This window comes from Phocoena sinus, chromosome 18 (genome assembly GCF_008692025.1).
Source record: "Phocoena sinus isolate mPhoSin1 chromosome 18, mPhoSin1.pri, whole genome shotgun sequence".
Taxonomy (NCBI): domain Eukaryota; kingdom Metazoa; phylum Chordata; class Mammalia; order Artiodactyla; family Phocoenidae; genus Phocoena; species Phocoena sinus.
The window spans coordinates 4459307-4530715 of record NC_045780.1 but is presented as its reverse complement, the minus strand read 5'-3'; the positions used below and the strand labels follow the sequence as shown (position 1 = coordinate 4530715).

At 48.3% G+C, this 71409-nt stretch overlaps 1 protein-coding gene across 2 annotated transcripts; it reads left to right on the top strand.

Annotated features, from left to right (window-relative positions):
- The first annotated feature begins 41626 nt into the window (after positions 1 to 41626).
- On the top strand, positions 41627 to 53840 carry GPR12 (G protein-coupled receptor 12). Of its 2 annotated transcripts, none has more exons than XM_032611492.1 (2): positions 41627 to 41674; positions 51451 to 52593. In XM_032611492.1, exon 2 carries the CDS (start codon positions 51466 to 51468, stop codon positions 52468 to 52470), a length of 1005 nt encoding a protein of 334 aa, XP_032467383.1. In that variant the 5' UTR covers positions 41627 to 41674; positions 51451 to 51465; the 3' UTR covers positions 52471 to 52593. The 2 variants fall into 2 exon arrangements, with proteins under 2 accessions (XP_032467383.1, XP_032467384.1); XM_032611493.1 differs by lacking the exon at positions 41627 to 41674 and adding an exon at positions 50525 to 50740 and having other exon boundaries at positions 51451 to 53840.
- Positions 53841 to 71409: the final 17569 nt, after the last annotated feature.

The following is a 71409-nucleotide window of genomic DNA, read 5'->3' as shown; positions in this document are numbered from 1 at the left end:
CCGTACCTCCAGCAAGTGTCTATACCTCCATCCTGGGCTGGCCGAGCGCCCTCCTCGTCGCGCCCCCCTCCATGGCTCCACTGCTGTGTTTTAGTGAAACCCTCTGCTTGTGCATCTTTCTCTCCCCCTAACCTGGAAGCCCCTGAGGGTTTTGGATCCCTAGTATTCAGTAAAGTGTTGACGTACGTAAGGCATCTGATCGCTTTTTGCAGACCTGCTCATTGAAGTGATGACGATACAGTAATAGTAGAATAATAGTATTAAGTATTCTATGAAGATATCATGATTTCATTTTATATACTATAATCCGCATATTATTTAATTCATATGTTAATAATATAGTAGTGTAATATATTAGTATGCTGCTATATTGTTTTATTATTATTAAGAGACCCAACTCCTGAGGACCCTTGCAAACCTTCAGGCACCCATCATATTTCTTGGCTCCCTGAGTGAAGTTAAGTCCTTTTCATCTCTTCTGTTTTTTGATGGAACAGAGGAAAGTGTATTCACCTTGGCCAGAGGAAGGTAAGAAATGCCACCAGCTTTCTTGGGCAACTGTAGGCAACAAGGGCGCTGCAGGGGGAGAGCGGATGGTGCCATCCTGCCAGCAAAACCCGCTCCCTCTGCCTGGGAGGGCCTGGGGGTGCCTTTCTGCCTTCAGGAGCCCCACACCCCATCCCCAACAGGGTCCCCGGGTCTCAGGAGGAGCGTGTTTCCTGAGGATGGTCGTTCTCAAGACAGGGCAGCCAGTGGCCCCCCTTGACCCCATGGGGGTGTCACAGCTGCTCCCTTTCCCCTCCGCCAGTGCGGGAACAGACGACATCTGCTGTTTGCCTAACGTGTGTGCTTTTGGCATTCTCTATTTCTACAAATAAATGCTTTTACAATAAAACTGAAATGCCAGAAAAGGAGACAACCTACTTTAAGGTCACTGCTGCCTCCCAGCAAGGGTGTTTAAAAATAACCCCCAATCTGTCATGTGCTCACAACTCTCACTGCACCCGCTCAATGGCAGGCCCGGTGCTAGCCAGGATGGCGGGGTGGAAGGTTCCAGGATGCGCGCGTGAGTGTGTGTGTGTGCATGTATGGGTGTGAGCGTGTGTGTCCCTGAGAAGTGAGGCGCGCTGTCCTCAAGCAGTGGGGCTGGCACCTGGCTGCGGGACCACCCCGTTGGTCTCTGCCTAAGGGCAAGTCGTTGCCCCCATTCTGGACCGGTTCTGGTGTCTCACTCCAGCTATGGTGAAATGGCTTTGGAAGTGCTTTGTAAGAAGGAAAACTCTAAGGGGCTGAGTCCCCATGGACGAGATGGGTATGAATGCCAGGATGTGGCCCTGGGGAGACTCTGGGTGGATCACTCAGTGAGCACCAGGGCATTACTTCCGGGGTCTGCCCGGGGTCTGCTCCAGCAATGCTGCCAGAGAGGATGTTAGATTTTTGCAGCTGAATCTGAGAGATGGACTTTTCCAGTGATTTTCAAGCCATGCACCATAGATCCCTAGCAGCTCTGGGGCAGATCTTGAGTCGTTCATTTCTGCTGATGGATGGTGTCTTTTACTCCAAATATGGCCTTTCTCAAGGACTGTTGCATTTAACTAGGGATCACATTCTTAAATAGAGAGGTAGAGTTTGGCTGGGAGCACCTGTAAGCCAAACAGGCGAGGGCGGATCTGAGGGCCATTTGGCCCAGCACCCATGGAGCATCACCTTGGACAGATGCCCCTATACGCCCATGTCCAGAACTCACACTGGACAGCTCTTCTAGGTGTAGCTGGTGGCCAGCAGTAGGGATAAATCGAATCTCTATTTCCTGAGAGTTTCCTCAAAGACACGGGAATTAGGGCTGGAATCTCATCGAGCAGGGACAGCCGATGCCTCCATTCCATCTTTCTGAGGAGCCAGTCTCAGGGCTGAGTGGGACCGGTATCTTTCCAACAAAGCCCTTTAACAAGGACCACTCCCCCGGCCTGCCTTTTGCTGATGATAATATAAAGAGAATATGGGTCCCATTTTACCTAGGATCACACCAAGGTACCCATATCTACGTGCAAAAGAAGAGGAAGATTCTAGGGAGGTCTAGAGTCATGGAAGCAATTAAATCCCTAAAAGCGTACGAATCTAATGTTTTCTTCCAGTTATTGGGCATCTACCACGTGCCAGGGACCATCATCTCACTTAATCTTACTCCCGAGAGGCAGGTATCACTCTCCCTATTTTAGAGATGAGAAAACTAAGGTTCAGAAAGTTTAGGGTCTTGCCGCAAATCCTTTAACCCAAGTCCTTCTGACTTCAGAGTCTGTCCTCTTAACCTCTGAGGTTCCAGGGCTTTGGGTAAAGATGCAAAGCAGGTCATATAAGTCCTGAGAATCCTCCCCATTGTCCAGTTACATGTGACATCCTCTTTCCCCTGGTGGTGATCCCTGTTCCTCACCTCCTCTCACACATGCGTGTACATGTGTGCACACCCTCAGTTATCTCAGTGCCCCAGCCAACAGCCCACCAACCTCTAGTCATGTGAATGAAGTCATTCTAGACCAACCCACCTGCCCCATCCAACCCACAGCAAACCCAAGAAGCGTGAAGGACCCAGCCAAGGTCGGCAAAGCTGAGCCCAGATCAGCAGAACCGCCTGGCTGACGTGCAGACTCATGAACAATAATCAAAAATCAATAATTTTTAAAAATAAATTTATTTATTTATTTTTGGCTGTGTTGGGTTTTCGTTGCTGTGCACGGGCTTTCTCCAGTTGTGGAGAGCAGGGGCTACTCTTCGTTGCCGTGCACGGGCTTCTCACTGCGGTGGCTTCTCTTGTTGCAGAGCACGGGCTCTAGGTGCATGGGCTGTAGGTGTGCGGGCTTCAGTAGTTGCAGCATGTGGGCTAGGGTTTGCAGGCTTCAGGAGTTGTGGCACACAGGCTCAGTAGTTGTGGCTCACGGGCTCTAGAGCGCAGGCTCAGTAGTTGTGGCACACGGGCTTAGTTGTTCCGTGGCATGTGGGTTCTTCCCGGACCAGGGATCGAACCCATGTCCCCTGCATTGGTAGGTAGATTCTTAACCACCGTGCCACAAGGGAAGTCCCAGTGTTTCTATTTTTTAAGCCACTGAGTTTTGGGGTGGTTTGTTATGCTGCAGTAGCTAACTGGTACAGCTGTGTACACAGCGAGTGTCCCCTATCTTACAGACATCGTACAAAGCTGATTTCCTCTACTATCAGCCCTACTGGGAAAAAAAAAAAAAGTATTATTTTAGCCAATTCAAATCAGACCCGGCATAAACTGGATTTGTAACTTAACTTTTCACTGCATAGTAAAATATTACTTAGATTTTGTAAGAGCCATGGTTGTATTTCATATAATTTAGATCGACTTAACCTGCATTTTACTTATTAAAGAGAAGAAACTAAAATCAAGACTCAATCCGATGTGGTTGGCAACAGAAGTACTCACTAAATTTACTTTCACCATAATTGCTTTAACATGTCAGGGTCAAATTTTTAAAAGTGGCTCCTGGAAAGTCTTGGTTGCATTCTAGGAAAGACTCTGCCCGCAGTTATTTGGGGGAAGGCCGTGTTCTGCATCTCAGCTGGCTTTCGCAAGTCAGGGCTCAGGCCTCTCCTTTCAGTGTCTTGGTGTGAATCTAGAAATGGCATTCTCCTGTGAGGAACCGTACGGGATCTGCTGTAATGTTTTGTTGTTTTTAGCTTCCGATCCCAGACCTACTGCTGGCTCTGTGATGTTATGTGCTGAAGCACATTCATTATCGATTTTAAAACATTGTTTAAAATGTAGTGATCTGTCACAGAAGATCCGACGTAGTTCGGGTAGCAATTTCAACCAAGGGCAGTGCAGTGCTATGGTCTGAACGTCTGCGTCCTCAACAAGTTCATATAGTGAAATCCTAATGCCCAGTATAATGGTATTGGAGGTGGGACCTTTGGGAGGTGATTGGGTTGTGAAGATGGGATCCCCTGAGTGGGATTAGTGCCCTGACAAAAGAGGGTCCAGAGAAACCCCTAGCCCCTTCCACCATGTGAGGACACAGCGAGAAGGCGCTGTGAACCAGGAAAGGGGCTCTCACTAGAATGCACCTTGAACTTGGACTTCCAGCCTCCAGAGTCGTGAGCAGTAAGTTTCTGTAGCTTATAGCACCTCCCTTCCCCGCCCAGCCCACCGCCCCACCGTGGTACTCTGTTATAGAAGCCGGAACGGACTATAAGATAAGCGGTTTAGTCAGGTTGTGGGCTGCTGAAGAGTCTCCAAGGGAAAAGTCATTGCTGGAAGAAAAACAAGCTATGGGTCAGAAGAGAGTTTTCTCAACCCAAACATTTTGTTGCGTTTCCTTAGAATTATTTGATTAAGAAAACGTAGCAGATGTAGAGAATGTCTCCTGTGTCCTTGCCCCCCGATCTGTTCGACTCCCTGCCTCCATAGGGGTAAATCACTGTCCAAATTCCCATCACAAGCACAAGGAAGTTCCGAGGGATCTTTGTCAAAATCTCTGCCCAGATTCCGATCTACCATGGTTATAGCTACGACACCAAAATAAAAATTAAATTAGTCTAACATTCTAAGTGAACCCAAATTCTTTCCTAATTATTCACCATACTGTATTATAAATGATATAAACTGTACATAATATATACTGTGGTACAAACTATATAATAGCACATTATATGGAATATTCACTCTGTGCTGGACACTGGGCAAAGTGCTTTTCACATTTTCGGTTAATTCTCATAATGACTACTTGAGATAAACATTTTAATCCCCCGTCTACAGACAATAAAACTTAGGTTCAAAAAGTCGTTCATGGACACAGAACCGGAAAGATTTTATACCCACCCGGGTCCATCTGACTTGAAAGCCTCTGCATTCCATCCCAGTCAGCATTTTAAAATTTTCTAGATTTTTAAATAAAGCTAGGTATTAGACTAATTGGCATATAGTTTTAAAACATGGTCTTTGAAAACTGGAATAATTTAAATTCCTGATGGCTACCCTCCTCCCCTTCCTGGTCATTTCAGAGGGAATGGCTCTGAGATCTGATCTAGAAGCTGTAACCAAAACAGACAGAAAACCTGCTCACGATTTAAGATGCAGCTCACACATCGCCATCCACGGCAATCCCCCGAGAGCTGTCCTTGCTCTTTCCGGCCGCCATCGTGTCCTGAGCTGACATCGCACACAAGAGTTCATGTTTTTAAGCCTGACGGATGAATAAATAAATGAGTGGACACCTACTTACCAGACAGATGGGTTGAGGAGGACTCATTGGGTGGAAAAGCATTTTAAAAATAGCGTCAAAGGATAAAGATCTGCCCCGAGGTTCTGGAAATAGGGTCTAACCTTGACTCTGCCACTAGGGAGCTGTGGGCAAGTTCAGCCTCAGTTTCTCATCTGTAAAACGGCACTATTAGAAATTTTTAAAGATTCCTTCCAGCTCCAGTGTATGGTTCATAGGAATAGCACACTATTTTGTCTGAGAGCCCAGTGTAGTTCTGGAGCAATTCTGAGACCATAGGGCAGCCATTCAAATTCTGTTTGCTGGAGTGCATGGGGGCAGCCGAGGCTGGAGGTGTGACACAAGCAAGGTGTGATGCCCCCGAGCCTCGGGGAAAACCGTCCTATGTCTGCTGTCCTGACCAGCTCTGAGCAGTGCCCCATCTCACCCTCAGCGTGCCCTGCCTGGGCAATAAGCTACGTGGTCACCCCAGTCACGAAGCTCTAAAGACCGGGGAGGCATGTCGGCCTCCACGCTCGCTTATGTTCAGAGAGGCACGGGCAACCCTAGGTGACAGCACGTCCTCAGGCTCTGGGCACCGAGGCTTCTAAAACCCTTGTCAGAAGCCGTTTGGGAGGGGAGTTCTGTACATCTGCAGAAGTCTGAAGGGGGTCCTGAGAGACGCGCACATCTAGGCCGGGGAGGGAAGTCCCTGTCCTCGGGAGCTCAAACCACATACAGTGCGATAGTAAACATTTCAAAAGCAGAAAAATAAGCAAAAAGGAAACTTTAAAAAGTGCCACCCACGAGGTGCAGTAGATAAGCTAGGGCCCCTCATGGAGGAATGATGGGGTCAGAGAGTACGTACAGGTGCCTGGGTGCTCTGGGCAGCCTGCATACTAGCATCCCAGCCGAGGGTAGTGCTGACGTGTGCTGCGTCCCCCTTACAGGGGCTCAGACTGGGGTCCCTAATTGGGTCTGGGGGCTACCTGCGTTCCTGCTTACTAGACACTGTGGCCTCCTCCTTGCAGCAGGCTGAGGGGACACCAGGAGGCCACACAGAGAACACAGGGAAGGAGGCGTGTCCTCCCTGGCCATGCAGCGGCCAAGGGGCGGCATCCAGCCAGCTGGGAGCCGGAACCCCGGCAGCGCCCGGCAGGGAAATGGGATGAAGAGACTCCGTCTTTCTTATGGTGCAAATGCCCATGGGCACCATTTACGGAACACTGACTCTGTGCTGGGTTCTGTGTGTGTAACTAGTCAGTAGCTGCCCCCATATACACGAAATGTGGTCTTTGGCTCCGTGCCAGCCTCAGCAGACCTCGGCAATTCTTGGAGCGCCCTGATCAAATCCCATCCACCCGTAGCAGAGTGGTAGGGTAAGTTTGCTGAAGATTTCTTAGGGAAGACAGAGGAGGAAGTTACCTCAGATGTCCTAAAACAAACCATGTGAGTATTCCCCTAACGGCGTGTCCAACCCCCAGAGGCCCTTCTGGGCTGCAACCGACCAGGGCGAGTCCTGGGAGCGGGGCTGGGGAGGGGGCCTTGGACCCTCCCGGCCAGATTTTTCCTCCATCCGAAAATACAATATGTCTCGAGTATTGACACATCCACCACTCGCCTGCTTCCCAAAACAGCTGGGCTTCCCGGTGACAAGACTCTCTCCCTTTAGAGGTCCATTTCCTTGGGCAGGTTTTTTGAGCTTTCGCGCCTGACCACAGTGTGTTTTTTCTACACAAATTTAGTGTGCTGTCCCCCAAAAGAATTTTGGTGAATATGATTTTCTCCATCTCGTTATGTGGGTCACCCGAGGCTCAGGGAGATTAAATACTTTCCCAAGGTTTCAGAAATCCACATCAGAACTGGGTTTGAGCTCAGGCCTGGCGCACGTACCCTTGGTCTTAGCGTCCTCTTCCTCTCGCCCCCTAAGGAAACAGGTCCTGCACTGCCCCGGGGGTCACCCAGGCAATGGCAGACTTATTCCAAGGCCTCCTGTGAGAGGGACACTACGGTGATGTCCCAAATCCGTATCAGTAAAGCATTTGTTGATCTTTACCAGGGTTAAAAGACCCTCCAAAAGTGTCGCAGGGTCCCCAGGGCAGTCGCGACAGCTCCGCGGGTTGGTGGAAGCGAGGTGGCCGCAGCCCCTGCCATGTGTTGTCCGCGTTCCTCTGGCAGGGTGTTGAGAAAGCAGCCTAGCACTAAAAGACATTCAGTACGAAGCAAGGAAATGGAAAGTCTCCCGCCCCTCTAGCCCAAGCTATGACTCAGCCTCGGAAAAGAAGAGTCCAGGTCAGAAATTGCCATGGGAGCAGCAGCGTCGGCTGTGTGCCTCCTGTTTTCTATTCCTCACCTTCTTTCTTCCATCTGTGACCCTGTCCTCTCACAGGAGCCAGATTTCCTGGCTCTGTCCTGACGATGCGCCTTAGAGGCCGCCCCAGACCCCAAGATGCCCCGAGCCCCACCTCGGTATTATCTTCCGCCTATCAGTGGTGACCGACTGACCTCGACTCATCACCCCCAGACCACAGGCCGGTGCTAGTTTCTTGAGCCTGTCTCTGGCCTTTTATCTTTGCCTCCTTGTTTCCTGCCTGGAGCGAGGGCCGTGCAGCCCTGCCTTCAGGAGGACCCCAGGCTGTGGGCAGAGGCCGGAAGAAGGCAGGGATTCTCCAGAGGCCCGCAGGCGCCAGGGCATCTTGTCTCCCTAACGCGGAGTCATGCTTGGGCCCACCCCAGTGGTGGGGCGCTGGGCCGTGTGCAGAAATGACTGAGAATGTTATTACTTTATAAACACAAGGTATTGTCGTGACCAGAAGGTCATTGGTCGTCTTCTTCTTCTTTTTTTTTTTTTAAGTGCACTGATCTCTTTTTTTTTTTCCAATTAATTAAAAAAAAATTTTGTTTATTTTGGCCACACTGTGAGGCACGTGGGATCTTAGTTTCCCTACCAGGGATGGAACCCGTACTCCCTGCAGTGGAAGCGCGGAGTCCTAACCGCTGGACAGCCGGGGAAGTCTTGGTCATTGGTCTTCTTGGTTGAGACTCTCAAATTTCAACTTTATTAAAATATTTACTTGCTTATTGATTAATTATCAAGACCTGGGCCCGGGCTCCCTTGTGTGGCTGTAGCTCTCTTCTCAGAGAAGAGAGATGAATCAAATGAAATAGAAAGGCTCCAGGGTCTCCGGACTTCCATAGGAATGTGACAACATGTCATGAAGGAAGAAACCAAGAATTCTGCCCACGGGACTTCCCTGGTGGTCCCCTTCCAATGCAAGGGATGAGGGTTCGATCCCTGGTCGGAGAACTAAGATCCCACGTGCCACGGGGCACTAAGCTGCACCGAGCCCACGTGGGAGCCTGCATGCCACAACCAGCGAGCTCACACACCGCAACTACTGAGCCTGCACGCTCTGGAGCCTGCGCACCACAACTAGGAAAGCCCGAGCGCCTCAACGAAAAGATCCCGCGTGCCGCAACTAGGACCCAATGCAGCCAAATAAAAAAATAAATAAAATTTAAAATTATTTAAAAAAAAAAAAAAAGAGTCTCGCCCAGACAAGTACCAACAACAGGATGACTCTGAGGTCAAAGGCCGGGCTGCGAGGACATCCAGGGTCGCCCCTGCTGGCCCACGTGTGGGCCCTGGGAAGCAGCCATCGTCATAGTTACTGAGGCCAGAGCCGGGACTGAGTCTTTGAGGAATCTGCAAGCATGATACATTTCTCCAAACAGAAGTTGAATCAGTAGTGGGGAATATAGATAGTAAATCAACCCCACATCCCTGATTATTTTTATACCAAGCTAATTTTAAATGCTCTATTTCTATAGGAATCAGTGAGACTTCCACCCATCTGCAGCTCCAGCTTCCTATTTTCTCCTAACCCTCATCTCACAGCCTGCTTTTTTGGAAACGGCACCAGCTAACATCTCAGGAAACCACGTTTACATCCCAGATGCCTCAGGCGGTCATTTCTCATTCACTGCAGTACAGCCCTGGGAGACCCCAGAGGTGCTTTCTGTGGGGACGCAGAGATTACCCGCAAATACTCTCGACCTTAGGGGAGGCAGTGGTTAAAGGAAATCACGCTTACTCTGTTTGACTTGAGTATCTGGAGGCCAGGCAGGCGCACGGAATGCGAACCGTCCGTAGCTGGGTGCGCGGTCCATTTATTTGCTTAGCTCTGCGGACACTGCTCGACTCCGTGGAGAACGGGCAGGGGTATCTCCGTGTACCCCGCGACCCTCCGCCTGCCTGTGGAGCTTCTCTGGGGAAGCCCCGGGCTTGGCCAGTTTGTGCTCACAGCCCCCCAGACACAAGGATGCTTCCTAATAAGTGTCGGTGGAGTACACGGCTGGCAGCCAACACTGTGGATGCCGAAAGATCTACCGGATCCAACTGACTCCTCCCGCGTTAGCAGGGGCGACCGCCACCTGTTACTGAGAACCCACTGTGTGTGGGGTCCTTGCACACATCACGCTCAGTCCTCACCAAAGCCGTGCCAGGCTGGCGCTATTATCCCCTATCTCACAGAGGAAGAGACAGAGGTTCAGGGAAGACCCATGACTGGAGTCAGTCACAGCTGGTCGGTGTAGAAGGGGGATTGGCGTCCAGACTCCATGACTCCAAATCCACATCACCCCCTCCCCTTTGCAGTTTTGTCCTGTGCTGGTTGAATGATGTCGTGCCTCTCAGACTTGGGGCTCCCCCAGGAAGCTGCAGCCCAGGAGAGTTACTGCCTGCGAGTTCCCCAGGGCCTGCCCTCCCCATGACACCTCTGTGGGTTCTAACGGCAGACCCCCGCACTCCTCGGGTGCCTGCACTTGCCTCTGTGTAGCTTAGCCGGAGCCACATTGCCTGGGGACGCTGAGCTCCACATCCTGAGGACGCCCTGCTCCAGACTCTTGCACGTGACCCTGGCTGCCATCCAGGGTGCAGCCTTCCTCTCTGCACCAGCCACTCAGAGGGACCCCTGAGAGCGCCCAGATAGAACCCTATTTCTCTTCCCCTCTCCACTGCCCCAGCTTTGCTCCCCCAAGCAGTCTCGAAACAGCAGGGACTGCGTGACACAAACGTGTGGCCACCAGAGCTGGGTTCCCAGAGGACAGGCCTGGAGCTTGGGTGGAGGAAGCAGGAGACGCACGTGCAGAAGTCCCGGCCGTGGTTCCTCTGATGCTGGTTCCTTGGGTGGAATGAGGCCGGGCTCGCCTGTGGCCCCCGCAGCCTCCACTCGCTGACACCCTGAGCCAAAAAGTGGGGCACCTAAATCCAGACAAAAGCCGATGGCGCTGGAGCCCGTCGAGCACACCGGAGCCTTCGCACAGCTCTGAATCGTTGCAGGGAACCGGGCGCAGCAGACAAGAGGCTGTTTGTGGATTCACAAGCTGAGACGCGTGTGTCTGTTCGGGCAGGAACACACTGACATCTTCCAGTTGACAACCCGTTCACCCTCGAATTGCAAGCTGTCTCCGGGTCCAACATCTAATTTCCAGACCAGCGGGCAGACGGTGGGGAGACTGTCACACCTGTCTCTGTTGATGTGCTCCACGCCTCAGGAAGGGACACCTCTGGTACAGATGAGAGGCCCATGCTCAGACCTCAGCCCGTTTGGCAGTGGGCAAATCCATTCGCAGATTGGAGGCTGGATTCTGTCCCAGTTCAGGACAAATCTCCAAGCAGATTTTTAAAACTTAAAATTTACAAGCTACTTTTATGAAATTACAAATAAAGCCCTGAGTCCAAGTAAAGCTAAGTTTAAAAAGAGTCTCAATGTTTTAAATTCAATGAAAATATTTTTAATCTCTATGCAGTTGGCAGGTCAATCCGTTCCACTCCGAGGGATAGAAGTGTTACCGCCCTCTGGTGGGATCCACCACTCTGACAGTTTAGGACGAGTGATTAGAACAGGTCATTAGGTTATTAGAACAGCTGGATATTCTGTTTCTTCCTACGGATCACACACCACCCGTCTCCACTCCACTTGGAGCCCACAGGGCTGTGACCCCATGGACCGGGCTTCTTGCCCTCCACTGCCCATAGGATTGATTGGGCTGATGGAGGCCCAGATGGGAGACGGAGGACCGGCGGGCAGTGGCTGCGTCCCTCTCTCCGGGGGCTGCAGCTCACGCCCAGCAGCCTCTCCTCCGGCTGCAGTTCTGAGGGTCTGCGACTCGCTCCTCCTTTTGTCTGGTCGGGCCGAGGGCAGTGGAGGCTTCTCCCCATCCTTAGTCCCAGAGCAGTTGCTTTGTCCTCCCTTGTTGGATGGCCTTGACCCTGTCTCTACCTTTGTAGAAAAGCCCTTGGTCCCAGGCTCCTGATTATCCCAGCTGACTGAGCCATGTGTTTCCTGCTAGAACCCTGACTGACACAGGTGGGAAAAACCTAAGAGAGCTGCCGGGTGAATTTTCTCAGTTACCTGCCAACTGAGCCTGCAGAGCGCCTGCCAGGTAGATCTGTTCAGTCAGCAGACGTTTACTGAGTGTCACCGTATGCCAGCTACCGTGTGAGGTGCCTCTAAGCGCCTTAGGGATTAGCGTGGATATCAACTCAGTCTTGGGCTGGGCAGTAGGCAAGGAGGGCTTCCTGGAGGAAGAAACATATGTATCAGGAGTCTGAAAGATGACCCAAAAGAGAGCAAGGGTACGAGTGTTCTTTTTTTTAAATTTTAATTTAATTAATTTTTTTATACGGCGGGTTCTTTTTAGTTATCTATTTTATACATATTAGTGTGTATATGTCAATCCCAATCTCCCAATTCATCCCACCACCACCAACACCCCCTGCCACTTTCCCCCCTTGGTGTCCATACGTTTGACCTCTACATCTGTGTCTCTGTTTGTGCCCTGCAAACCAGTTCATCTGTACCATTTTTCTAGGTTCCACATATATGCGTTAATACACGATATTTGTTTTTCTCTTTCTGACTTACTTCACTCTGTATGACCATAATTCAAAAAGACACATGCACTGCAATGTTCATTGCAGCACTATTTACAACAGCCATGTCATGGAAGCAACCTAAATGCCCATCGACAGACAAATGGATAAAGAAGATGTGGTACATATATACAATGGAATATTACTCAGACATAAAAAGGAATGAAATTGGGTCATTTGTAGAGACCTGGATGGATCTAGAGACTGTCCTACAGGGTACGAGTGTTCTAAGCCTAGGAGACAGAACGTGCAAAAGCCCATAGACCACAGGGAACAGGGTACGTAGCAGGAACCGAGTTTCTTCAGCGTAGTCCACAGGGCAGCAAGCTGGCAGGACCTGAGGGACCAGATCTAGTGCAGATTGTAAACCACGGGAGGAAATGTGACTTTATACTAAAGGCAACTAACACTCATGGAGGGCTTTGCGCCCTGGTGAGTGTGATGGGATTTGCATCCATAGGGATCTTTCTTTTTTTTTTAATTTTATTTATTTATTTATTTTTGGCTGTGTTGGGTCTTCGTTTCTGTGCGAGGGCTTTCTCTAGTTGCGGCGAGCGGGGGCCACTCTTCATCACGGTGCGCGGGCCTCTCACTGTCGCAGCCTCTCTTGTTGCGGAGCACAGGCTCCAGACGCGCAGGCTCAGTAGTTGTGGCGCACGGGCCTAGTTGCTCCGCGGCATGTGGGATCTTCCCGGACCAAGGCTCGAACCCATGTCCCCTGCATTGGCAGGCAGATTCTCAACCACTGCGCCACCAGGGAAGCCCCCGTAGGGATCTTTCTTACTCGGAGTGGAAGAGCAGACAGGCGATGGGAGGGCAGGCAGGGAGGTGAGTTAGGAGGACCTTGAAGGAGCCCAGGTGGCCCGATCTACAGTGGCAGTGGGGCGGATGGACTCACAGGTACTTGGGAAGGAGCCACACCTGCCCAGCACAGCCTCCCTGCTTTCCCGGCCTCGCTCGGACGTGGTTCTGATGTTCCTGATGCTGACCTCACCCCGAGGCTCCTTGGGCCTCTGCTTTCCCAAGTCTTTTCCCCTCTTTGTCAGTCTCCTGCCTAGACCCCAGGCCTGGCCCCATAATGTCCCAGCACTGGCTTCTCCAAACTCCCGTGAAACCACCGTGAGGACAGCCGTGTCTGTTTGTGCAAGCCTAGGGAACGTTTCTATAAACGCCTGCTGTGTGCCAGGATCGGGCCGGCGTCTGTAGTGTGCCATCTTGTCCAGTCCGCATTGTAATGCTAGAAAATTTTTATTTTTATTCCCATTTTGCCAGCAAGAAACAGCGGGCTCAACTTCTTGAACCAGATGGTACCATAGCAGAGTGGTGGCAGACAGGATACAGGCGTGTCTAGCTCCCAAATCCCAACAAGACGCGCTGTATTAAATTTAACTGTGATTGAGAGACTGTGTTATACGAATGCCTGCAGATTAATGCTTGTGACTTTGGGAAGCCTCGAGCAGAAGAGCCCTTGCCCTGTCTTGAATCTCAAGCAAGACATACTTGCTACCAGCTGCCACCCCCAGAGCCTCATAAAGGGGACTTCTTTAATCAGAACAGGATATGAGGAGGTGAGGCCGTGAGCCTCATTCCTCCCTCTGTGCGCCCCCCGACCCCCCTGACTCCTTTTCTCCTATCAGCCCATTACTGTTTGTTTCGAAACCAGCAGAAAACCAACACCTCCCAACTTCGTTGTGCAAGTTTAGCACCCAGCTGATGATTTCGGTGCTTTTTACCTTTCTGTCTCGCTCAAGACAAACGAAAGTGTGGTTTGAAAAGTCATGTAGCTGTTTTTGCACTCTATAAAGATGTTGCCGTTAACGATGAACTGTGAGCTCTTCGTGGGCAGCAACAGCGTACCCCGTTCTTGACACACCATGTTCGTGCCTCTGGAGATGCTCGTTAGATGCCACTGAACTGAAGGAACGTGTCAAAATCACCCAGCGCACCCAGTTCTGCACCCGGCCCTCTGGGACTGCCCTTGACCCTTCGCTGCCTCTTTGAAGTCTCCCTGTGCCCTGCAGGCAGTACCGCAGGGCCGAGGTCCTTCAATCCCCTCTGGAAAGTTTATCTTGTTCCTGAACCGTCTACCTGACCCGCTTCACCCCTAATTTGCCACCGGTCCTCCCACCTTCCGACTCACAGATTTTTCTCTCCAGGGGTGGACTTTGTTATGGGCTAATTTGTCGCCCCAGACTTCATAGGCTGAAATCCTCACCCCAAGTACTGCACGCAGAGTGGGGACTTATTTGGAAATAGGGTCATTCATTAGGATGAGATCACACTGGAGTAGGGTGTGGCTGGTGTCTTTATAAAAAGGGGAATTTGGACACAGACGCACACAGCAGCGACAAGAAGACTGCAGTTATTCTCCCACAAGCCAGGGAACAGCCGGAAGCCGGAAAAGAGGCGCGGACCAGGTCCTTCCCTAGAGCCTTCAAGGGAGCATAGCCCTGCCGACACCTTGATCTTGGACCTCCAGCCTCCGGAACTGAGACAATGCATTTCCGTTGTTTGGGCCGGGCTGGCAGCCTAGCAGACTGACGGGCCTGGTCCTTGACCCTGGCCTATGACTCCGGCCTTGCTTCCAGCTCCTCTGCTTCTGGCTGTCCTGAGGGGGCGGCTGCCATGCCTGGGTCATGCTCCTGTCTGGCTGCGTTAGCCCTTGAACGGGAGCTGGACCGGTGCCCAGAGACCTGGCGTCCCATTGCTCATCAGAGTTTGCGTATCCTCGTCGGGCTCAAGGGCCCCTCGGAGGCAGCCCAGGGTGCGTGGGGAGGCTGGTGGTGGGCTCTTTGGTGAGCCCCGAGGGCCCCCTCCCTGCTCTGCTGCTGGGAACCACTGGCGTGAATCCTGGGCCTAGCAGGGGATGAGGAACCCTGAGGGGAAGGACGAACTCTCAGTTGTAGCCTCCCTCCGGTGATGTCCCACATCCAACCACGGAGGGGGTGGGGTCCACACCTGTCCTTCCTCTTCTGACCCAGCCCGACCACACAGCCCCTAGCGTTCTTGTCACTTAGGAATTATCAGGGTTTAAGGAGCTCTGGGTCAGGTACCGGGGCAGAGACCAATATTTTTTTTACTATTATCTCACACCCTCATTCAAGAATAGCTATTAACGTGGGGAGGAGGGATAAATTAGGAGTCTGGGATTAGCAGATAAAACTACTATACTGTTGTTTATCTATGTAAAATAGATAAACAATAAGGTCCTGCTGTATAGCACAGGGGACTATATTCAATATCCTGTAATCAACCATGATGGAAAAGAATATGAAAAAGAATATGTATATATATGTATAACTGAATCACTTTGCTGTATACCAGAAACTAACACAACATTGTAAATCAACAATACTTCAATTAAAAAAATAACTATTAATGAAAGAAACAAACTTTATTTGCCAAAGAAAATATGAAGGGGGTCTAGGTCTAAGTGTCCCCCCACCCCCCTGCCTCCTGGGCTTTCTAAAAGTGTGGCTTCAAGCATCCCCGTGGATTAGAGCACAGATCACAGGCTGTATCACAGGCTACAGAATAAAAGTTATTGCAGAGAGAGTGAGTGATGAATGGTCAAATCTCCTACCTGATTATTATATAAAGTGAAATTTAGAGAAGAAAGCGTTTGTAATCAGATAAAGAAGAGAAACCGACAAAGAAAACTGATTATGTCCTGAAATGTTTAACACAGCTGACACAGAGCTGGATCCCCGCAGAACTTCATTCATCAGCAGGGAGGTGGCAGAGGCCGAGGCACAGCTGGCGGTCTGGATTTGCCCAGCCAGACCCAGAGCTTGCTCCCCTGCAAGAAGAGACCTGCTCTTACTAGAGGAGATGGAAGGATACATCCCTTTTCCCTAACAGAACCACAATAGAAATGCCAGAACACACTTTATAAGAAATGGAAACCCACAACCTTAAGTATCTTCTTAATCCTACTTTTAAGTATATATCCGTTCGTTTATGAGTCTAATACGATAAGCAAAAATTCTAGTCTCCAAAAAATAAAGTTAATGATCCGTTACTTCTCCTGACCTGAGATTGGTGGCAGCTCTTTTGTTGAAAAGTGACATTTCATAAGATGCCGAGTATGAAACATCACAGATGGTAAAAGGTTTTCTCCCGGTCCCAACACGTGACTATTATAAAAGGAATTGTGGAGTTTAATACTGTATTTAAAGCCAATAATGAAAATTTAATGTCAGTTCTGTCTCTACCATTAATGTTTTTATTTTTCCACTCAAAAATGTACTTCTCGGGCTTCCCTGGTGGCGCAGTGGTTGAGAGTCCGCCTGCCGATGCAGGGGACGTGGGTTCGTGCCCCAGTCCGGGAGGATCCCACATGCCGCAGAGCGGCTGGGCCCGTGAGCCATGGCCGCTGAGCCTGCGCGTCCGGAGCCTGTGCTCTGAAATGGGAGAGGCCACGACAGTGAGAGGCCCTCGTACCGCAAAAAAAAAAAAAGTGTACTTCTCTTTGTGGGGTTTTTTGTTTTGACACTTGTCAAACTTGCAGATATAGACACAAAAATAGATAGGCAGCATTTCTAGATCAAGGAATACAATGCTGTTCGAAGCACAGTCGTAACCGACAGGGTAGCTGGCAGCCCTGAGCATCGGTGCGCCGCGGTTGTGTCCAGGCTTTGAGACTGTACATGAATCACTCACCTCTCCCATCCTCAGTAAAGTCTCACCTGGGAATGGGGAGAAATCGTAGTAATCGCCTGTTATACCATGTTACCTGCAACGTACAACAAACCCCTTACCATCTGTGGTTAGCAAAACAGGATGTCACTTCAGAAGACAGCTGCCCAGGACCTCACTCAGGCCCCCAAGGAAAGGGTTTGGTTTCCCTTTCAGATTCAGAAACTGTGGATTCCGTTCAGTCTCTTAGGGACAACCTCCACCAACCGAGCTCGGGAAAGACTGTCAGGGTGATCCTCGGAGCAATGGCCTCCGTGGGGCCCAAGGACCCCAACACCTTCGTGGGATGTATTTTATGGCTCATGGTGTGTCTGTCAGTCGGGATGCAGCTGTAGAAAACTGAAACCACTCTAGCTATTTAATGCATACTTAATCTTTGGAAGGTCTGGGAGTCATGGCTGTATGTCGCCACCAGCTCAGTTTCTGCCCTTAGGAGGTAAATTAAAAGGGCTCAGAAGAGCTTCCTTTCTCTGTACCGGCACCTGATGGCTGCGGCCTGGCTGTGAGTCGCAGGTCACCCCTCTAGGGTCCCCTGAGTGGTTTCTCTGCCCCGCTCCCCCTGCTGTAAACAGTACGTGCTTTGCACCAAGGACCCTCCGGGGAAATGAAGCACCCTCAGCTTGGGGACCAGGCAGGAGCAGAGGGGGTAACACCTGCACGTTACTTGTACCGTCTTTGGTCAGTACAGGGGGAGTGGCCATACTTCATGTCGTCTATTCGGGGCCTGAGTGGTCATCTACTTGCAAACAAAGAGAAGCAAAGCTGACTTCTGAGAGTGGAGGCAGCTCCTAGAGCGCAAATAGAGAGCGGATGATAAATGAGTCCCTTACCGTGAGACACACGGCCGCCCAGAGGACTAGAGAGCTCAGACCAGGAGGGACCATGGCATTCCCCGCACAGGACAGCCTCTCCCTGGACAGCACTGGGCTTTCTCCGCAGCCTTCCTTCCGCCATCCTGCGACACCATCACTTACAGCTAGGTTGGCCTCCTCCAGCCACTTGCGGTCATCGTCCTTTCCTGAGGATCCCCTTCCCCTGTCAAAAGCCATTCCTTAGGAAGTGTCGTCTCTGTAAAAGCCTGGTTCCATCCTTTCCATCCATTTAGTTCTCCCTAATTTTGCTCCTTGAGGGAAGCCCCATTTGGACGTTCAGAGCGTGCCTAAAATTCGCTCTCAGTCTTTCCGCATGGCCGTGGCGGTTCACTCAGCACCGCCGTCAGCTCTACGCTTACTCCATTCTGAGCAGGACACAGGGCTCCCACCACATAGGCACTGACATACAGCACTATATTAGTTTCAGGTATACAATGTAAATGATTTGATATTTGTATATATTGCAAAATGATCATCGTAGTAAGTCTCGTGAACGTCTATCACCATACGTAGTTACCCAATTTTTTCTTTCATGAGAACTTTTAAGAATTACTCTTTGGCAAGTCTCTCAGATATGCAATACAGTATTCTTAGCTATCGTCACCACGCTGTACATTACATCCCCAGGACTTATTTATTTCGTAACTGAAGTTTGTACCTTTTAACTTCCTTCATCCATTTGGCTGAGCTCCCACCCGCCAATCTGTTCTTTGTATCTATGAGCTTGGTTTGTTTAGATTCCACATATAAGTAAGATCATACGGTGTTTGTCTTTCTCTGTCTGACTTATCTCACGAAACATAATGCCCTCAGGGTCTATCCGTGTTGTCACAAATGGGAAGATTTCATTCTTTTTCATGGTTGGGGAATATTCTGTGTTTTCCATAGTGGCTGCACCAGTTTACATTCCCATCCACAGCATGCAAGGGTTCCCTTTTCTCCACATTCTCACCAATACTTGCTATGTTTTGTCTTTTTGATGATAGCCATTCTTACAGATATAAAGTGATATCTCACTGTGGTTTTGATTTGCATTTTCCTGACGATTTACTGACGTCGAACATCTTATAACGTACTTGTTGGTCATCTGTATGTCTTTGGAAAAATGTCTCTTCAGATCCTCCGCCCATTTTTTAATCAAATTGTTTGGTTCTTCGCTATTGAGTTGTATGAGCTTTTTACATACTTTGAATATTAACTTCTTAGCAAATATGTGACTGGCAAATATTTTCTCCCAGTCAGCAGGTTGCCTTTTCATTTTGTTCATGATTTCCTTTGCTGCGCACAAGTCTTTTAGTTTGATGTAGTCCCACTTGTGGATTTCTGTTGTTGCTTTTGCTTTTGCTGTCAAATGAAAAAAAATCATCATGAAGACCAATGTCAGGTAGCTTACTGCCTAGGTTTTCTTCTAGGAGTTTTATAGTTTCAGATCTCACATTTAAGTCTTTAATCCACTTTGAATTAACGTTTGTCTATGGTGTAAGACAGGGGTCCAGTTTCATTCCTTTGCATGTTGCTGTCCAGTTTTCGCAACAGCATTTATTGAGTAGACTGTCTTTTCCTCACTGTATCATAAATTAATTGACCATTTATGCATGGGTTTATTTCTGGGCTCTCTCTTCTGCCGCGTTGATCTATGTGTCATTTGTCATGCTGTTTTGATTACTGTAGCTTTGTAAAATGGCCTGAGATCAAGAGCTTTGTTCTTCTTTCTCAAGATTACTTTAGCTATTCAGGGTCTTTAGCGGTTCCGTACAAATTTTAGGATTGTTTGCTCTATTTCTGTGAAAAATGTCACTGGAGTTTTGATAGGGATTGCACTGAGTCTGTATATTGCTTTGGGTAGTGTGAACGTTTTAACAGTACTAATTCTTCCAATCCATGAACATAAAATATCTTTCCATTTCCTTGTGTCTTCTTTAATTTCTTTCCTCAGTGTCATAGTTGTCAGTGTACAGGTCTTTCGCCTCCTTGGTTAAATGTACCGCGTGGTGACCATACTATAAAACTGTGTGTTTTAACGTTCAAAATTGTCTCAAAGGTATTTTGTAGGAGAGTAAGACAACAGGGTATAAATGACAAATAGCTAAATATTTCTTTGATTTTTTTTTTTTTTTACATAGGTACCCTGCTGCAATATGGTATTTGGTAAAGAAGCTATAATGATTTCTAACGAGGTGTTAAGTAGCCACAAATGTGTATTGAGTTGGCCAAAAAGTTCGTTCGGTTTTAAGTTAAAGGACACATTTTTCATTTTCACCAAGAACTTGATCGAACAACATAGTCACTAACCGAATGGACTTTTTGGCCAGCCCAGTATATTAAGCATCTACTCTGCGCCAGCACCATTCTAGGTGTGAGGGATACAAAGAAGAATACAGCATTATTTGTGTCCTGGAAGCGTTTTCTGTCTTTTTTTTTTTTTTTTTTTTAATGGCCACGCTGTGCACAGCTTGTGGGATCTTAGTTCCCTGGCCAGGAAGCGAACCCGTGCCCCCTGCAGTGGAAGCGTGGAGTCTTAACCCCTGGATCGCCAGGGACGTCCCAAGAGCTTTCTGTCTTGACTGATGTTTGCTGAAGTGTAGTCCCTGGACCAGCATCAACATCATCTGGAAGCTTGTCAAAAATGTAAATTCCTGCGCCCCGCCCCAGACTTACTGAGTCGGAGACTCTGGGGGTGGAGAGGAGGGGGCAGTACTCCGCATTTTAACAAGCCCTGCAATGCATTGTAATGCGTGTGAAGTTTGAGAACTAGAGGAAGATAGGAAAATATAATTCTGTGGCTAAGTGCTGAGCTAGAGCTGGGCTCTAGTTGCTATGGGAGCCCTGTGGCAATCACGTGGGGATGGCAGGCAAAGAGGCGATGCACTAACTGAACCTTACAGGTGGGTTGGGACCTTGCCGGGGAAACAAGATAGGGAAGGACATCGCAGGCAGAGGAAAGAACAGAACATATGAGTGAACATGTTGACTTGGGTAACTTCAAGTAGTCCATGGTAGATAGGTTTTTTTTTAAAAGAAGAATACTCAAAATGGAATTGGGTTGATCTAGACTGAGTCCTCAGCTGAAGGGGAAAAGGTGGAGTTGATATTGTAAGCCTGTCTCACCAACTTGGCATGAACTTCTCTCCCTCTCTGTGTCCTTGGGTAGTGCCTCTTGTGATGGTTAATATCACTTCTAACGACATATGTGTCTTTAAGATTGGTGGTGCCAGTGACATCTCACATTATCTTTTATCTTAGAATACCTTGTTGTGTTTCGTGACCAGGCTACAGTTAGACAGGCAGACATAGATCCTTCCCCGTGTTTGCTCTGTAGTTTCGTGTTTGCTTTACTTTGCTGTATGGATGGTAGGTATTGATGACCTTGAGCCTGTCCCTATCCTAATCTATTTCAGGTCTATTATTGGCTTATTAGCTATAAGTCATTGTTTCGTCTTAGTGGTCGCTCCAAGATTTACAATATACATCTTTAACTTACCACAGTCCACCTTCAAATAATGTTACACCACTTTGTGTATCATTTAAGAACCTTCCACCTCCCCGCTCCTGGCCTTCGTGCTATTATTACCAAACATTTTAATTCTACACATGTTATAAATTCCACTGTACATTGTTATTACTTTGCTTGAAACAGTTACCTTTTAAAGATATTTGAAAAATGAAGAGAAAACATATTTTCCATTTACCTACACGTTTACCATTCCCACTGCTCTTCATTCTTTTGTATAATATCAACTTTCCATCAGCTGTCATTTTCTTTCTGCCTAAAAAAACTTCCTTTAACATTTCTAATAACGCTAGTCTGCTGATGATAACTTCTGTCAACTTCTGGTTGTCCAGAAAAGTCTTTATTTTGCTTTCATTCTTTGAGGATGTCTTTGTTGACTATAGAATTTTATGCTGACAGTTTTTCTTTCAGTGTTTTAATGATGTCACTTTGTGGTCTTCTGGTTTGCATGATTTCTGATGAAGTTTCAGTCTTCATTCCCTCTGTGTAATATGTCTTTTTCTCCGGCTGCTTTTAAGATTTTCTCATTATCATTTGTTTTAAGCAATTTGATTATGATGTACCTTGATGTCATTTTCCTCATGTTTCTTGTGCCTGGGTTTTGTTGAGATTCTTGTATCTGTGAGTTTATAGTTTTCATCAGATTTAGACATTTTTTAGTCATCATTTCTTCAAGTAGTTTTTCTGTCTCCCCTGTGCTACAGAAGCTCCAACTACACATATGTTAGATTGCTTGATATTATCTCACAGCTCATTGATACTTTTCTCAATTTTTTACGATCTTTTTACTGTTTTATTTTACATATTTCTTCTCCTGTGTCTTCAAGTTCATTGATGTTTCCTTTGCAGTGTTTAATCAGCTGTTACTCTCATCCAGTGTATTTCTCATTTAATATATAATAGTTTTCATCTCTAAAAAATTGATTTGGGCTTTTATATATCTTCCATGTCTTTCATCATGTTTGTTTTCCTTTATCTTCTTGAAGACAAAGAGTATACTTATAGTAGATGATTTAACATCCTTGTGTGCTAATTCTGTCATCTCCATCTTTTAAAAATGTATTTATATTATTGATTTTTCCTCCTAGTTATAGGTCAGATTTTCCTGCCTCTTTGCATTCCTGGTAATTTTTAATTGGCTTCTGAACAGTATAAGTTTATGGATTATGTTTTATTCCTTTGTAGATTGTTGGCACAAGTTAATTATTTCAAGGCTTGCTTTTATGTTTTGTTAGGGCAAATCTAGGGCTAAATTTGTCTCAGCACTAAGGCAATGTCCTCTGAAATCTCTACTCAATACCCAGCGTGTTACATGGTCTTTCCACCCTGGCTGACGGGAACACAGATTATTACCAGCCCTGTGTGATCACCATTGATTTTTCTGCTTGCTCCTTTGGGATGGTTCTTTCCTGGCCTCAGGTAGTTTCTTTGTCCATCCGGGCCAGTCCTCACGCATACCCTCCACAGGACCCCTCTGCAGATTTCTGGACCTCTTTCTCCGTGAAGCTCCTTCCTCTCTGGTATCTTGCCCTGGAAATTCTAGCCAATTTGGCCTTCATACACTCTGAACTCTGTCTACTCGACGGACCCAAACTACCAAGCTCTGCTTAGATCCTTCCGCCCTTTCTGAACGTTCAGCCTGGAAACTCTACCGGCAGCAGTAGGACTCATCTCAGTATTTCCCTTCTCTGAGATTAGTGTCCTGTGCTGTCTGCTGTCCAATGAACGGAAATTCTCACGCCACGTATTTTCCCGTTTTCCAGTTGTTAAGGCTGGGGGAGATTCTGTGATTGCATCGTGGGCCTCCTGTTGCAGATGAGGCTTTCAAGGACTGTGTATCGTAGCATATCAGGGGGCTGAGGAGAGGGAAATTAGATAACAGCACGAGACCCTAGAGTACGAACACTGAAGTTTAATGCCGTCATTCATTCCCTTGTCGGGGGTCCTTGCTGTTTATTTTGAGTGAGGGCTGCTGTGGTCATACAAGGGAGTGAGGAGCAAGGAGACTGGATGACTTGAACTGTGCGCTTGGCTTGATGCACGTTGCAGTTTTACCTGTTTAGTGCTGTGAGTTGAGCTGGAGATACCACATCTCGTTGTGTTTCCCAGATGTATCGGGAAGTCCGTACAGTGTCCTGGGAGTCTGCTGGACGATGGGGTTGTCTGTCTCTGAGAGGTTTTATTTTTTGTGGTCCTGAAAAAGCTACTGCTATGCGTACCTTCTTCAGCGTGAGTACAGGATGAAGGGCATGAGGGGGACTCTTGGAGAGGATGGTAGAAAAGAAGGTGAGGCTTGATCAGGAAAGGCCTGAGTATCGAGACTCTTATCCGACTCTTATCACACAGGTGTTACGGAGCCACTGAAGGAGCATTGAGAGCTATGTGAGCTGGAGTTCATTTTAGAAACATGCTTTCAGAATCTGTTGGTGGGGTAGGTGTGGCAAAACTAGGTATCAAATGAGTATGCTGTTCTCTAAAAGCAAACATTCAGTGGTTTCATCGATCTGAGCTTTGAGTAAACTATTTTATACACACTTGATAAATGGACTTTAAGTTCGATTAATTGAAGGGAGGAAGAAAATGCACGAGGGGTAAACAGATGGCATTTAAAACGCACTGCTCTTAAAAAGGAGTGAGTTTGATCCTCAACCCAAAACTGAGTAAACGGCTCTGGATTCACAAATCAGCAAAAGCAGGATGAAAGTGAGCAGAAAACGAACACAAAACACTTTCTGGCTGATGGGGTAGCATCTCCCCAAGAGCTGGATTACAGGGTGGCTCCAGCAAGTGTAGTGAGGTGGAGAATGTTTTCTTCTCCAGAACCGCCCTCGAGTTTAGCATGTCCTAGATGGGGCTGAAAGGAGCGTTCCGGTAAGTCACTTTGAGAGGCTAAGACCCCCAGAAGGTACGCCCTGGACGCCGTCAGATGTTTGAGAGGCTTCGTCGTGAGGAGGTGGGTCTGGTTAGCTGCAGAAGTTCTGCTTCGCTCGGCAACGTCTGCCGCTGATTCTCGGCAAGGCGGCACTGCCTCCCCAGGGGGCCTTTGGGACCGGAGACCGGGGCAGCCGCTAGCATTTAGGGGACAGTGGCCGGGGATGCTGGGACGTCTGCGAAGTTCAGGAGAGTCCACACGATGGAGAGTCGTCCCACCCGAATGCTGATGGTAATGAGGGGACAGGGACTCCTGCCAGCTCACTCCTCGCTCTCTCTCCCCACAAAACAGTGACACGTATTTAAAGAGTGCTGGCTGGAAGGGGTGATAAATTCCTGCCCGAGTATGCTACGTCACCACCTTGCCCAGGGCACCTACACGTCTTGGCCTTGCCCTGATTGTCCTAGAAGGGGCGACCAAGGGGGATTTAATCACCCTTTGCAGCCTAGTGTTATGAGGGTTTCTTCTCTTGCTTGGAGCCGGGGGAGAAAGAATGTTCCTTCAGCCTGTGGATTTAGACCACCATAGCACATGGGTTCCCCCAAGCCTGGGGTAAAAATCAAGATCACAAAGATAGCATAAATAGCGCGCCCTGGCTTCTCCCCCCGCCCCCTGCCATTTTCGCGCTCACAGGGCGGTCCTTGCAGTGGCTGCCCCACGTGCCGCCTGCCTCTGACGCTGCCTGTGTGCCCCAAGGCCAATGAGCGCCCCACCGTGTCATGGAAAACCACGCCCCATCGCAGCCGAAGCTGCTGCTGCCTGCTCCCGTCGGTGCCCTGGGCCCCTGGGTCAGCGCCAGGCTGCCCACTGAGCCTCCCCTGTGAGCCCAAACCCTCTGGTGTTACTGAGGCTGCTGTAGAATGTCCCGGAGACCTCGGTGCATCAAACCCAAGTGGGATCTCTGCTAGTTCAGGGAGACCCCTTCTCCTGGTGTCGGTACCCCCGAGCCACCGTGGTTTGAGGGAAGGCTGTTCTTCCTGCTTTTGCCCACACCCCCTGCTGCACCAGGGCTCAGAGCGGAACAAGTTCATGGGGCCAGACAGGAACACAAAATGCGGCCAGGGCCCTGCCGAGCCGCCAACAATTCGCAGTGTTCATCCTCGTGCACGGAACTCCTTCCGTTGGGTTTGCTCTGTCCCAGGAGGGCCCTTGCTCTGTGGCGCAAATAGGCTCCCACAGCCTGTGCTGTAAATGGCCACACATGCCCAGACTTCCCCGAAACTCCTGAAAAACACAGGCTTGTGTCAGACAGACCCCCGCACACCCAGCCCTAGGAGCCATTAAAAGGCGCTAAATGGCGTTCTCCCCAGGACCTGAATTGCTCCGAGATAGAAAAAGAGACTTTTAGGGGAAGGCAATACCTTCCAGGCCCAGCAGACCTTCGTGTTCTCTGCTTGGGGACACGCTTTATCCCGGCCTGGGACCACCCGAGGGCTTCCTGGTCCCCGTGGGAAGATGTGTGCAGGACACAGAGCGAGGGGCTTAGGGTCCAGAGACCCTGCTCCTGGTGTGAAAGTCCTAAGGTCTCTTCAGGGGTAGGGGAAACAACTAAAATGCTTACTGAAGTCTGTGTAAAATAATGTGGAGTTTACCATCGTTCGGTGCATCGGCCGGGAAAGTTGCTGTTGAAATTCACCAGGCCAGGACCCCGCCGCAGATACTCTTGTTTCCTGGTTGGGATGGTTTTCTTCTTGTTGTGTTGTTTGTTTGACTTGTTCACCGGTTATAATTCTCCATTATCTCCAGATTCTCCGACCGTTTAATACAATTTTGCCACCCCAGTGAGCCATCTGTTAAGGGGACTTCGTTCAAGCGAATTTCACATTTTCGGGCGACGTGGGTGGAGAAAACGGGGCATGCCAGCTCAGCAGAGGGATTAGAGGCAAGATGTGTCTGGACCTAGAGCCAAGCACTGGGCTCCTGCAGTCAGGGACGGGGCAGCAAGTTATGTTGTTTGGCTGTGAAAGGAAAAGGTGAACCTGGAAAACTCACATTTAAGAAAATCTATCCAATCGTGTAACCACAGTGACATGAGAGCTTGGCAGCCTTTGTCAAAGGGCTAGGAAACCCGTGTCTGAAAATTTTTGTTCCAATATAAAAATTCAACCCTCCAGAATTTTAAAATAAATTATATCAGACACACTGGAGCTGGGAAAATAAAAACAAACCAAAATACAGCAGGCAGGAAAAGCACAGAAAATAGTCTAAAACCTAAGTCCAGCCCAGAGCACTCGCTTTCTGCCTGAAGCAGAACAGGTGCAGGGCAGATTTTGGGAGCTGACACAGCCTTGTCTGTCATAGAAAGACCAGCGTTTGGGGCTTCCCTGGTGGCGCAGTGGTTGAGAGGCCGCCTACCGATGCAGGGGACACGGGTTCGTGCCCCGGTCCGGGAGGATCCCACATGCCGCAGAGCTGCTGGGCCTGTGAGCCATGGCCGCTGAGCCTGCGCGTCCGGAGCCTGTGCTCCGCAACGGGAGAGGCCACAGCGGTGAGAGGCCCGCGTACCGCAAAAAAAAAAAGAAAGACCAGCGTTTACAATGAACTCCGTATAAGCTTCCATTTAGCATATTCTCTAAGGGTGTACATTTTTTTTTAAGAGAAATAGTTATCTAAAGCAAGGGGGAGCGTTCTGCATGTCCACAAATGTGTTTTAAAAGCATGACAATTATTCAGTGACTACCTCGAGAGGCCTGACTTAATCCCTCTGAATAACATCTAAGCATGACAAATGGTGGCCATTTACTAGTTCTCCAGCAGGGTGATGCTATCAGTTTGCAGGCCGTTGGTTTGGAACATTTAATGATCAGGAATAGTAAAGCAGTGCCAGAACCGTAATAGGATACGTGCCCCTTAACACCTTTCCCACCCTGCGCGCACACGCGCTGAGTGATGATCGCTGGCGTTAGGACGTTCAGATGCAGAACAGAGGGAAGAGGTGCCCCAAGTCACCAGGGCTCAGCCTGAGCCTCAAAGGGCCGTCAGTGGCGTTAAGGCCTTTCTTGTTCTGGTCTCCATCTCCCTTTGCAGCCTCATAACTCCCCCTGCCCGTCTACCTGCAGGGGGAGGATGGAGGGTCACACAGGTATTCGCGGTGCCTGGCGGCGGGTTGGGGGGAAACACACCGAGGGAAGAGGCTCGGGTCAGCCCCGGCGGGCGCTGGGAAAGCTGCCACAAAAGAGTATTATGGACATCTCGAAGCTCTCCAAGGATAATGGGGAGTCGGCCAGGTTGGGGGAGGCTGGTGGAGGGCACCCAGGGCGGTGAATTCCTGAGAAAGGATGAGAACACTGCACACGTGGGGACGAATTAAAAGATGCCAGTGATGTTACAGGAAGAGCGACACCAATGACAGTTACCCCACCCGGACCTCGCAACGCGGCAACAGCTCTGAGGTAGGCGGACCCTAGGAGGGCCAATGAGGACCTAGTTTTAGGTCTGGGGGGCTGTCATCAGGAAAGGGTCTCTGAGATGGCATTTTTGCTGACATCTGCCCTTGGACAGGAGTTTGTTGGCAGGGAGAGCATCCAAGCAGAGGGGCAGGTGAAGGAAGGCCTGGCTCTGGACGGAGCTGAAGCCGAGAGGCACTGCCCCACACCCTGGTGCCTGCGATCAGAGCTTCCGCCCTCTATTCGCCTTTACACTTTCCAGTCCCTCCCCGTTTCTCTGCAGTATTTATGTGCATGTCATGTCCTGGCGGGCAGAGGCGGGCTTTCCAGATCTTGCTAACCCGGTGCCTGGCCATCCCTTGCACAGAGGCCTGGGCTCAGTACCCGCCCTCCAGTGAGCAGTGAGGTTCATTTCCTGCAGCCCCATCACAACCATGGGCCTGACATGTAAATGGAGCTTCAGAAGAAGCAAAGGCTCCCTTCTGGTGGTGCAGAGCCTACTCCTTTCCTTGTGTTTTCTCAGGTCAGATTTTCTTTTTTTCTTTTTTTTTTAAAATTTATTTATTATTTATTTATTTTGGCTGCATTGGGTCTTCATTGCTGTGCGTGGGCTCTCTCTAGTTGCGCTAAGCAGGGGCCACTCTTCGTTGGGGTGTGCGGGCCTCTCATTGTGGTGGCTTCTCTCGTTGCAGAGCATGGGCCCCAGGCACATGGGCCTCAGCAGTTGTGGCACACGGGCTCAGTAGTTGTGGGTCACGGGCTCTAGAGCATGGGTTCAGTATTTGTGGTGCACGGGCTTAGTTGTCCCGCGGCATGTGGGATCCTCCCAGACCAGGGCTCGAACCCATGTCCCCTGCACTGGCAGGCGGACTCTCAACCACTGCGCCACCAGGGAAGCCCTCAGGTCAGATTTTCTTACGGGCAGTGAGGCCATAGTGACATCCCCTAGACTGAGAGTGAGTTTTGAATCTGTCTGCCCCGGAAGCTCTACCTGTTACAATGAAGACCATCCATCCCTCCTCAGAGGGAAAAGGGCTAGAATGGCAGGAACCAGCACTGGGGGTGGGACGGTCCCCTGACCCCGCGGCTGTGCGTCTGCTCTCCAGGGTGACGCCCACGTCCTGCCTGTGCTCGTGGGCAGGGCACTCTCAGATGTTCCAAAGTGTTCACAGATGACACAAAATATAGAATTTATGTGAAGGAAACCCAAAGACATACTGTCGCCATCAGCTGCCATTAAAAGGGTGAGGACACTGTTATAAACACTGTATATCCTATGTCCTGAAAACCAGGAGGCTGCTGGCGCCGGACCGGGGCCCCGAGCACGGCCGTCTCTGGAGCACAGTCCTGGGCTGGTCCACGGGCCACTGTCAGTGCCGTTTGCAGAATTAATCTGAGACGTGGCATCCTGCTGAAAGCTGAGCACCTAATCAGAATATGTGAAGAACAGAAATTCCTTTCCCTTGAAAATTATGGAAATGGTCTTATCCAGCCTCCAGGCAAGTTATTTGAATTGCAAAGCACCAGGAGGCTGTGATGAGCCCCAAAAAGATGGTGGACTCAACTGCTAAGAGGTTTTGCTTAAACGCTGAATGCGGATGGAGAATGTTTGAAAAAAACACACAAACCCTGACATATATTATCCCCAGAAAGATATTTAAATTAAGTGGCAACTGTGAGAGTGACTCTCCTTGGAAAAATCTAGGTTACAGCTAACAAGAAATGCTGTCTCAATGTAGGGCTACATTAATCAAATTGCTATGACATTTCACCATTGACTTTATTTGTTATTTTTATTATGATTAATGGGAATAAGCATTTAGATTGTCCTCAAGGTATACGGCAAAATTAAAACATTGTTATAAAGGAGGCTTCTAATGAAATAATAAACAATGAGCCGCTTTTTACCTAACCGATTGTGTACACACTGGTAGGGAGAACGCCAGGCCAGCCTTCGACGACTCCAGGCCAGTCCCAAACCTCTGGCCCCAAGGGAACAGCCCGGCTCTGTCCATGTGCTGTGTCTCAGGGGCTTTATTCCCGGGGACGGTGAACCCAGCTCACTGGACAGTCAGCAAATATCTGTTAAGTCCCTACTGTGCGCCAGTAGGGACTTAATGTTTTAGGTGCTGGGACCTTGGCAGTAGCTAGACACAGCCCCTGCCCTCACTCAGCTTTAGGTCTGGTGGGGGATAGAAATAGATAAATAAGGTATCTTGAAAACTGGTTTCGGGGGACCCACAGGTGCTGGGAGCTCAGAGGGGCAGCGCCTCAGTCAGGCTCAGAGGGTCCGAGGAGAAGGCTTCCGGAAGCCGAGAGTCCAAGGATGAGCTGCACTTCTCCAGGCAGAGGGATGGCGTGAGCAGACAGTGACCCCGGCAACGCCTGTGCCCCACCGAACATCCAGCCCACGAATGTGTAGATTCAGACCCCTTGCTGGGTCTCTGGGTAACAAGTCAGTTAAATAAGTTCTACTGAAGCTCTTTTAAAGCACCATCCAGGGCTTCCCTGGTGGCGCAGTGGTTGAGAGTCCGCCTGCCGATGCAGGGGACACGGGTTCGTGCCCCGGTCTGGGGAGGATCCCACATGCTGTGGAGCGGCTGGGCCCGTGAGCCATGGCCGCTGAGCCTGCGCGTCTGGAGCCTGTGCTCCGCAACGGGAGAGGCCACAGCAGTGAGAGGCCCGCGTACCGCAAAAAAAAAAAAAAAAAAAAAGCACCATCCAGAAATTAGTGACCTTTCTTTTATTTTTAATTTAATTTAATTTTTTTTGGCCTTGCCACGTAGCGTGTGGGATCTTAGGTCCCCGACCAAGGGTGGAGCCCATGCCCCCTGCAGTGGAAGCGCGGAGTCTTAACCACTGGACCGCCAGGGAGTCCCAGTAGTGACCTTTTTAAACAAAATGGATCGAACTGAGTTGAGATAAACCCTTAAGTTAAATAAATATATTTTCACAGAAGCAGAGCTGGTAGCTTCCAAAGTTTCTATGTGCTTCTCCTCTGAAGTGGTTATTGATTGTGACTTAGCGGGGGACAGGAGCTGAGCTGGAGGGAGTCCTGAGGAAGGTGCAGGAAGACCCACTGCCCAGAAGGGAGCAAACCTAGCCTCCGGGGACTGCAGACAATCCAGTTGAGGGCACGGACCCTCCCTAACCTCGTTGTCAACGAACCCTTTCAAGCCATTACGTTCAACTACATGAAAGGGGCCGGGAGGTTAACACAAGCACACGGATTGCTGAACAGTTAATGAAATCACAATAAACGAATTCAATGACCACAGTCAATTATGAATGTAAAATCTGATTAGATGATGGAGAATAATATCACTGTGTTCATCTCTTCCTGGTGATGTATTGCTCTCTCCCTTCAACTAGCATTTACCTCAACAGATAAGGCAGAAATCATTGCAAAGAGCTTGGGGAGAAAAGAATACCTTTTGACCATGTGCTCTGTTTCCTTCGCTTCTTTTTTTTTTAATTGAAGTATAGTTGATTTATCATGTCGTGTTAACTTCTGCTGTACAGGAAAGTGAATCAGTTACACATATACACAATTTTTAATATTCTTTTTGGTTATGGTTTATCTCAGGATATTGACTGTAAGTTGGTGTAAGTTGGTGCAGCCACTATGGAAAACAGTATGGAGGTTCTTTCCCCTCTGCTGGCCTATTTCCTACATGCTCTATTCTGTTGGTCATTTGCCTAGAAATCCTCCCTCACTGTCCTACAATTTTATGGCCTCACAGGTCCTTAGGGAATCTCAGAGCCATTTTGTTTTCAGACTGCCTGGATCCTAAGTTTCTTGGCAGTGCCTGTGGGCCATCTGTTGATAAATGCTCGATGGTCTTAAGCTCATAAAGACCTACTTATTCTAGCCACAGCATGAGGCATTGAAGATATGAGCCTGAGCAAAAAGGTGGAGGTCCCTGACCACCTGGTGTTTAGCGTCTCTGGGGAAGGACATTCACGAAATCATATCACAAATGTAAACATCTAACTGTGACCCATGCACGGAGCAGAGGTACACCCCCCATGAGAGTGTAGAATAAATATAGAATCTGACCAGCCAGGAGGTTCTGGAAAGGCTGCCTGGGGAAGTGGGGTAGGCAGAGGCCTAAGAACAAACGTGCCTTAGTTGGAGGGGAGGGCGTTCATGGGAGGGCGGTGTGTGCAAAAGGTTCAGGATGGAAGGGATCTGGATGCTTTCAAGAGAAAGGAAGAAAGTCTTGGGATGCAGCTCGGAGAGTGAGGTGGATCGTGGAGCAATTGAAGCCACGTGTGCAGGTCCTGTAAATGCATCGTAGATTCAGGTCTTTGCGCTCAGAGCCACCCAAGAGGATTTTGGTGGAAAGGAGCGCAGGCTGGTGAGCTGATCCCACCTCAACTCGAAAACTCTCTGGCTCGTGTGGGAAGGCGCTGCAGCCGTGTGAGTGCCAGGCTGGCACAGGGGCTGTTGGACGTGGTTCAGGCCCCAGGCGGTGCTGTGTGGACTCGAGCGGGCAGTGGAGAAGCAGGGGTAACAGGCACGAGTTGCCCCTGACTCTCAGGGGGCAGGAGAGGCTCCATTTCTCTTTTTCAAAATCAAGCCGGATTTAGCTCCAAAAGACCACTGATCGTTGAAAGCAAGTGACGCGGCTCCCACACTGTCCCCATCCCTGGGGTCCCTTCAGGGATGACACAGGAAAAATGAAGCAGGGCTGTCATCGAATCTTCTCACCGCTTGCAAGCGACTTCCATCTAGAGAGGCTTAGATTGATCTCTGTTGCCTGATTCTAAAATGAATTTGGATCTACATGGCCCAAAATACTAGCCGTCTGTCCTTGTCTAAAAGTCAAAGCCGTAGCAAGGGGCACTACCACCGGGAGACATTTATTTTTAACCCAAACACCTACCCCACAGCTGAGTGTCGCCCCTCTCCTGTGGCAGAGCTGCTAGTCAGTGGTTCCTTGTGACCTGTGCCCTTCGTTTTGTCCTTCAGAGACCATTTGGAGGGGGAAAGCTCTGCTGCTGGGATCCGCTCCCCCAGCCCAGCTTGGCGGTGCAGAGGGAGCTTCACTATGGCTCCCAGGGGGAAGGTGCCAGGTCGGAGCCCCCATCTCTGCAGCCTTCCTTACCCTGGTCCTGCATCCAGGGCTTTGCCGTAAGCAATGGACCACACAATCCTATCTCCTTTCCTGAACGCCCTCAGCTCTTTTGTCTCCCAGCCTCCACCTCCTCTCCCTCTTGGCTGTGTCATCTTTATCAGCCTAGATATTTCAAATAAGGAGCTGTCCATTTTGGGGCTGGGGGTGATTTGGGGGGTTACCTACCCGTACCTTGCCTGAAACACAAAAAGGCTGTCAGCTTCCGCTAGGCAAGGGAGCCCACAACTCTGGAAGCCAGAGGCCCCGGGGAAGTGGAAAGAATACCTTTTCCCACTACTGGTGACTGCAATCCCAGTGCAGCACTAATTAACGTATCAGTGAGCCATACGGTGCCCAGTGCTGCCAGGCTCCATATTTTGCCGTCTCCCTGCCCTTGAGGAGTATGCCCTGGAGCTCAGGTGGTTCCTGTGATCACAAAGCCTGCAGCCCAGGCTGGGAAAGCCCGGGTGCCAGCCCAGAGGGCATGTTTACATCACCCAGCCACTCCTTCGGAGCACGCAGGTGGGACCAGGGATGCACACCTGCGGGGCCGCTGCAGGGACCCTATAGGTTGTGCCTTGGACAGGACGCTTGGTCCAGAGGGTGCCGGGGACTGAAACCCATGCTCCATTGGAGAAAGCGAGTGCTGGCCATGGGCGCAAGAGCCTAGAGAAAAAGGACTCTTTTTCCTTTTTGTCCGCCTGGAGACAGGCTCTCTTACAACCACCTGCCTTGAAGGGGAGTCTTTTTCCAATTTGCATAAAGGTGGTAGCAGGGGCCCCAGAGTCAGAGAATCAGGCAGTTGCCCAAGGATTAGCCTGACGCCCAAGAGCTCCACTCGAGACGACCCTCTGTACAGGAGGACGACTGACCCAGCTGAGCAGAGGCTCTCGGAGAGCTAGAATCTTGTAAGATAGCATCTCAAGAGGTGTGGAGGGGCTGAGAGGGTGGCACGGGGACAGAGCACAGAGAAGGGCAGCAGTAAATCAGGGCTGTGGGGAGGAGGGATGCTGGTTTGTGGAGCATCTGTGTGGCCGAGTCACGCCGGAGATGGGGCCTGGGTCGAGAGCACCGGGCACCTGCTCCTGGGGCCCAGGCCTGGGGTGCCTGCACCCCCAGAGCTGCAGTGGCCACCAGGCTCTGGCCGCCTGCTGAGCGGCACCCGCCGACTCCAGGCCCCCGCACGCCTGTTGAGGCTCATCGCTGTCACTGGGACAGAGCGGGTGTGCAGCATCGGACGCGGACAGGGGCTAGGACTGCCGTTAGCAAGCTCTGCTCTGCAGCCCGTCCCTCCGGACACAGTTCCTCCACAGCGCCAGCTGCAGTTTACTTACCTGCTGTGTGTCCCCGTCTTCCTCCCCCACGACGGGTGATGTGCTGTGAGAGGACAGGGGACCCTGCACTGCATCCCTCACTCCAGGCGCTCAGTGTACCCTTCCCGCGTCCAGTGGAGCCTGCCGCCTATGTGTCTGAAGGAGCGCTGTTCTTTACAGAATAATCACCTGGTGGGCGTCTTCCCTGTACATTTTGGAACAAGGCTTTTAGAACCGTCTTCAGAAAATGAGTTTGGAGGCTTCGTGAGAAAAGAAGCCTTAATGCTTTACGCAACCAACAGTAAGTGGAAAACAGGACTATATTAATAAACACAAACTCAGCTACAGTCCAGCTGCTTCAAGAAATGCTTTTTAGCGACTGCCTCTGGCATTTTTACCGACCAAGATTCCTACTGTTCTGGCCTCTGCGTAGCTGAGTTTGTTAAAGCCAGAGAGCTGACCCTGTTGTAAGAGCTGGAGGTTCACAGATGTCATGATGCAAGAAAACGATATTTCCAAATATTTCACACATTTTCTTTCTGATGAAAGAATTTGCTAGCAATGCTTAAAATCCATATTATGCTTTTATCCTCACTTTTGTCCTCAATATTCCTACTTTAATTCTGGGGCCAAGATTTTGTCCGTACTTGGTGTGGATGTGCCTCGGGTGGAGAAGTGAGTCCGCCCGCCCCGGGGTCTCTGAGTCCTGTCACCTCCCATTGTCACGTGCAACACTGACCATGACGTCTGCCCCGCTTGTAGGGAAATGTAAATTCCATGGTGGGATTGAATCACAGCGAATCCAAGACCACCCACATCATCCCACAGCCCAGCCCTCCTCAGGGCTGGCAAGACCCCCAGGCTCTCCATGGGCTCCCATGGTCTTCCCACTCAGGACACAGCTGCAGGAACCATGACACTCAAGGGGATCCTGGCTTCCCCGCGGAATTAATTAATGAGCCCCAGGTCAGAATAAAGCACCTCGACATTGAACTGAAGGCCTTGAACTCCTCTGGGGCAATTCAAGACTTTTCCTAGCACCGGCTTTGCCCAGTGTCCGAAGGGCACAGAAAACCCCGGCCTGCCACAGAGCCAGTTTGCAGGACCCCAGGTACCCGTGAGGCCAGTGTAGCAGGAACTTACCAGATCGTGTGGGGCTGGTCCAAGAGGGGTGTTAAGTACACACATCTCAACACACACATGCAACACAACACACACACAACACATACCATACACCACACACCGCGCGCACACACACACACACACACACACACACACACACACACACACACACACACGTGGGGTGTGGGAGGCTGAGAGGACCACAGTTTGCTCCTGTCGGCCGTGCACAGAACTCCTGGACCAGCTCTGTATCTTTTATCACTCACTTAACCCAGCAGTTTTGCTCAGAACTCAGTGCCACGGGAAAGTAACACACATGTGAAGCCTTTTCATCCAGAAAACAAGCGCAGAAGTGTGTCTAATTATCGCTAAGTTACTGCATCTCCCAAAGAGAGAACCACACAGATAAAACGGCATGCCCAGAGCAGTCAGGGCTGCTCCTTTACTTGTCATTCTTGTAGCTCTTTTTCTCCGCCTCTTGGGTGTGCTGAGTGGATCCACAATCTCTTATTCAAAACCTTTGAGGCCAGATGGGTTTCACATTTCAAAAATGTTCAGATTTCAGGAAGGTGATGTGGTGCAGATATCATACTTTATGTAACAGCCCTGGGGTCTAGGACAGCACCTCCTAGTTAAACTCAGTAACATTTCTGTAGCAAAGGGTATGAATTAAGATCCTAATTTGCCTCGCATTGTTTTAGGTCAGGTTTTGCCTCTAAATATAAAAGGCAAAAAAAAAAAAACAAAAACACACAAACCCTCTCAGTTTCTGGACATTGGAATTATAGGTAATGGATTATGGGCCTGTCTCCCCAATTTTTTGGCTCACCCATACAAGTCGGCCTGCACATCTTTTCTCCTTCTACTCACTTATCTTCCTTCCTTTGTTCAGGGTGTTGGTCTCATGGTGGAGCCTTTTCCGTCCTTCCCTGATCTTACCATTCTTAAATATCTCAGGCATAACTGTCCATCTAGTTTTTGCTTCCGTTGCTGTCGTTGCAGCTCGCTTTGTGCACAGAGAACATTTCGAGCACAGAGAAGTGGTCTCGACTCGGATTTTAGGCTTCTTAAAATAGGTTTATATCTTATGCAGCTTTGCAGACTCCACAACCTGGGAAACTTACAGAAAAATATAGGGCCCCTGGTGTTCGAGGAGCTAACATTGAAAAGAACATTTCAGGCACTGAGCGGTTCCCCCATCGCTCAGTCATTGGTTAAATCAGTGAGGGTTATCCGATGCTTCCTGAGGAACCGACCTTACAAGACTCCACTAGAACTACTTTCTGGTTGCAGATGACTCTCTGAAGTCGCCCAGAGTTACATTCACCTGTTTATGCCAAGAAAGAAAATCTCCGAAACACAGTCCAGCAGAAGGTAACCAGATATTTTCAACAGGGGTGTGAAGTTTTACCCACTGATGCCACGTCTCCCGGGCAGCCTCAGTTGTGGGTCGTGTCTTCACGTCTCACACAACTCACTCAAGAATTGCTGATCTCGTCTGTGCACCCAAACCAGCGGCGTTAGCTATAACAGCCAAAAGGTGGAAGCGGCCCAGGTATCCACTGACGTATGAATGGATAAATAAAAAGGGGTGTCTGTATACAAGCGACTGTGATTCAGCCACTGAAAAGGAAGGAGATTCAGACACATTCTACAGCACGGATGAATCTTGAGGACATCATGCTACGTGAAATAAGCCGATCATAAAAAGACAAATACTGCATGATTCCACTTGAGGTACCGAGAGCAGTCAAATTCACGGAGACAGAAAGTAGGCTGGTGGTTCCCAGGGGCTGGGGGAGGGCAGATGGGGAGTGGCTATTTGATGGGACTCCGCGAGAGGAAAAGATCCTGGAGATGGATGGTGGTGACGGTTGCACGACAGTGGAAATGGACATAATGCCACTGAACTGCATACTTAAGAATTATTTAAATGGTACATTTTATATTATGTATTTTTACCATAGTGAAAGAGAATCGCTAGTGCTAACGAAGATAACTTCTGTTTGGCAGAAATGCTTTCTCCTTGAAGTACTAACGTGAGCCCAAAAGGCAGTAACACGTACCTAAAACTAAAAGGCAAGGGAAGCAAATGGAATCGATTACGTCCACTAAGAAAATCTTCTGCTCGGCCTGGTACCATTTGTTTCTGTGTGTGAACATTCTGAATTTGCAGCATTATGACTCCGAGAAGGGGGAACGAAGAGAATCTCAGCTTTAAGAAGACTGGGGCACAGTCGCATTTCTAGAAACAGGTGCAGCTGATCTTATTTGGAATTTTTTCAACTGTCTTCATGATAAATAAAAGCAGACACCATGTCGCGTGAACCGGGGAACTTTGCTCCCAGCGGTTGGCAAATTGCTAAATTCCATGAAGATCAAGTTCACCTCCGATGTCCGTACGCCCCGGCTTCCCGGCCCTGCGGACGCAGCTGGCTCCAGAACCTGCGCCCACGTTCGGTCAGACTGAGGCGGGACACTGCCCAATGCACGGGATCTCCCAGATGGCCTCCGCTGAGTCCAGTGCCATCGTCGTGCCCTTCTCACCTCTGTAGCACTGGTTCTGAACCTTGGCCATGCATAGAAACATGTGGGAGATTTTTAAAATCCCAATGCTCAGCCCACACCCCAGTTGAACAAAATCAGAATCTGTGAGGTGGGAACCCACCGTTGAGACCACTGTTTTATGTCCCTATAAACATGACATATATGGTCCTAAAACCTTTTTGAAAAATCAATAAAGTTTTTGAAATAGGAATTCCTTCTGACGAGAGGAAAAAAATTTCCTCACACTTTGAACATCTAAAAGGTGAGACCACTGTTTTAAATTAACTCTATAATCCTTTATATGGTATGTGCGAGAGTAGTAACAACTATATACATTTTCTCCTAAAAAGATGATCTACCCTCTGTCCTCCCTTATGCTCCTTCCCTTAAAAATCTCACCAACAATCCTGTGAGAATTTCATATCCACTCCCGTCTTATCTCACGTCTCAAAATAATTGGTTGAATTATAATCTAATAATTGGCTTCCAGTGAACAAGTATTTATTAAGACCTACTCTTCGGGACACCATGGTGGGCAAGACAACTTTCCAGCTCTCCTGGGAAATCAGCTTCTAGAGGAAGCAGACAGACCCCTGCGGGGTCAATCCTTCTAGCTGGGGGACTCACAGCCGAGTCCTCTCGGGGAGCTGCCTCGCCCAGGGCAGCCTCCCTCCAGTGACTGGTCCATGAAGAGTGGACTTGATCTTGCGCTCAGGGCCATCCCAGAGCGCCCCACGGGATCGGCAGGGGCTTCTGTTCCCACTAACGTCCTTCGCCCTCTGCCCAACCCTGCTTACTTGCCCCCTCCTAGCAGTTGATCCCAATAACCTTCCTGGGTGCAAGTGCTCAGCTTAGTCTCCCAGGGAGCTCTCCCCAAGACCGCGGTGGATCCTAGGGTGGCAGCGGTGGACATGGGGGAGGTGGAGAGGGTGAAGATGTGGGAGGCCCAGGGAGCTCTCCCCAAGACCGCGGTGGATCCTAGGGTGGCAGCGGTGGACATGGGGGAGGTGGAGAGGGTGAAGATGTGGGAGGCCCAGGGAACTCTCCCCAAGACTGCCGGGGATCCTAGGGTGGCCGCGGTGGACATGGGGGAGGTGGAGAAGGTGAAGATGTGGGAGGCCCAGGGAACTCTCCCCAAGACTGCGGTGGATCCTAGGGTGGCAGCGGTGGACATGGGGGAGGTGGAGAGGGTGAAGATGTGGGAGGCCCAGGGAGCTCTCCCCAAGACCGCGGTGGATCCTAGGGTGGCCGCGGTGGACATGGGGGAGGTGGAGAGGGTGAAGATGTGGGAGGCCCAGGGAACTCTCCCCAAGACCGCGGTGGATCCTAGGGTGGCAGCGGTGGACATGGGGGAGGTGGAGAGGGTGAAGATGTGGGAGGCCCAGGGAGCTCTCCCCAAGACCGCGGGGGATCCTAGGGTGGCCGCGGTGGACATGGGGGAGGTGAAGATGTGGGAGGCCCAGGGAACTCTCCCCAAGACCGCGGTGGATCCTAGGGTGGCAGCGGTGGACATGGGGGAGGTGGAGAGGGTGAAGATGTGGGAGGCCCAGGGAGCTCTCCCCAAGACCGCGGTGGATCCTAGGGTGGCAGCGGTGGACATGGGGGAGGTGGAGAGGGTGAAGATGTGAGAGGCCCAGGGAACTCTCCCCAAGACCGCGGTGGATCCTAGGGTGGCAGCGGTGGACATGGGGGAGGTGGAGAGGGTGAAGATGTGGGAGGCCCAGGGAACTCTCCCCAAGACCGCGGTGGATCCTAGGGTGGCCGCGGTGGACATGGGGGAGGTGGAGAGGGTGAAGATGTGGGAGGCCCAGGGAGCTCTCCCGAAGACCGCGGTGGATCCTAGGGTGGCCGCGGTGGACATGGGGGAGGTGGAGAGGGTGAAGATGTGGGAGGGAGAGCTGTGGGACCTGCTGATGGATTAACTGTGAGCTAGGAGAAAAGGCAAGGAATCAAGGATGCCTCCTAGGTTTGGAGCCTGAGAAACTAGGTAGCTGACACTGTCTTCTGAGATTCTTTAGGGAGAAACGCTGGCGGGAGAAATGTTGATGTGATCCAAAATAAGGGCTTCCAACTACAGTGTGTAAATTATTAAGCACCCCCCTCATAATAGCTATTAGTTTTTTGTGTTCTAAGCACTTTGGATGCATTAGGTATCTTAACTCATTTAATTCTGACAGCAGCGCCGGAGCGTGGGTTTTATTTTCCTGTTCCTGAAATCCCTCAGGCCCTCGTGCGGCACCCTTCTGTTCCTCCAGCTCTGGTCAACAGGCTGCCCTGACCTTCCCTCCCTTGCTTGCATGCATCAAACACTCTGTGACCTCAGGCCCTTTGCACGTGCTGCTCTCCACCTGGAGCGCTCTTCCTCCCCCGCTCCCATCAGCCTCCTGGCTGTGACCTTCCTCAGTGTGGCTTCTCTTGTCCTCCAAGGCTAATGGGGCCAGGTTGTCCTGGTCTCACGGCACCCTAGCATATTCCTTTATTGATTAACTCTGTGGTATTCCGTTACTAGATAGTCCTGTGACATTTACGATTTCTTTCTGATTAACCCCGTGGCATCTCCTCGATGCGTCACTACAGTTACAGTTAGGTGGTGGTTTGTGTGATGAGCCTCTTCCCCGGCACGTGAAGCCCCATGAGAGCAGATGCTGCCTTGCTCTGACTTCGCCGTCCAGCACAGTGTGTGGCTCATACTCGGCTCTAAGAAACATGTGTTCAGTGCATCATGGAAATAGTGAGGCTAATGGGATTCTAGAACTTCCCATGAGTACACGTCATTTTGTTGTAGAGCTGGGATGTGAACCCAGGTCTGTTTGACTCCAAAAGTCAAAACACATCATAATTTGCGGACTGAAGTTGGGAGGGCTGCCCCATCCAACCGATCAGTAATATCTGGACTAATCCGATGAGAGCTCAAGAAGACTTCCCAGAAACTGGATTAAAACCCGGGTTCCTGTAGCTCTGCACTGGGACGCCTCCCAGAAAGGCAGGGAAATGATAATATTTGCTTTACCCAGGCAATTGTAAAACAGATTCATGTTGACATGTGTGCCCAACGTGGTGCTAGAGAACAGGGGTGGGATGGGGTCAGGAGGCAGGAGGCTATGAAAATGTATAGTCTCCTGGAATCCTCAGACAGCGAGATGGGCTGGTTCTAATTGATGAGGTCTTCTCTCATCGATGAAGTATATGCACTAGGAAACCCGTTTTGTTTCAACCCTCATGCTAAATCTTTCTAAAATGGATTAGTCCAGTTTCTTTCTTTCTTTCTTTCTTTTTTTTTTTTTTGCGGTACGCAGTCCTCTCACTGTTGTGGCCTCTCCCGTTGCGGAGCACAGGCTCCGGACGCGCAGGCTCAGCGGCCATGGCTCTCGGGCCCAGCCGCTCCGCAGCATGTGGGATCTTCCCGGACCGGGGCATGAACCCGTGTCCCCTGCATTGGCAGGTGGACTCTCAACCACTGCGCCACCAGGGAAGCCCTAGTCCACTTTCTTGCAATAATAAATACTAGTTGCTAAATGAGATCTCAATTTTTAGTGATGACAGAATCTCACAGGGCCACTGAGGCGACAGCTCTGACCATCCAGCACTCGAATGCTGAGATGGAGAGAGTCAGGTCCACAGAAGAGAACGCTGTGGGTCAGTGAGCTGAGGACGAGCCCAGCCTCTCCCCAACACGCAGCTGGAGAGTGAGAGCAGAGCAGTTAATCCAAGCGGACCTGTATGTCTTCACCTGAGAAATGATGGCGATGGACCACGTTGGTGTCCATCGCGTTGTCTGACTGCATCCCACATTTGAGATGATTGGTTCTCGGAGTATGTTTATATAGGCTTAACACAAAGTTTAATGAAAATCACCTACTCTTCTGTGATACATTTTAATTTTTTCTTCTATTTTATTTTCTAGGAAACTTTGCTCACTGACTTCAGAACCTGCTAATAAATTTCAAAAACAGTTTGGAAACCACCATCCCCATTGTTGCTGTTTACGATTCTCAACAACGAACTGGCTGAGTCGAGGTAAGCCCAGCATACGCTGGGATGTATTTGCCGTTTTGAAAGTGAAATGTCATCTTATCTTTGTCATTTGCCACATTCTTATAAAAGGCCAGTGGGGAAAAAAAAAACCTGCTTTCTGATTGAGAATTCTGGCAGGGTGGTAATTCTCGTTGACTGAGATTAATTTGACTCCCTGAGGACGCATAGGAAAATGAGAGGTGGGCACAGTGGTACGTAATCAAGGTCAAAGGCATGGGCAGCGAAGAGATGGAAGTGGGGAGGGCAGGGATGGGTCCTTTCCTCCACTGCCTGTCGCTCAGCGGTAACTGGAAGGGCTGATGTGTGTGAATTTGCTGTTGGGAGTTTCTATGACTGCGACACTTAGGTTTGTGAATCCCTGAGCTCCTGCATTGTTAAAGGCTCTGGGACCTCCAGCATGGCGATCGATGCAGAGGGGAACGTTCTGCTCGTCCAGTGGGACCCCGGACCTTGCGCTGGACAACAAATCCCGGGATTGGAAAACACAGCTGGGGACTGGGTTGAACCAGGAAAGTCGGCGTAGACCTTGCCTTTGAGACCTTGAAGCAATTGTGTGATTGAAAAATCTGCCAACTCTTGTCCTCATTTCCTGGGGTCCTAAATGAGCTTTCAGTTGGCTGAGGCTGGGAAACCACAGCCCCAGAGGCTCATCTGCAGCCACGCCCAGCACGTCCTCCAACCTGGAAAGGTGTGGCTGCCTCTGTGGATCAGAAAATTGGAACAGAGGAACAAACAAGGCCTAGGGCACCCTCAAGCGAAGGACAAGAATCTCCTGGCTCCTGGCCCAACCCTCTGGTATTTAGTCCTTGTGTCTGGACGGAAGCAGGCTCACAGGAGTGACGACAACATCTTAGTACCTGAGCATGTCATGAGCACCTGCTGTGTACCAGGCCCTGCACCAAGGGCTTCATGTGCGTCCATTAACGTCATCTCAGAAAGCAGACTCTGTGAAGCTGGTACCATTTTATCCCTGGTTCCAGCTAAACCGATTAAGGATGGCGGGAGGAGGCGGCCACTTCCTCCAGGCCCGGAGGGACTTTCAAACTCCAAATTAGGGAGCGCGGAGCCGAATGCGTCTTATTGAAGGAAACCAAGATGGCCTTTGCCCAGAGTCCTCTGAGTCATGGATAAATACATTCGAGAAGGAAATGAATTCAATTGAGCTAATTCAAATTTCATGCCACTTAATTTTAATGGGACGAATATTAGCCCGCCAGTAACACTTTTAAGTGGTTGGAATATGAATACATGCAGTTCGATGTTGAACTGGAGATATTATCTCACCATCATTGAATCTGATTCGTCTCAGGGGAAACGTAGGAGGCGTTTTTAGTGGCCACGGAGGTGGCTGACTGAAATTCTAATAAACCTGGGAACGGATGAATAAAACACTGTCCCGCAGCCGACACCCAGGGTTTCAGCATCTCTGAAGCTTCTAGAGGCTCAGCCCAGGGCAGGTACATGACCCTTTCTCTTCTTCATCATTAACGTCCCCGGGGCCAGGCACAGAGCACGCGCGATGGGGATCATGTCATAGGTCACCCCGCTGCAATTGCGGCTCGCTCCCCTTTCTCCCTCACTACCCTGTGATCCCGGTGACAGCAGGAGTCACATCCCCATGTCTTCTGGGGCTTCGTATCATGGCCTCTAACCCAGTGCCTTTGGATGAATTATTAGTGCTGATGGCCAGTATTGCCACGTGCGGACGCCGACCTCTGCCCTCACACACGTTCCTCCACCGAAGACTCCATCAGCCTGCGGGTCCTCCCAGACCTCACCCCTCAGCCTTCATTCCAGCAACAATCCTAAAATAAACCAACCGCACGCACATCTGACGTTCGCCAACCCTATAGCAACATTTCCAAATAAATTCTGGGACGTGTTCAAGGGCATTCCAAGGGGGTGAAGAAAGAGATCCCAGGCTAAGATAGTTTGTGAAGCCCTGGGTGCAACTCAGTGAAATGCTTCCTTAGGGAAGACTTCTCGGAGCCTCTAACGTGCTACCAAGTGCTGTAATTTTCCTAGAAGGACTTAACGGCGTTCAGCTTTTCTGTGTTGGTTAGGATTCCCCAGAGGCAGACCCTGAGACAAAGATTTAGTATAGTAATCTATCTTGGGTGTGATCCCAGGAAACGTTGGTAGGGATAGAGAAGTGAGACAGGCGAGAGAATAGAGCAACGAGCAGGGTTTTAAAGCAAGTTACCTGTAATGAACTGACTGAACGTCTGTGTCCCCTCAATGCATATTTTGAAGCCCTAGCCCCCGTGTGGCTGTATTTGGAGATGGGGCCTTTATGGAAGTAATTAAGGTTAAATGGGGTCATAAGTGTGGGCCTGATCCGATAGGGTTAGTGTCCTTACCGGAAGAGGATGAGGGCTTCCTTGCTGTCTCCACATGTACACGTGCGCTCACCGAGGAAAGCTATGGGGGAGCTTAGTGAAAAGGCCAGAAAGAGGATCCTCACCAGAAGCTGAACTCTGCCAGGACCTTGATCGTCCAGCCTCCAGAGCTGTGAGGAAATAAAATTTCACCGTTTCGGCCCCCCCAGTCCGTGGCATTTTGTCATGGCCACGCAATCTGACAAATACCTTCCCTTCGTGAGTAAGGAGCTTAATCCTGCTGCGAGTCAGAGGCAGACATGCACCGGGGACTTGGTTAAACCCCAAGGAGACAAACTGGGGTGGTTGAGGCCGACACCTCCGAACAATAACAGGATATAAAGGGAGCTTCGCGAGCTGCGGGCATTGGCGTGCCCGGAACCGGGTGGGCAGCAGAAACAGAGCCATTCCCACGTCCTCCGGGCTGCGGGGGCTTCTTCAGTCTAAAAAATTTATGCCACTTGGTAGTGCTGAGACTCAGAGAGGAGAGAGGGAGGCGGGATACTTGTACAATTCCCATCCGTCGTGCTCCGGGGCATGAACTTCCCGGCACTGCCGACCTGCGGCGCAGGTGGCGAAGCGGCCTCTAGACCAGAGGAGGTCCTCAGGCTGGAGGTGCACGTGCGGGGTTCTGGAAGCTGCCTGGCGTCCCCTGAGGGGCCAGGGGACGTGCGGGGCGGGGTGGGGGGTCGACAGCACCTGGCACGCTGTTCGGCCTTGGACTGGCGTCTTGTGGACAGTGATGTTCCTTGATGCAGTTTGGAAAGCTCTGCTCCAGACCCATTTCAGGCCGCCCAGAAGCGTTCGATTTCCTGTCAGACTCTGTCCACCTGCTCATACTTAGTATTAGTTTGCAAGGGCTGCCCCAACAAAGTGCCACAGACTGGGTGGCTGAAAAAAACCGAAATTCATTTCCTCTCAGTTCTGGAGGCTCTGACCCTGAGAGCAAAGTAGGGGCAGGGTTGGTTCCTTCTGAGGCCTCTCTCCTTGGTTTGCAGACGGCCACCTTCTCCCTGTTTTCACATGGTTTTCCCTCTCCCTGTGTGAGTCTGTGTCCTAATCTCCTCTTCTTATAAGGACACTAGTTGTATGGGGTTAGGGCCCACCCTCATTTTAACCGAATCATCACTTTAAAGGCTTTCTCTCCAAATTCAGAGACACTCTGAGGTACTGGGGGCTAGGACTTCAACATACCAATTTTGGGGGAACATAACTCAGCTCCTAAGCCATTTATCCCTCCACTGGCATCAAGGCAAGTCATTTGAGAAACACCAAAGGGTTGTGAAGCGAGCAGGACCTGCCTCAGACCCAACCCTATAGACGGGTGTGTCTCAAAGAACACGTCCCTCTGAAGGGAGTTCTTGGGTCACGGCGGAGACGCTGACTGAGGCCCATCCAACCACCAACATCCCCAGCAGAGTGGAGCACGTGTTACAACCGATGAAGCTACGCTGACACGTCATATAAAGTCCACAGTGCACATTAGAATTCACTCTGGTGTCATAATTTCTGCAGGTTTTGACAAATGGATGACATGTATCCACCATCGCAGTATCAACGAGAGTCGTTTCACTGCCCTTAAGGATCCTCTGTGTTCTTCCTGTTCATCCTTCCCCCAGCCCCTGGCAACCACTGATCTTGTTACTGTCTCCATAGTTTTGTCTTTTCCTGAATGGTTGGAAGTAGCCTTTTCACACTGGTTTCTTGACTTAATGAAATGCATTAATATCATGTCTTGAGAGCTTATTTCTTTTTAGCACTGATTTCTTGACATTCCATTGTCTGGACGTGCCGCAGTTTACTTTTCTATTCACATCCTGAAGGGCATCTTGGCTGCTTCCAAGTTTGGGCAGTTATGGATTCTGGGTGTATTTTGATGGTAAAGTCAACAGAATTTCCTGACACTTTGGGTATTTTGTGAGTAATGGCCCTAAAGAGGATGCCAAGGCATTTGGCCAATGCAGCTGAGAGAACAGGATTCCCGTGGATCCCCGCACACACAGGAGGACAGGGAGATGATGGGCTAACAGTGGCCACACCAGTAATCGTAACCCTCATTGACAGACCTTAGCTTTCTGCCAGGCTGGGATAAGTGCACCGTGCCCCTTATCCCGTGTCACACTCACACCAGTCCTAGGAATAGATGCTGTTAACATCCTCATTTTACAAACAGGAAACAGAGGCAAGTTGTTTCCTTGCTCCAGGGCACCCGGGTCTGCTCATACCTGGCTTCTGAGACCGTAAATATTTATTATATGATAGTTGGCGTTTTTACGCAAACACATCAGCCTGGTTAATATAAAGCTCCCCAAACCAGGGTAAATCCTCAGAGAAATGAATGTCACTATGTGAGGATTCATGGGAGGAAGCTGGCTGACCATTTCCCGTGGTGACAACATCCAACATGCTGGCAGCAGTGTTTTCTAATTCTGGTGAAGTGAAGAGTTCGTGGTTCAGAGCCTGGTACACAGTGGGTGCTCCAGAAACACAGGCCATCAGCTTGGAGAGGCGAGTAACAAAACTTGGGTAACCTGGGTGCCTAAACGAAAACTTGTACAATCTGAAACTTGACTTGTACGTTTCCCCTATTGATTTGACCAAAAGTATTCAATCTCTTCTAGGCTCCCTTTGAGTGGCTACAAAATCACTGCGTCCATCAGTGGTTCTCAAGAGCCATCCCCCAACCAATCTGGGCTCTGGTAGTTTCCACCCAGCTGGGGCAGAATGAAAAAAGTCAGAACACTGCAGTGAATTTTCATAAAACAAGATGTATTTCATTTAAAGCCCGATCCTTTCGTTTGAGATATGTCCTGTTTTTAAAGCCTAAAAATGCCTTTTTTTTCCTATGAAATAATAATGAAAGTAGTTAGAAGTTTGCTTGCCTAAATGAATTTATGGAGCAAAGTAAAAGCCCCCAGGCCAGTCTCTTCTTTTTGTTGTTGCTACTGCTGGTGAGGAAACTTACCAACCCATGAAATCCAAATTTCTGGGTGTCACTGACCTTACGTAATCGACGTAAACTCAGTTGACTATAAAAGCAATCAGAAATGTGAGCTCAAATGTAGAATGATCAAGAGTTAGGACAGGTCGGCTCTACTGCCAAGGGAAGTATGCGTCGATTACCCGCCCCCATATCACCCTGGGTTAGGCGGCGTCATCCAGAGATGAAAACACAGAGCTAGTCACTCTCCTTCACTGTTCACAAGCCCGCTGCCAGAGCGCTTCTAGCTACATGTTGTCACACCCCGTGTACACACCTTGCAGAATTTGGGGTGTAAATTTCCCACCCCCCCACCTCTTGGTCTTGCTAAAGGAGTCAAGGAGAGGGAAGATGCTTTACCTCCTACACAATTTCTTGCCAAATTTATAGAAAAAAAATGAACATAAGCGATTAAAAGGCAACAAACGTTGCACACTGATGGTATCTCCTGCAGTGTCCTGTAATGGGCGGGGGTGTGGTGGTGAATGGAGAACACAGCCCCGCTCATTACTGAAAGCCAAGCAAAACCTCCCGATCCGCTGAATTCCAAGCCATGGAGGACATCCTTCGGGATCTCACTGCCTGGCGTCCCACCTCTCTTTTCTTCTGAGGAAATGCTCATTCGGCCAAGTTCAGACGGAATCTTCACTGCAGGACTCCACACAGGACTTACCTCATCCGGTCAGAACGCACGGTTGGTTCAGAGCTGGGCACACACCAGGCCGGGCCAGAGTCCTCCGTGGGAATTCCTCTCTCCAGCTGGGAAGATGGTCTCAGCGTGCCAGCCTGGGGCGGCCTGGGGGCACTTTCATGGCTTCACGGGAGATGCTGGTCTAGGAAAGGACCGTTTGAGTTTGGCGAAGTCAGGGGGGGGCTGACCGAGGGCCTCAGCACACGGGTGGGACTCTGTTCCTGAAGTTCCCCCTCCTCTGCCTTGAGCCTCTCCAGGACCTTTCCCAGCCATGCCAGACAGCAACATCCGTTTTAAATTAAGTTGGTCTGAATTGCGTTTCTGCCCCTTGGCAACAAAAGTCCTAACAGATACACCGATAAACATAGAAATTTGGAGTAAAGTTTAAATCCTTCTTTTTGTCACAAGCAATCTTTCAAGGGGAAGGGGTAACAGCAGGACTGTGGATGCATGGCTGACCCTGGCAATCGGAGGAGCTGCCCTGGCCCCTGGCTCCCGGGTGTCTGCCATTTAGCCACATCCAACCCCAGAGTGAGTTTTCTCAGTCTCTTCTTTTAACTCTTCCCGGGTCTCAAAACTGCAAAAAACCTGCATATCTCTGCCATCCACCTATTACCCTTTCCCTTCCCAAGCCTCCATTCTTTTTTCTTGTTTCCCAAACACATTAAAGAGGGAAGAAGTCCCACTGCTGTAAGCTCTGTAGGTCAGGGTCCATCTCCGTGTTATTGACAACAGTGATGTCTGGTTGGCGCCGTCATTCACTTTCCCTAAACTGCTCTGCTGATGTGAGGCTCCTAAAATTTTGGCACGTGGTTTGAACTGTGTCATACTGAAAAGCCTATATGTATTTTTTTAAAAAAATAATTAATTTATTTTTGGCTGTGTTGGGTCTCTGTTGCTGTGCCTGGGCTTTCTCTAGTTGTGGCGAGCGGGGGCTACTCTTCGTTGCGGTGCGCAGGCTTCTCATTGTCGTGGCTTCTCTTGTTGCGGAGCACGGGCTCTAGGCGCACTGGCTTCAGTAGTTGTGGCACGTGGGCTCAGTAGTTGTGGCTTGCGGGCTCTAGACCACAGGCTCAGCAGTTGTGGCGCACGGGCTTTGTTGCTCTGCGGCACGTGGGATCTTCCCGGGCCAGGGCTCGAACCCATGTCCCTTGCATTGGCAGGCAGATTCTTAACCGCTGCACCACCAGGGAAGCCCTATGTGTTTGTTTAAATGACGGTTTTCCATCGCTTTATTCTAAAAATGCTTTGAATCATCACAGAAATTGAGAGGAAGATGTACATCTCTTCATTACAGCATTTGCTGCCTGGTATTACTGTTCCTTTTTATCTGTCTGTCACCACCAGACTGTACATGCCTGTGAGGAGAGACAGCACGTCTTACTGAATTTGTATGCCCAGCCCTTAGCATGGTTCTTTGGCAGTCACGGTGTCCGATGCCTCTCCATGAGGTGCAAGCGATTCCTACAACTCTGTAGAACCTTGCTTCTCAAAGTGTGGTCCGTGGGCCAGCAGCATCGGGATCACTAGGAGAGAGGGCTGCAAATGCAGAATCTGGGCCCCACCCCGGAGCTGCTGATTGGGAGTTGCTACCTGGCGTGCAGAGAGAGCTGGGGTGATCTTGCAGAGTCAGGGGCTGATTGATGGGAGAAGGGAGAAGGAGGGGGAGTCAGGGGTGGATGAGCCTGCAGGGCTGGAGTGAGGAATGACAGTGAGCCCCAGGGGAAGACCGGCCAGCCAGAGGATGACGCCCCTGTAGGAAGGAGTTAGTTCTAGGGTCCTGTGCCCTGCAGGCCGTCTTTATTCATACAGGACCCCCTCCCTCGCTGTGGAGAAAGGCAGTAGAGAAAACCTTCACTGCTGACGGGAAAAGACCAGAAGATCACGCCTTTTCCTTCTCGCATCTTTAAACTTAAGATCTAGGTGCTCTGTTTTTTGTATCCAGGGGAGACAGGCTCGTAAAAGCAGACAGCGATCAGGTTCTTACTCTTAGAAACTATTGATGCGTTAAAATGAAAACATAAACTAGCACGGCCACTTCAGTCCCTAAATGAACTGGGTTTTGGCACTCTGCTTCTGTAGGAACTCAGTAAATGATTTCCATTTGAACACACAGCTCAAGGAGCACTTAATAAGTGCAATTTGACGACGTTAATGATGATTCACATAGCAGCTCCCTATAAATCCAGTCAAGCCAATGCTTCCTGGGAATGGTAATTAGAAAGCCAAGTCCAGGACACACCCACGGAAGGGGGCCTCTTGGGGATCCGAATGCAATGTGGTCAATGGCAATTCTGAAACAGCTGGCTGAGCATTTTCCTGCTTCAAAGATCTGCTTCCCTAACCTGTTCGCCCGGTATCCATCCCCACTGCTGATCCTGAAAAACCACCCTAAGCAATTCTATTGACCACGGAGATAGCAGTTTAGAGAGAGGCGTGGAGAAGCGGGCCGCTGGAGAATGGGACTCCGCAGGGGGACCTCAGGAACGAAATAGGTCACCGGGCTCCCGGGCAGCGCTGCCCCGCCCCCGCGCGGTGCAAGCCCCGACCGCCAGCCGGGGTGGGATGAGGGGCCGCGGCAGCGAGGGTGACAGTGCACTTCTCCGCCTCTGGGTCGTCTCGCTCCCGCAGGGCGCTGGGGGGCTCTCGCCGCCCCGCGCCCCGCGCAGCCCCGACCCCTGGGGCGCGCGCCGGCCTCTCGGGGCTCCGGCGGCGGCGGCGGCGCCGGCGCGCGCGCGGACGGGCACGGGGCGGGGGCGCGCGCGCGTGCCGCGAGCGGGCGGCCGGGCGGCCGGGCGGGGAGAGCCGGGCGCGCGAGCCGAGCGCGCAGCTCACCTGCCGCCGCCGCTCACCTGGCGAGGAGCGCGCCCCCGCCCTCCCGGCCGAGCACCGAGCGCGGCAGCCGCCCCTCGCCCCGCGGGCCCTGCGCCGACAGGCCACACGGGTCGCCCGCGCGCCTCGGGAGCAGCGGAGGAGCCCCCCGGCCTGGGCGCGCCAAGGTGACCCCCGCGATGCCTCCGTCCCCGCGGGCAGCCTGTCGCGGGGCCCCGTGAGTCCCCTCGCGTTCGCCGCGCCCCCGCCGCCAGGGCAGCGGCCGTGGTGCATGGGCGTCTGTCTGTCTCTGTGTCTGTCCACACCTCCATCGCGCGCGCCCGCCTTTCGTGGCCCTGCCGCGACTGCCCCGTGCGCACGGGGGAGGCCGGACCCTCTTTGTTCTGACCGGGATGTGAGTGTGTGCACGCGCGCCGGGCGGCTGGCGGGGGCGGGGGGGGGGGGCAGTTTTGAACATTCCACCGAGGAGGGCGGCCCCGGCTCGTGACCTGTCGCCGTGGCGCGGTCCCCAAGCGGCAGCCCCGGTGCCAGGCTCCTTTTGCAGCACGCGAGACGGATTTTCACGTGTGTCCCCAGCACTTTAGCAAACCGTCCGCCGCGGTCCCGCGTGTGCCCGCCCCGCTCACGCTCGTGTGTGCAAATCCCATCCTGTGTTCCCCCCAGCGCCAAAGGGCTTTTTTTTTTGGTGTGGTGGGTTTTAAGCCACGGAGACTTTGGCTTTTGTTTTATTCCCTCTCAGTTTGTAATTCAGGAAGCTTGTGGCATTTGGGTGTAGTATCTGAGTAGGGGCTGGCTTTCTGTTCGTGTGGGTTTTGCGTGATGTTGGATTGTCACCCTGCTGTATCTCAACATTAAACAGCCTGTCTTTTCGTTGAAGAGGACGGGGGTTAAAATGAATGAAGACCTGAAGGTCAATGTAAGCGGGCTGCCTCGGGATTATTTAGATGCCGGAGCTGCGGGGAACGTCTCGGCTGCTGTCTCTTCCCAGGTTCCTGGTGTGGAGCCAGAGCCAGAGCTGGTTGTCAACCCGTGGGACATTGTCTTGTGTACCTCGGGAACCCTCATCTCCTGTGAAAATGCCATCGTGGTCCTTATCATCTTCCATAACCCCAGCCTGCGGGCACCCATGTTCCTGCTCATAGGCAGCCTGGCGCTTGCAGACCTGCTGGCCGGCATTGGACTCATCATCAATTTCGTTTTCGCCTACCTGCTGCAGTCAGAAGCCACCAAGCTGGTCACCATTGGACTGATTGTCGCCTCTTTCTCAGCCTCTGTCTGCAGCTTGCTGGCTATCACTGTTGACCGCTACCTCTCCCTGTATTACGCTCTGACCTACCACTCAGAGAGGACGGTCACGTTTACCTATATCATGCTTATCATGCTCTGGGGGACGTCTATCTGCCTGGGACTGCTGCCCATCCTGGGCTGGAACTGCCTCCAAGACGAGTCCACCTGCAGCGTGGTCAGACCCCTCACCAAGAACAACGCCGCCATCCTCTCCATCTCCTTCCTCTTTATGTTTGCGCTCATGCTTCAGCTCTACATCCAGATCTGTAAGATCGTGATGAGGCACGCCCACCAGATAGCCCTGCAGCACCACTTCCTGGCCACCTCGCACTACGTGACCACCCGGAAGGGGGTCTCGACCCTGGCCATCATCCTGGGGACCTTTGCTGCTTGCTGGATGCCTTTCACCCTCTATTCCTTGATAGCCGATTACACCTACCCTTCCATCTACACCTACGCCACCCTCCTGCCCGCCACCTACAACTCCATCATCAATCCTGTCATATATGCTTTCAGAAACCAAGAGATCCAGAAGGCGCTTTGTCTCATCTGCTGCGGCTGCGTCCCGTCCAGCCTCTCGCAGAGAGCGCCGTCGCCCAGCGACGTGTAGCGGCACTCCACTTAGGAGCCTGCATTACCAAGCACTCCCACTGCCTGGCCGAGCGGTTGAGATGCTCTCCTTAAATTCTTTCTGTTGGATTCTCTCTGAAGCCACAGGAGCACTTTGAAACGTTTATTTAGATAAGTTAAGTGATTGAAGTGAAAATAATGTTACCAGTGTTTTCACCCTCTGAAAACAATTGAGTTCTTTGCTCGATACAATTTCGTTCGGTTTGGGGTGGTTTGTGTTTTTTTTAAGTATTTTATTTGGAGGCAGGGTTTTTGTTTCATATTGTTTGGAGGACTGGTAGTGCGGGGGGGTGGGGAAAGGAAGGGGTATGACATGGCCATGAAATTATAAAAAGTAAATTGGTCCCAGAGTTTTTACCTGGACTTTAAAATAAAACTGAGTTATTGAGGAGAACAGAGACATTACTTTTTCCAGACCTTTTTTTTTTTTTTTTTTAACATCAAGGTAGATTTTCAGTGCTGCATGTATCTAACAATACAATCACTCTGAAGCCAGTGGAAATAGTTTACATGATTTATGTTTGGAAGGGACATGATTTTATTAACATGAACTCAGTAATAAGTTACCAACACTGAAACCATGAACCCATTCTTTTCCATTCTTTCTTTACTTTCAGCAATTACTGTTCACAAAAATTATTTTGGTACTCCTATGATGGTTGTAATTCTTTCTGCATGGCTGCCTGTGTCAGCTAGACCACTGGTTTCAAATGTTGCCATGTAAATCCAGAATCAAGTGAGTCACTTTTCAATATGGTTTTTCCATGTGTCCTTCTAAAATGAAATATGAAATTTGTTGTGATTTACATATGAAGTAGGATTGATTAGGTACACCACGGTAGTTTTTTAAGCTACAGTCTGTGTTCAGGAAACAAAAGAAAAAAATTAATAACATTATTCAAAGTGGATTAAATTGATTTTAGTATATTCCAAAAAATAATTAATGTAAAGCTATATCACAAAATATGAAAAGCATCACTCTTCCCATTTCTCTATATCTAAGAATGTATTAATAGTTATTCTTGGTTGAGACAAATAGTATTACATATTGTAGACCAAGTATTTCTGGTTCATACTGTCTGTGGTGTCAATGCATTTGAAACAAGTGGTCTCCTACTTTACTGATTAAGTTGTGAGTAAATAACATACATATCTGATTGTGATGTATATCAGCTACATTATGTAAGTTTACAAGCAGAATGACCACATGGCTGTTCATGAAAAGTTAAATTTGAGCCCCTTTTCTTTCTCTTCACCAGAAAGCAACTTAAATTCAATAAAAACTATATTGCCTGTTTTCAGAGAGCAAGGAAATGATACAGAAGAATTAATTTTAAACATACCGTATAATGATTGTGTTTGATCGTCATTTGTGTTAGCACAGACAGATGTTTTGGACACAGATACCTTCCCTCCACTTGCAGTGTACTTACAGCTGTGTCTATACAACCAGTGGGAGAATTTCTGGACAGCCCATCAACTTAACCCATTCAGATGTTGGAAGACCAGTATTTCAGGGTCCTTGGGGAATCATCTGTAATCAGTTAACCTCATTGGTCCGCCCCAAACATTGTGCCCGCGGTGGTCTGAGGTCCATTCTGGCAGCCTGCGTGCTGAAGCCCTCTCTCCAGAGCACCTCCCAGGGCAGCGCGAGTGTGAATCGAGCCTACACTTGAATCCGCGCCTCCTCTCGTATGTCACTTACGGTAGAGGAGAAGGGTTGAAACATTTCAGAAGTGGGAAAGGATTTTCAGTCCACAGAACTGGATGACCCATCTCAACCTTTAAAAAATTCTTCAGGGCTTCCCTGGTGGCGCAGTGGTTGAGAGTCCGCCTGCCGATGCAGGGGACACGGGTTCGTGCCCCAGTCTGGGAGGATCCCACATGCCGCGGAGCGGCTGGGCCCGTGAGCCATGGCCGCTGAGCCTGCGCGTCCGGAGCCTATGCTCCATGGCGGGAGGGACCACAGCGGTGAGAGGCCCGCGTACCGCAAAAAAAAAAAAACACAAACCCCCCCCCCCAAATTCTTCAACATGTGATGGAGTTGGTAGGTTGAATGTGATGAGTCTTGTTTGTTTTTAATCACTTGAAAGTTAATAGCGTCTCCACGGGAGAAATGACTACGGTCAGTTGGTTTTGACGAGAGCTGGGAAATATCCATAATGAGGTTTGAAAGCAATACGTGTGTTTTTGTAGAAATGGTGGTTGCCATTTGCATATCTCTAATAGTAATTATAATGATCATAATAAGTACGGTTTTTCACCACGTGTTGTGTGCTGGGCGCTTTACCTGCTCTGTTGCTGTATTCACAAAAACACACATTTATAGTTAAGAAAACTGAGGCTCAGAGAGGCTAAGAAATTTGTCCGAGGCCACAGAGCTTCAAGGGTAAAGGAAGGATATGAATCCAGGGTTTCCGGAGTCTATGCCTGTCTCCTTCCCTGCACGGGACTAACTTTGATGCCTACCTGGATATGAGGGAAATGATATGTAATATGTTAATGTCACTAAGGTTTTAGTCCTACAATTAAGACATAAAGCTTCCTGTTTAAAATTACGTGGGGGACTTCCCTGGCGGTCCAGTGGTTAAGACTACACGCGTCCACTGCAGGGGCGCAGGTTCAATCCCTGATCAGGGAACTAAGATCCAACGGGCCACGTGGTGCAGACAGAAAGTAAAAAAAAAAATAAAGTAAAATAAAATAAAAGGACATGCTATTAGACAACAGTGTTTTAAAAAAATAAAATAAGATTACGTGGTTTGTGACTATCAACGTGGTCCTACCTACAGGAACGAGGCCTGTTTTTATTATATTCAGTTCTCTTCTTCCCTAAGCATTTCTCCCATTTGGCGCCAAGGCCATCCCCCAGAGGCAAATGGCAATATTTTAATGCAGAGAGGTGAGGGCACCCTTATTGTGCAGAGATTTTCCCTTCATTTACTGTTTTAAACTTCCCGTTATATACTTACATCAGTATATAATGGTCTTATAAATGTTAGCTAAATGGCTGCTTTTGCCTCCTGTTTTTAAAACATCTGATTTCAGCTGAGATTTTTTCAATCAACTGTAACATGTTCTTACTGTTTACTTTCAATTGTGAAGATTTCTGGATGTTTATGTGATTTCCTCAAAGCTTCTTTGTTTCTGTGGGGTTAATGATTAAGAAATGTGCACGTCTTGATATATATGTGTACGTCTCTGTATGTGTGCGTGTATGCATCTATATATGCATATATACGTTCAAGAATGTGAACTTTGCAACAGGACTAAAAACATCATAGAAAACAATATTTCCAACAGTCCTAAGGTTAGCAGGTAATCTTTTACTCCATTTGATTAAAACTTTCAGCTACCAAGATATTTGTATTATTTCCAGTAGAAAGAGTTATCCTGTAACAATGACAGTTCAGTTACTTTACCAGAATCTTTAGTCAAGGCTAATTATCCAGGTAGTGGCTCTCCCGGGTTTTGTTTCCTTTTATCCCTGTAACTCTGTTTCTTTGTCTCAGTCACGTTTGTTTCTTGGCGGTAAAGGGGGCTGTCTTCCCTCTTGGTACCTGGAGGCAGAGGGGGTGATGGGAAGAGCACCTCCTTTCCCAGAAGCCTAAATGGAACAGTCGTGTTCAGTAGGGGAAAATTCCTCCACTGACTTGGCAGGCAGGAACAGTCTTGGAGTCCTCCAGAAGTTAAAGCAGAATTTAAACACGTTTGAAAGAGAAAATGAGAAATAAATAAAAGTATTTTGGAGACGTCGTAAACTTTTTGTTTTTAGAGAACTGCTTACTCCATTATTAAAATAATGATTAACTTTATTTCATGATAGTATATACATCATATGAAATTAGGACAACTTACCATTTCAAATTTAAAATACATATTAAGTAGGTGACTGCGATGGTGTTTTATTAAACAACGTTTATGTTTCCACTTTGATTATATGCCTGGTGTAATGAAGGAACAGACTGCTTTCTTGTCCCCTTTAAAAAATGGAATAATTATTGGATGGTTTTGATATCTGGTTGGAATTTTAAAATCTGGTTGGAACTTTTAGAATCATCAAACATAGTTTATATACATCAAGGAAGTAAAAACATGGTTGGAATTAGCAAACAGATCTACTGGCCTCTGGCAAACAATGCAGAAAAAATTACTGGTAATTTCGACTAGGGATCCTCAAAATTGAAATATTTAAAAGGCATACAGATCATCTGAGATTCTTATTAAAATGCAGATTCTGGGCTTCCCTGGCGGCGCAGTGGTTGAGAGTCCGCCTGCCGATGCAGGGGACGCGGGTTCGTGCCCCGGTCCGGGAAGATCCCACATGGCGCGGAGCGGCTGGGCCCGTGGGCCATGGCCGCTGAGCCTGCGCGTCCGGAGCCTGTGCTCCGCAAGGGGAGGGGCCACAACGGTGAGAGGCCCGCGTACCGCAAAAAAAAAAAAAAAAAGCCGATTCTGCTTCAGGAGGTCTGGGGCATTGCTAACGTTCTAGCAAGTTTTCAGGTGATGCTGACAGTGTGTAGCCAGTACTTTGAGTCACAAGGCTAACTGTCACGCCTTTAGCGTTCTTTAAAAAAAGTATATATACATATAAACCTCTGATAAGGATAAATAATTTTTTAAATATATAATTATAATATAAATACACACTTAAGTTATATAAATATAATTATATAATATACAATACAAATAAAATACAATGCACATTTAAATTATAGTATATTAAAATATATTATATATATATATTTCAAGTGTTTATTCTTGTCAGAAGTTAAAAGGTAACTAGTCTGTCTTTAATGGATATGAACTTTGAACTTTTCCTAGAATTTCTCAGGATCTAGTAAAGACTTTTCCCTTGTTAGTGTTCTCACTTTTTGAAATTCGGATTACCATTACCTTAGGGTAATTCTTTCAGAACTTAATATAACAATGCAATATATACATGAGTATACATAGCAAGAAAGGTTTTCATCTCCATATTTTCAAGAAGGATAGTTTTCCCTATGACACATGTGGTTTGTATTTGGGGGGCTGTGTGTACCTGCATGATTTCATCTTGAAATAACTGAGATGAAAACTTTTGTTCTCTGTGTCCTAAAATTCAACTGAACTGATCCTAAAGCAGCCCTTTTCTAGCTAGGCAAATCAGAGAAATTTTAAATATCTCACCTCGATTTTTGACATTTATCTGTAATCTTCTGTTATTTTCAGCATTGAAAATGCTATTAATGTTAACAGTTATGATGGTCATTACATCCACTGTACTTCTTTTCGGCCCAAGGACGTAAGAGTATTTTTTTTTCCAATAGAAGTATGTTAAAGTACATAGTTAAAGTGGATTTTAATAGATAACTTAAATATCTCTACAGTATAAAATATTTACAGAAGAAATCTAAGAATTTTTTAATCATAAAAATTCAAATCATAGCATCAAAGCGCCAGGGAACAAATTTTCAATTGGAAATAAGTTTGGAGCAGAAATGGAAGCACTTCCTAGGGCACAGATTTCCCTAGTGATTGACTAGTTGAACAGACAATTACAAGTAGTGTATTTTAAAAGGAAAAAAGAACATCTTAATGGCATTCTCTGAAAGGTAACAGAAGTCTAGGTTACTGAGCTAAAACCTAAGGGAAAATTGGTTTGATCCAACTCTATCCTTACTCCTTCCAGGATCCTTTTGAAATAGGAGCAAATTTATTCTTGGATGCTATAGAATCTGACAGTCGGAAGAAAATTTACAGAGTGGAATCTTCTATATCGAATCTAGATCATCCAAGTCAGGGTATCTTTGGAAACTAGAGTCCCACACTTACCCTCAAAGCTCAGCAGCATTTTAATATCCCTAATCACAGTCTTCCTTGTAACACTCTAATTCTGCTTACCTTGGCCCAGCCCTGGAGATGCAGAGAAGGCCCTAGTCACAGTCAACATTTATACATTGAAAATATCCATTAAACAGCATTCTCTCCTTCTTCAAACAGTGTTATCCCAATGACTTAAATCATTTTTCCGGATTGATTTCATTTTATATCCTTTTGATCCTTTTTTCCATGTCATCTACCATTTCTCTGCAGCCTCTTCAACTCTAGTAATCAAAGCTGGGCTCCAGTGGCCCACTAAATGTGGAACTTCCTGAGGCAGAACGACCGATTACCCTCTGCGTCTGCTGGCCGGGTGGCCATGGGCCTTCAAGCAGGGGCCCCAACCAGGAGCATCAGCATCTCCTGGGAACATGTTAAAATGCAGAGTCTCAGGCCTCAGCCCAGACCTACTGACTCAGAAACCTGGGACGTGAGGCCCTGCAGTCTGCCTTTTAACAAGCCCCCCAGAGGGTTGCACACTTGAGTTTGAGAACCATGCCATGCAGCTCTGACCAAATCCCGACATCGTTCTGACATAACTAAGGGCATTGAGATCTCATCAGGCCTAGGACCCCACTGGCTTTCCTGCTGCCTGAGCCCTGAAGGATGATTCTGGTTTGTGGTGTGCTGCCTTGCACTAATTACTGTGGCACTTGTCGCTTTTCTGGGGGGTTATTTTCTAATTCGTCAAGGTCAGTTGAACTTCTGCCCCTTCCAGCAGGGCCGTTCCACTGTCATGCACCACGTATGTCGTGCTGGATGGCAGTCTAATGGATGTAGAGACAATTCAGTGAGAGGGGAGAAGTCCAGCCAGACCTCCTGCTTGGCATCGTAGAGACTAGTCTGGTGCTTTTCCTGTACGTGACCTATCTGTGAACCTTCCAGAATATTCCACAGGCAAGGCGGTGGTCCAGCCACGCATCATCTGTCTATCCACACCCACCATCTCTGGCCGTGGGACTTGCTACTCACACCCACACGTGCACGTACACAGCACACCCTCGCCCCTCCTCTCTCACTGTACGTACCTCCGCCTTCCTTCTCCGCTGCCCAGGTCTGAAGTCGTCGGTGGGGATGCCCAGAGGATGAGGGCCTCGAAGGTGGTTGACTGTGTGTCTGACCCTCAAGCTAGTTCAGTGGTGCCAGGACAAGAACACGGACGTGATTACACGGGGAGCGCGGTTCCTACGATATAGGCTGGCGGTCACCTCACCCCCCGCCCCCAGTACACACACCAACCTCCTCATCCGGTCGCTTACAGTCCAGAAAGGTCAGGAAAGAAGAGCAATAGTCAGGTATTGAGCAGGACTCCTGTGGATTCTAGGGACTGCCTGGAGGCTGGAGCCAAGCTGCACCTGGTGGCTCAGCAGAGTAGGATGTCATCTCCAAGGGCGCGTACCCTTCCAAACCACTGCACTGATTTGGTCACTTTTCTTTAGGAACGTTTGAAGCGATGAGAACATAACCTACTTTAAAGATCAAAAAATGATTATTAAAGACACTGTCAGTTCAAGATCCAGCAGCACATCCTGCGATAAAGGACGCAGAGGCGCTTCGCCCCCTGAGGAGGCTTTGGGACAAAGGCGGCTGCTCTCCCAGCCCAGTGACCAAATACTTCACAGATGTGGATGTACAGGAGAATTTGGCTTGTCTTCAAGTGAAAATCTAGGTATTTTTGAAACATCTGAATCCGGAGTTTATGACTGAAGTGAAAACACTGGTCTCGCAGCCCCCAGCGCTACCCCAGGGACCTCGCTCCCTCTGAATGTTTCCACCCCGTGGGAAGGTTGTCCTGGGACAGGGGCTTCCTTTCAGCCCTCCCACCCTCAACAAACTTAACCTTGTAAACAGGCTCCACCCGGGGTGAGAAGCAGAGCTGGCCCTGGTTCAGGCTGTTCTCATTCAAAAGCCATCGCTCTGCGTTTAGGTCATTGCTTTAGTTCTGGGACAGGTGACAAATCCTGAGAGGTCTTTTCATTTTTGAAAAGTGAAGCTTATTTCACTCTATCCCACCCTGCTGTTGGTGTGAAGATGGTTTCTTCCATCTCTCAGACTTGGTTTCGCCTCTAGTTACTGGCCAGCTCTTACTGACTTCCTCCGGGAAGCCCCCCTGGGTTGAAGAGGTTTGGGAAAGAAAACCTATCGGCCTCAGTGTGCCTGCCTCTCTACCTGCAGACCTACCAGAGTGACAGGGCTTGAGTCAGCAGTGTTGACCATAGCTACCATTTCTATTGGAGTAAAAATAGGTTTATGATTGTAAGAGGGAAGATGTCAATCAATGGCTACGTAGTCTTCATGAATAAAATGATTGGGAACACGGGCTCTGGACACAGACCACCTGGGTTCACATCATTTCCGACTGCCGGCTTTGGGGTGCGTTACACAACCTCTCTGAACCTCCGTGTCCTGGTTTTATGAAACGAGCATGACCTAGAAACCCACCACACAGCCTGGTGATGTGGGGCACAGGAAGGGTTTAGCATGTAGCGCTTTGCACAGACCTACTTGAATGTTATTTTGCATTAGTGCTGCTGCTAATGGGTGTATTGACTTACTCATTCTTTTTTTTGTGGCTGTGTTGGGTCTTCATTGCTGCGTGCGGGCTTTCTCTAGCTGCGGCGAGCGGCGGCTACTCTTCGTTGTGGTGCACGGGCTTCTCATTGCGGTGGCTTCTCTTGTTGTGGAGCACAGGCTCTAGGTGTGCGAGCTCAGTAGTTGTGTTGTGCGGGCTCAGTAGTTGTGGCTCACGGGCTTAGTTGCTCTGCAGCATGTGGGATCTTCCTGGACCAGGGCTCGAACCCGTGTCCCCTGCAGTTGGCAGGCGGGTTCTTAACCACTGTGCCACCAGGGAAGCCCCGACTTACTCCTTCTTCATACCCTTGAAGGTAGTATTTGAAAACTAGCCTTCAAAGGGGGGATGCTTGCACATCGCAGGTTGAGAGCCAGTCCTACAAGGCTCCTCCTTCTGTGGACCCTGGTGCTCTGCTCTGCATGTCCTGGAGCTCAAAACACTTCTGGGCCCAAATCGTCCAACAATTTATTGGCTTAATATGTGACGCCGCATTTCAGAAGTCATTGCGTTTTCAACACAGGCGCTATGATGTTTGCATGCCCAAAACATCAGTACAAAACTTAACAGACGCACTAGTCAATGCCGTTCTTTGTCACAGCAGGGCTGGCAAGCTCGGAAGAGGGATTTGCAAATTTGAAATTACAGGAATATAGGTAAATTGAAGAAACTCTCAAAATACGCTAACCAACAAAAACAGAATTTTTTAAAAAAGCAGGACAGCTGCTTTCTTAGTTCTCCTGAGGGAGAAAAGCACAGATTGTCTGTTTTCCAGTCAGCCAAGTTTACAGGCTTTCTAAGAAGATGGTCTATATATTTGATAAAAGATTTCACTGAAAATGATGGATTTGGCAGTTCATTTCAGCATAGCAGTCAACTGACTCATAGAACTTGAGACCCAAGAATAATAATCCTTACGTCAAGCAACATCTAGTTAAGAGGATATTCAGTGGAGTGTGTGTGTGTGTGTGTGTGTGTGTGTGTGTGTGTGTGTAACCTATGTAGTCTCACTTTAGGTTTTGAAACAGTTTGAGAAACTCTTGAGGATATATAAAATCAAGCTTGATTTTTCTGCAAAAGGTATGAAATAAAATGGGAATAGGACAAAACTGAAGCATTCAAGAACATATACTCAGTTTTTCCAAACGTGTTTTTATATACTTTTAAAAGCATACAATTCCATAATTAGTTATTCTTACTGTCAGTGTTACATATTTTGGATTGTATAATTTTATTTGGTAAATATTTAGAACTATCAAATCTAAACAGTTACTATTAAAAGCTGTATCGGGCTTCCCTGGTGGCACAGTGGTTGAGAGTCCGCCTGCCGATGCAGGGGACACGGGTTCGTGCCCCGGTCCGGGAGGATCCCACATGCCGCGGAGCGGCTGGGCCCGTGAGCCATGGCCGCTGAGCCTGCGCGTCCGGAGCCTGTGCGTCCGGAGCCTGTGCTTCGCAACGGGAGAGGCCACAACAGTGAGAGGCCCGCGTACCGCAAAAAAAAAAAAAAAGCTGTATCAGTGGTTGCTTAAGAGAAGTAAAATAAAATAACCATCAGCCCTATTTCTGTTTATTCCTATGTATGTCTATTTTTATCACCTAGAAAAACTCTGGAGCGGGGCTGTCTGGTGGAACTTTCTGTGGCAATCCCGGGATGGGTGTAGAGAAGGGCCACCCAGAGAGCTTCCTAGAGCAATGGGTCTCGGGGGTGTGGAGTCGGCTTTACTGAGAACAGTTCTCCATGGGTCAGTCCTTTGGGGTTGATAGCAACTCATGGAGCCGTGAAGGATGCACACACACACCCCAAGCCAGCCCCCCGGCTTCCCACCCACATGATCTGCTTGCTGTGCGTGGCAGCAGTTCAGACCCCTCCCTGTGGGTCCATCTCCCGCCTCACTCCTTCCTGAGTGTGGACGCTGAGGTCTGGGTCAGATCCGAGCCCCCAGGTTTACTGGCTGCCACCCCGTCTCGGGCCAGGTGTCCTGTGCTAAGGTGGTTGGTTTGTGCCTGCCGTTGGGGACGCCTGTCCGAGTCCTGGGCTCTCGCTTTCTGCCTGTGCCGCCTCGGGTGAGTCATTTCACTTCTGTAAGCACAAACGTCCTCCTCTGTGAGATGCTGCTCTTGAGATCACGGAGGTACAGTTGCATCCCTGACGGACTCCCAAGGGGGCTGTTGTTATTATTGTGAACGAGAACCTTCCTGAGTGTCAGCATAAGCAAGTGTCCCCTGACCTAAAAAAAGTCAGATATTATTTCCCAAACAGGTAAAGCAAGCCTAGAGAGATGAAGGGCGGCATCCACAATCACAGGACTCGGAGTGGGTTGGTCCACCTCCCGCTTCCCAGCACAGGGCTCTTCGTCTGAGGCTGGTCTAAAGTGATGGAGCAGAGGAAACTTAGCAGGTTTCAGTGAGACTCCTGTCACACTAAAGAAGTAGAAGTCCTGGTTCATTGACTGACACTTCAGAAAATTCAGAAAAGCGCAAAGGAGGACACATACATGTATCATTTTTTTTTTTTTTTTTTGCGGTACGCGGGCCTCTCACTGTTGTGGCCTCTCCCGTTGTGGAGCACAGGCTCCAGACGCGCAGGCTCAGCGGCCATGGCTCACGGGCCCAGCTGCTCCATGGCATGTGGGATCTTCCCGGACCGGGGCACGAACCCGTGTCCCCTGCATCGGCAGGCGGACTCTCAACCACTGCGCCAACAGGGAAGCCCCGTCTATCATTCTTCTACCCATTGATAATGACTTGGTGTAGTTGTGTATTTTCTTTCATTATTCATGAATGCTTCTCTAAAACCTCAGCTCATACTGTTGTAAGTGATGATCGCTAACACGTACAGGGCCCGGCACAGTTCTGCGTGCCTCACCTGCATTCTGTTGCAGACCATAATTTGTTAACATGCTGTTTTGTCACTTCATGTATGGTGAACACATTTCCACAGGCATGGCCTGGTCTCTGACCACATACATACTTTTTAGTGACTCTATAGAATTATATCAGATGCAAATACTGTTGTTATTTAACCAGTCCTCTTTTTATTGATTATCTAGCCAATTTCCAGTTTTATTATTGGAAACACACTTTAAGGAATAGCCCTGAACGCACATTTGCCCACATCTAGGATTTTTCTCTAGAAATCCTAGAAGTGGGGGAGTTCCCTGGAGGTCCGGGGGTTAGGATTCGGTGCTTTCACTGCTGTGGCCCGGGGTTCAATCCCCGGTCAGGGAACTAAGATCCCACAAGATGTGGAGCGTGGCAAAAATATAAACAAACACTACATAACTTAGTATTGTTTGTCTTTCATTTGTATAAAAAATAATATGATGCTATTTGCATCCTTTAAAAAAACAAATTAATTAATTGAAAAAATCCTAGAAGAGGAATTACTGCATCAAATTTCCAAACTGCCCTCCAGGTAACAATTCACAGCCCTACCATCAATTCGTGCAGATGTCCTCAGTAGATTTGATTTTATTCTAGGTATGTTTGCACACATGACGAAGCCAGGATGATTCGCATGATTCTGCCGAGTGAGTGACGGCCTGGTAGGTCATACCCCAATGGTATGGTACAGTGGGCTCCATCTCAACCCAGAGGCACAAAGAGGAGAGATGTAAGACTCCAGGCAAATGCGGAAGGAGGGCTGAGGACGACCTCGCCCCTCCCCTCGGCACCGGTTGCATTTCTGTTAGTCGATGTGCCCATGTGGGGACACCATATTTGGAAATGGTTACAGATAAATTGGAATAAAACGAACCCGTGTCCCCTGCCTCAGCAGGCGGACTCCCAACCACTGCGCCACCAGGGAAGCCCTTACTTTTTTTTTTTTTTTTTGTCCGCGGGCCTCTCACTGCTGTGGCTTCTCCCGTTGCGGAGCACAGGCTCCGGAAGCGCAGGCTCAGCGGCCATGGCTCACAGGCCCAGCCGCTCCGTGGCATGTGGGATCTTCCCAGACCGGGGCATGAACCCGTGTCCCCAGCATCGGCAGGCGGACTCTCAACCACTGCGCCACCAGGGAAGCCCAAATTCAGTTTAAAAAGTGATTGAAGGGTCAGGAAATAGAGTCGATGAGGAAAGATGAAAAGAATTGGATTATCTGTCCTGGAGGAAAGGAGGCCAATTAGTGACCTAATTACTACCTTAAAGTTATAAAGAACTTGAAAGAAAGCGTTTTCTTCAGTATGAATGGAGTATTGAATAAGAAGGATAGATCATATTAAAACTGGATTTTTTCCAGTTGGATACAATGAAAAGGCTTTCAATGCATTATCTCATTTAATTTTTTACATCTTTCTTGGAGTATAATTGCTTTACAATAGTGTGTTAGTTTCTGCTTTATAACAAAGTGAATCAGTTATACATAAACATATGTTCCCATATCTCTTCCCTCTTGCGTCTCCCTCCCTCCCACCCTCCCATTCCCACCCCTCTAGGTGGTCACAAAGCACCTAGCTGATCTCCCTGTGCTATGCGGCTGCTTCCCACTAGCTATCTGTTTTACGTTTGGTAGTGTATATATGTCCATGCCACTCTCTCACTTTGTCACAGCTTACCCTTCCCCCTCCCCACATCCTCAAGTCCATTCTCTAGTAGGTCTGTGTCTTTATTCCTGTCTTACCCCTAGGTTCTTCATGACATTTTTTTCCCTTAAATTCCATATATATGTGTTAGCATACGGTATTTGTCTCTCTCTTTCTGACTTACTTCACTCTGTATGACAGACTCTACATCCATCCACCTCATTACAAATAGCTCAATTTCGTTTCGTCTTATGGCTAATATTCCATTGTATATATGTGCCACATCTTCTTTATCCATTCATCCGATGATGGACACTTAGGTTGTTTCCATCTCCTGGCTATTGTAAATAGAGCTGCAATGAACATTTTGGTACATGACTTTTTTTTTTTTAACTATTTATATTTTATTTTTTAACATCTTTATTGGAGTATAATTGCTTTACAATGGTGTGTTAGTTTCTGTTTTATAGCAAAGTGTATCGGTTATACATATACATATGTCCCCATATCTCTTCCCTCTTGCATCTCCCACCCTCCCTATCCCACCCCTCTACATGGTCACAAAGCACCGAGCTGATCTCCCTGTGCTATGCGGCTGCTTCCCACTATACCACATAATCTTTATTTTTTTAAACATCTTTATTGGAGTATAATTGCTTTACAATGGTGTGTTACTTTCTGCTTTACAACAAAATTAATCAGTTATATATATACATATGTTCCCATATCTCTTCCCTCTTGTGTCTCCCTCCCTCCCACCCTCCCTATCCCACCCCTCTAGGTGGTCACAAAGCACCGAGCTGATCTCCCTGTGCTATGCGGCTGCTTCCCACTAGCTATCTACCTTACGTTTGGTAGTGTATATATGTCCGTGCCACTCTCTCACTTTGTCACAGCTTACCCTTCCCCCTCCCCATATCCTCAAGTCCATTCTCTAGTAGGTCTGTGTCTTTATTCCTTTCTTACCCCTAGGTTCTTCACGACATTTTCCCCTTAAATTCCATATATATGTGTTAGCATACGGTATTTGTCTCTCTCTTTCTGACTTACTTCACTCTGTATGACAGACTCTGGGTCTATCCACCTCATTACAAATAGCTCAATTTCGTTTCTTTTTATGGCTAATATTCCATTGTATATATGTGCCACATCTTCTTTATCCATTCATCCGATGATGGACACTTAGGCTGTTTCCATCTCCGGGCTATTGTAAATAGAGCTGCAATGAACATTTTGGTACACGACTCTTTTTTTTTTTTTTACGACTCTTTTTTTTTTTTTTTTTTTTAATTTTTTTTTTTTTAAATTTATTATTTTATTTTTGGCTGTGTTGGGTCTTTTTTGCTGCGTGCGGCTTTGTCCAGTTGCGCGAGCGGGGGCTACTCTTCGTTGCGGTGCACAGGCTTCTCATTGCAGTGGCTTCTCTTGTTGCGGAGACCGGGCTCTAGGCGTGTGCGCTTCAGTAGTTGTGGCTCGCAGGCTCTAGAGCGCAGGCTCAGTAGTTGTGGCGCACGGGCTTAGTTGCTCCGTGGCATGTGGGATCTTCCCGGATCAGGGCTCGAACCCGTGTCCCCTGCGTTGGCAGGCGGATTCTTAACCACTGCGCCACCAGGGAAGCCCACGACTCTTTTTGAATTATGGTTTTCTCAGGGTATATGCCCAGTAGTGGCATTGCTGGGTCATATTGTAGTTCTATTTGTAGTTTTTTAAGGAACCTCCATACTGTTCTCCATAGTGGCTGTACCAATTCACATTCCCACCAACAGTGCAAGAGCGTTCCCTTTTCTCCACACCTTCTCCAGCATTTATTGTTTCTAGATTTTTTGATAATGGCCATTCTGACTGGTGTGAGATGATATCTCATTGTAGTTTTGATTTGCATTTCTCTAATGATTAATGATGTTGAGCATTCTTTCATGTGTTTGTTGGCAATCTGTATATCTTCTTTGGAGAAATGTCTATTTAGGTCTTCTGCCCACTTTTGGATTGGGTTGTTTATTTTTTTGTTACTGAGCTGCACGAGCTGCTTGTAAATTTTGGAAATTAATCCTTTGTCAGTTGCTTCATTTGCAAATAGTTTCTCCCATTCTGAGGGTTGTCTTTTGGTCTTGTTTATGGTTCCTTTTGCTGTTCAAAAGCTTTGAACTTTAATTAGGTCCCATTTGTTTATTTTTGTTTTTATTTCCATTTCTCTACGTGGTGGGTCAAAAAGGATCTTGCTGTGATTTATGTCATAGAGTGTTCTGCCTATGTTTTTCCTCTAAGAGTTTGTTAGTTTCTGGCCTTACATTTAGGTCTTTAATCCATTTTGAGCTTATTTTTGTGTATGGCGTTAGGGAGTGATCTAATCTCATACTTGTACATATACCTGTCCAGTTTTCCCAGCACCACTTATTGAAGAGGCTGTCTTTTCTCCACTGTAGAGTCCTGCCTCCTTTATCAAAGATAAGGTGACCATATTTGCATGGGTTTACCTCTGGGCTTTCTATCCTGTTCCATTGATCTATCTTTCTGTTTTTGTGCCAGTACCATAATGGCACAAAATACCCCGTAGCTTTGTAATATAGTCTGAAGTCAGGGAGCCTAATTCCTCCAGCTCCGTTTTTCGTTCTCAAGATGGCTTTGGCTATTCGGGGTCTTTTGTGTTTCCATACAAATTGTGAAATTGTTTCTTCTAGTTCTGGGAAAAATGCCAGTGGTAGTTTGATAGGGATTGCACTGCATCTGTAGATTGCTTTGGGTAGTAGAGTCATTTTCACAATATTGGTTCTTCCAATCCAAGAGCATGGTATATCTCTCCATCTCTTTGTATCATCTTTAATTTCTTTCATCAGTGTCTTATACTTTTCTGCATACAGGTCTTTTGTCTCCTTAGGTAGGTTTATTCCTAGATATTTTATTCTTTTTGTTGCAATGGTAAATAGGAGTATTTTCTTGATTTCACTTTCAGATTTTTCATCATTAGTTTATAGGAATGCCAGAGATTTCTGTGCATTAATTTTGTATCATGCTACTTTACCAAATTCATTGATTAGCTCTAGCAGTTTTCTGGTAGCATCTTTAGGATTCTCTATGTATAGTATGTCATCTGCAAACAGTGACAGCTTTACTTCTTCTTTTCCGATTTGGATTCCTTTTATTTCCTTTTCTTCTCTGATTGCTGTGGCTAAAACTACCAAAACTATGTTGAATAAGAGTGGTGAGAGTGGACAACCTTGTCTTGTTCCTGATCTTAGTGGAAATGCTTTCAGTTTTTCACCATTGAGGACGATGTTGGCTGTGGGTTTGTCATATGTAGCCTTTATTATGTTGAGGAAAGTTCCCTCTATGCCTACTTTCTGGAGGGTTTTTTATCATAAATGGGTGTTGAATTTTTTCAAAAGCTTTCTCTGCATCTATTGAGATGACCATATGGTTTTTCTCCTTCAGTTTGTTAATATGGTGTATCACATTGATTGATTTGCGTATATTGAAGAATCCTTGCATTCCTGGAATAAACCCCACTTGATCATGGTGTATGATCCTTTTAATGTGCTGTTGGATTCTGTCTGCTAGTATTTTGTTGAGGATATTTGCATCTATGTTCATCAGTGATATTGGTCTGTAGTTTTCTTTCATTGTGACATCCTTGTCTGGTTTTGGTATCAAGGTGATGGTGGCCTCGTAGAATGAATTTGGGAGTGTTCCTCCCTCTGCTATATTTTGCAAGAGTTTGAGAAGGATAGGTGTTAGCTCTTCTCTAAATGTCTGATAGAATTCGCCTGTGAAGCCATCTGGTCCTGGGCTTTTGTTTGTTAGAAGATTTGTAATCACAGTTTCAATTTCAGTGTTTGTGATTGGTCTGTTCATATTTTCTATTTCTTCCTGATTCAGTCTTGGCATGTTGTGCATTTCTAAGAATTTGTCCATTTCTTCCAGGTTGTCCATTTTATTGGCATAGAGTTGCTTGTAGTAATCTCTCGTGATCTTTTGTATTTCTGCAGTGTCAGTTGTTACTTCTCCTTTTTCATTTCTAATTCTATTGATTTGAGGCTTCTCCCTTTTTTTCTTGATGAGACTGGCTAATGGTTTATGAAATTTGTTTATCTTCTCAAAGAGCCAGCTTTTAGTTTTATTGATCTTTGCTATTGTTTCCTTCATTTCTTTTTCATTCATTTCTGATCTGATTTTTATGATTCTTTCCTTCTGCTAACTTTGGGGTTTTTTTGTTCTTTCTCTAAGTGCTTTAGGTGCAAGGTTAGGTTGTTTATTCGAGATGTTTCCTGTTTCTTAAGGTGGGCCTGTATTGCTATAAACTTCCCTTTTAGAACTGCTTTTGCTGCATCCCATAGGTTTTGGGTTGTCGTGTCTCCATTGTCATTTGTTTCTAGGTATTTTTTGATTTCCTCTTTGATTTCTTCAGTGATCACTTCGTTGTTAAGTAGTGGATTGTTTAGCCTCCATGTGTTTGTATTTTTTACAGATCTTTTCCTGTAATTGATATCTAGTCTCATAGCGTTGTGGTTGGAAAACATACTCGATACAATTTCAATTTTCTTAAATTTACCAAGGCTTGATTTGTGACCCAAGATATGATCTATCCTGGAGAATGTTCCATGAGCACTTGAGAAAAATGTGTATTCCATTGTTTTTGGATGGAATGCCCTATAAATATCAATCAAGTCCACCTTGTTTAATGTATCATTTAAAGCTTGTGTTTCCTTATTTATTTTCATTTTGCATGATCTGTCCATTGGTGAAAGTGGGGTGTTAAAGTCCCCTACTATGAATGTGTTACTGTCGATTTCCCCTTTTATGGCTGTTAGTATTTGCCTTATGTATTGAGGTGCTCCTATGTTGGGTGCATAAATATTTACAATTGTTATATCTTCTTCTTGGATCGATCCCTTGATCATTATGTAGTGTCCTTCTTGTCTCTTCTAATAGTCCTTATTTTAAAGTCTATTTTGTCTGATATGAGAATTTGTTACTCCAGCTTTCTTTTGGTTTCCATTTGCATGGAATATCTTTTTCCATCCCCATTTGAATGGAATATCTTTTTCCATCCCCTTACTTTAAGTCTGTATGTGTCTCTAGGTCTGAAGTGGGTCTCTTGTAGACAGCAAATATATGGGCCTTGTTTTTGTGTCCATTCAGCCAGTCTGTGTCTTTTGGTGGGAGCATTTAATCCATTTACATTTAAGGTAATTATCGATATGTATGCTCCTATTCCCATTTCCTAAATTGTTTTGGGTTTGTTATTGTAGGTCTTTTCCTTCTCTTGTATTTCTTGCGTAGAGAAGTTCCTTTCGCATTTGTTGTAAAGCTGGTTTGGTGGTGCTGAACTCTCCCAGCTTTTGCTTGTCTGTAAAGGTTTTAATTTCTCCATCAAATCTGAATGAGATCCTTGCTGGGTAGAGTAATCTTGGTTGCAGGTTTTTCTCCTTCGTCACTTTAAATATGTCCTGCCAGTCCCTTCTGGCTTGCAGAGTTTCTGCTCAAAGATCAGCTGTTAACCTTAGGGGATTCCCTTGTGTGTTATTTGTTGTTTTTCCCTTGCTGCTTTTAATATGTTTTCTTTGTATTTAATTTTTGACAGTTTGATTAATATGTGTCTTGGCATGTTTCTCCTTGGATTTATCCTGTATGGGACTCTCTGTGCTTCCTGGACTTGATTAACTATTTCCTTTCCCATATTAGGGAAGTTTTCAACTATAATCTCTTCAAATATTTTCTCAGCCCCTTTCTTTTTCTCTTCTTCTTCTGGAACCCCTATAATTCGAATGTTGGTGCATTTAATGTTGTCCCAGAGGTCTCTGAGACTGTCCTCACTTCTTTTCATTCTTTTTTCTGCTCTGCAGTAGTTATTTCCACTATTTTATCTTCCAGGTAAGTTATCCGTTCTTCTGCCTCAGTTATTCTGCTATTGATCCCTTCTAGAGTATTTTTAATTTCATTTATTGTGTTGTTCATCGTTGCTTGTTTC

Bases quoted from the DNA above. Each gene is read 5' to 3' on its own strand.
- GPR12 (XM_032611493.1), top strand. From the start codon at position 51,466: ATGAATGAAGACCTGAAGGTCAATGTAAGCGGGCTGCCTCGGGATTAT.